The sequence below is a fragment of the Triticum aestivum genome, chromosome 1D, assembly GCF_018294505.1.
Source record: "Triticum aestivum cultivar Chinese Spring chromosome 1D, IWGSC CS RefSeq v2.1, whole genome shotgun sequence".
In the NCBI taxonomy this organism is placed as follows: Eukaryota; Viridiplantae; Streptophyta; class Magnoliopsida; order Poales; family Poaceae; genus Triticum; species Triticum aestivum.
This window is the reverse complement of record NC_057796.1, coordinates 224,311,324-224,383,412: the sequence shown is the minus strand read 5'-3', so window position 1 is coordinate 224,383,412 and position 72,089 is coordinate 224,311,324.

Genomic DNA, 72,089 nt, shown 5'->3' with positions numbered 1-72,089 from the left:
CCGAAAACCAATCTAGACCTTTTCCGGCACCCTGCCTGAGGGGGGAATCATCTTCGGTGGCCATCTTCATCATCTCGGCGGCCACCATGATGAGGAGGGAGTAGTCCATCCTCGGGGCTGAGTGTTTGTACTAGTAGCTATGTTTTCAATCTCTCTCTCGTGATCTATATCATGGGCTTTGTTAACATAGATGGATCATACGATGTTTCTCCCCTATATACTCTTGTTGTGATGAATTGAGTCTTTACCCTTTGAAGTTTTGTCTTGTCGGAATGAATATTCAGATATGAGAACACGTGATGTATGTCTTGCGGTATGAATACTTGAGGTGACAATGGGGTATCATATTTATTCACTTGATGTATGTTATGGCACTCAACTTGCGGATTCCTGAGGTGACATTGGGGTAATCTATGCATAGGGGTTGATGCACGTTTTTACTATCTTTTCTCCGATAGAAACTTTAGGGTCTCTTTGTAGTTCTTTGTGTGGATTGAGTATTATGAATATGAATTTGCTTTGGTGTTATTTTAGTACGAACTATAGGATAGATCGAACGGAAAAAATAGCTTTGTGTTATTTTAGTATGAACTCTTGAATAGATCGAACAGAAAGAATAGCTTTGAGGTGGTTTCGTACCCTACAAACAATTACTATCTTTTGTTCTCCGCTAATAGGAACTCAGGAGTGATTCTTTATTGCACTTTGAGGGATAATCATATGATCCAACTATGTTAGCATTGTTGAGAGGTTGCACTAGTGAAAGTACGGACCCTAGGCCTCATCTTCAAGCATTGCAATACCGTTTTTGTGCCCGTTTACTATTTGCTACCTTGCTGTTTTTATTTATTCAGATTATAAAAATATATTTCTGCCATCCATATTACCCTTTTATCACCATCTCTTCGCCGAACTAGTTGTAAGGGCATATTTATCCCTTTGTAGTTTTGGTGATTGATGACAATGCTTTTGCGGACTAATCGTGTGTATTGAGCTCAGATATATCATGTCTAGGCACAAGATGATTTGGTGCCCCTCGAACCCTATTGAAGATGGTGTTTCTCTATGTTTCTTTTCGGTGGATTTGAGTCGTAGGAAAGCCGTACTATTAAGAGGGGGTCCGCGTTGGAAAGGTTTGGGTGGAATCATCACGTACACGTCTGTTCCTTTTTGCACCACCTTTCCTTTGGCTCTTTGGAGCATCCTCCATTTCTCTGCAAAATGAAGGACTCCTAGTGTTGTTGTACTGGGGCATGCGGTAGTACTGCCCCTCGGAGCGGTAGTACCGCAGGCCCTTGCGGTAATACCGAGCACGGGCGCGGTAGTACCACAGACGCTCACGGTAGTACCGCTCCACGGGCGCGGTAGTACCGTGGCCTCTGGCCAGGCACAGCAGCACGAGTGGAAGTAGGGGCGGATGTAATTTTTTACATCCGCGCCCTACGCGGTAGTACCACTCCAGGCGTGCGGTAGTACTGTGCCGGATTTTTGCACAGATTGATACTCAGCGGAAGTTGCCACGGATGTATTTTTGTATGTCCATGCCTTCCCAGCCTAGACTAACCCTGCTTTGCTGTAGTACCACAAGGGGGAGCAGTAGTACCGCACCAACGGTTCTACCGCTCTCTACTTCAATGCAACAGGGCTGGTTTAGCTCCTGCCGTGCCAGTGGTAGTACCGCAGAGCCATGCGGTAGTATCGCGGGCCCTTGCGGTAGTACCGCTTGTCTGGTGCGGTAGTACCGCTCGTCGCAGGCTGAGTTAGTGGATAACGGTTGGATTTGTTCTATCACTATAAAAGGGGAGTCTTCTTCTCCGAGTTGACTACCTCTTCCATCCCTGAGTTCCATTGTTGCTCTAAGCTCCATTTTCGCCCGATCTCTCTCCCTAGCCAATCAAACTTGTTTATTTTCTAGGGATTGGTTGAGGAGGCCCCGATCTACACTTCCACAAAGAGAAATTTGATTCCCCCCACTAATCCCTTGCGGATCTTGTTACTCCTGGGTGTTTCTGCACCTTAGATGGTTGAGGTCACCGCGGAGCCATATGCTATTGTGGTGAAGCTTTGTGGTGTCGTTGGGAGCCTCCAATTAAGTTGTGGAGATTGCCCCAACCTTGTTTGTAAAGGTTCGGTCGCCGCCTCCAAGGGCACCAATGGTGGAATCACGTCATCTCGCATTGTGTGAGGGCGTGCAGAGAATATGGTGGCCCTAGTGGCTTCTTGGGGAGCATTGTGCCTCCACACCGCTCCAACGGAGACGTACTTCCCCTCAAAAGGAAGGAACTTCGGTAACACATCCTCGTCTTCACCGGCTCCACTCTTGGTTATCTCGTACCTTTACTTGTGCAAGTTTATATTGTGTTGCATCTCTTGCTTGCTTGTGTGTTTGTTGTTGTTGAATCATATAGGTTGCTCACCTAGTTGCATATCTAGACAACCTACTTTGATGCAAAGTTTAAATTGGTAAAGAATACCTAAAAGTTGTTAGTTGCCTATTCACCCCCCTCTGGTCAACTATATCAATCCTTTCAATTGGTATCAGAGCCTCGTCTCTTTATGAAGGACTTTGACGTCCGAAGAGTATGGTTGACACCATAGACAGTGAGGAGGAGCACCCCGGTGTGATTCCGTCCTAATCTACGGCCGATGGGGGAACCTCGGTCTCACGTGAGGAGTTCAATACGGCTTTGGACACATTGAAAACCTCCATGACGGCCGAGGTCAAAGGCATGCTCAAGAACTTTCTTGATGGTCTCAAATTGTCCACTGCACCGTTGGAAGTGGTCGATCCCACAAACAAGGTGACGGATGCTAACTCCGACAAGGGAGAAGCTACTAGTGAGAAAGTTCCTTTGTCTAGTGGTAGGACTGGTAGTGGCATCTTTGACCATGTGGAACCTCCTCTTACTTATGGAGGACCCATTCCCTCCACTCATTTAAATCATGCCGGCTCTCCTCCTAAGATTGTGAAAAATGAGGATTTTGACGCTTGGGTCTATCGCTTTAAACGTCATTTAAATCATGTTAATACTAATCTTTGGAGAATCATTGAGCAAGGTTTCTATCCGCATGACCCAAGCAACTTCACCCTTAGAGAAGCCGCGGATCATCAATTCAATGAGAATGCTCTCTTCATCATCCAAGATGCAATTCCATCCGAAGACATTGCACATCTTTGACCCTTCACCATGGCCAAGGAAGCATGGCACCATGTTGTTTCCCTTTACAAGGGAAGCGCAAGCATTCAACGCTCCAACTATGAAGTGGTGCAAGACGAAGCCGATGAGTTTGCAATGAATGAAGATGAAGAACCTCGTGAGCTTTACCGGAGATTGACCACTCTCGCGGCCTCACTACGAGATCATGGGAGCAAGGATACGAATGACAATTGGATCAAACGGAAGTTTCTCAAAGCCATGATGTCTTACCATAAGGCCATGTCATCCGTCATCCGTCAGAGGCCGGACTTCCACACCTTGTCATCAAGTGAAGTGTTGGATGAGTTTGTGGCAATGAGTATCTTGGACAAGACCACCGACAATGCCGTGTTGCATTCTCAAAGAGCAGAGAAGCCCAACCTTGCTCTAAAGGCCAAGGCGAGTGTGGAAGAAGAGGACGAAGAGGAAGAAGAGGAGAGCAACCCTAAAGATACAAAGTATGCTTATCATGAGCACATGACTCTCGCTTCAAGGTAATTTTGGAGCAAGAAGAACACAAGGCCCAACTTCAACAAGAACAACTCAAGTGGCATGAAGGGCAAGCAACATGTAAGGACTTGCTATAATTGTGGCAATGTGAGCCACTTCGCTGTGGAATGCCCATATGAGAAGAGGGAAGACAATGGTGGCAAGCTCATCCAAAAAGACAAGGCCAAGTCCTTCCCCAACAAGAGCAACTTCACCAAGAAGACTCCTCCCAAGTGGTTGGTGGCACCAGAAGAGTACAATGAGGATGATGATGATGAAGAAGACGGTGAGACGGTTGCCATGGCCTCCGTCGCCATTGAAACAACTCCACGGGTGTCCCTCTTCGACTCACCCAACGAGAACATCACCGCCAAGTGCCTCATGGCCAAAGCCACCAACAAGGTAACCCCCCCAACATCAAAACTACCATCACTACTAATCCCTCTTTGACGGATGACATTGATGAAAGTGAGGGGTCTAATGAAGAAGAAAATGAATTGAGTCTTTTATGAGTAAGCTCAAGGGTAAATCCAAGAAGCACTTTGTTTCTCTCTTGGAACAACTTGGTGAAGCCAATGACATGATCGAGGCTCATGAAGACACCATCTCTATGATGGAGGGACATAGTCGTGACTATGCCGATGAGATATCGGATCTCTCTAATTCTCTTGACGAAGAGCGTGGTCATCGTTTAGCTCTTGAGGAGTCACACAACGATGGGCATGCTAAATTAAAGAAAGATCTTGATCATGGTCATGTTGTATCTCATGTGCACAATTCCGAGAAGGCCAAACTAGGGGTTGATCTTGCTAGACTCAAGGAGGAGTTTGATATACTTGACAAGGCTCACAAAGCCTTGAAGGGTGCGCATGCTAGCCTCAAAGAGTCTCATGATCAACTCCAAGTGAAGCTAACTAAAGAAAAGGCCACTTTTCCTCATATGGTTTTAATTGATAATGCAAATGCTACTAACCCATGTTGTGAGCATGTGCATCTTGTGGAGGAGAATGCTAAGTTGAAGAAGCAACTTGAGAAACGCCTTGTGTCATGCATAGAAGGTGAGAAAAACCTCAATGACCTTTTGAGCAATCAAAAGGAAGTTGTGGCCAAGGAGGGAATTGGGTTCGCACCCAAGTCCAAGAACAAGAAGAAGAATGCCAAGGCCAAACGACCTCCTCCTCTCAAGCAAAATTTTGTGAAGGAGGGAGAGGGTGCTTCCAAGGAGAAGAAGAACAATGTGAAGGGTGGTGGTGTCAAGAAGGGCAATGCCACTCCTTCCAACAAAGCCAGCGACTTTAACCCTTCTTATGTGTTGTGCCGTGCTAGTGATGGGCTTGTCTATGCCAAATTTGTTGGATCTCCTTATGCGTACATTGAATGGTCCATTTGGGTTCCTAAGACCCTTGTTACTAACATCAAAGGACCCATTACAAAATGGGTACCTAAAACCAAGCATTGATCTCTTGTAGGTGTTTGCTTCCGGTGGGGGATCATGGTTGCTTGATAGTGGAGCCACTAATCATATGACCGGAAGCAAGGACTTGGTGGTGGACGTGCACAAGATTCCATCTATGCCCACCAATGTCGAGTGGGGTGATGCCTCATATTCTAAGGTATTGGATCTTGGCAAGGTAGTCATTTCTCATGATCTCACGATCGAGAAAGTCATGCTTGTTGAGTCCCTTGCATACAATTTACTTTCCGTTCGTCAACTTGCACTCATGGGCTTTGCCACTTTCTTTGATATTGATACCGTGGCCCTCTTGTGGAGCAAGACTCTTAAAGTAGCTTTTGTTGGGCATGTCGAGAATGGTCTCTATGTGATTAACTTTTTGGAGCTACCCACTAAGACCGCGACATGCCTAATGGCTAAAGTTGACGTGGGATGGCTTTGGCATCGCCGTTTAGCCCATGTCAATATGATATCTTTGCAAAGTCTTCTCAAGGGGGACCATGTCCGTGGACTAAAAAATGTTAGTTTTGCCAAAGATCGTGCTTGCAGTGCTTGTATCAAAGGAAAGCTACATGAGAAGGCTCACCCTCCCACAACTATCATTTACTCCAAGAGGCCTTTGGAGCTTCTTCACTTGGATCTCTTTGGGCCTCCATCCTTTGATAGTATTAGGGTAGAAAGTATTGCTTGGTGATTGTGGATGATTATTCAAGATACACTTGGGTGTACTTCTTCAAGAGGAAGAGTGAGACCCAACAAACCGTCATTGACTTTTCAAATGAAGCTCAATGCCAACACAATGCAAAGATCTTGACAAAAAGAAGTGACAACAGCACCGAGTTCAAGACCTTGGATGAGTTTCTTAGTGATGAGGGGATCAAGCATCAATATTCCGCACCTTACACCCCTCAACAAAATGGTGTAGCGGAGAGGAAGAACCGGACGTTGATGGATGCGACAAGGACCATGATGGCGGAGTTCAAGTCTCCATACAACTTTTAGGCCGAAGCGATCAACACCGCGTGTCATGCATCAAATCGGCTCTATCTCCGCAAAGGCTTGAACAAGACTCCATATGAGATACTCATCGGTAACAAGCCCAACCTCAAGTACTTTCGGGTGTTCGGGTGTAAGTGTTTTATTCTCAAGAAATGTGTTCGTTTGTCTAAATTTGAGGCTAGAGCTCAAGAGGGCATATTTGCTGGTTATGCTACAAACTCTCATGCTTACCGTGTCCTCAATAAGTCCACGGGACTTATTGAGGAGACGTGTAACGTGGAGTTTGATGAGAATAATGGCTCCCAAGTGGAGCAAAGTGGCACTTGTGATGTAGGTGATGAAATTCCTCCCCGAGCCATAAGAAGAATGGGTGTCGGTTTTATCCTACCCATTGAGGAACCCCTTGTGGCCGAAGGAGAAGGACAATGTTTCACTCAAGTGGAACCATCACCAACCCAAGGCCCACACGCTTCCGAAGAACAAAGTGAAGGCCCTCAACCTCATGAACAAGACCAAGGGCAAGATCAACCTCAAGATGTTGGTGAACCACCAAGTGATGCCCAAGATCAAGTTCTATCCTCCGAGTGAGTTCAAGATCAAGAGCACGCTCAAGATCAAGAACAAGCTCAAGACGACGCTCAAGATGATCAAGTGACCGCTCCTCAACTCTCTCCTGAGGAGGAACTGGAGCGTCGTGCCACCAGGATTGCATCCAAGCTCTCTACTCAAGGGTCATCTTATGACGAATGTGCTTGGAAGCATTCGAAAGGGGGTAAGCACTTGTAGACAATTGGCAAACTATTATGAACATCACACGTTTGTCTCTTTTGTTGAACCCCAAAAGGTCTATGAGGCGCTCGAAGATCCAGGGCTTAATGCCATGCATGAAGAACTCAACAACTTCGAGCACAACAAGGTGTGGAGATTGGTGCCAAGGCCAACGGGGAACCATAATGTCATTGGAACCAAGTGGATATTCAAGAACAAGCAAGATGCTCATGGAATTATTTTCCGCAACAAGGCTCGCTTGGTAGCACAAGGCTACTCCCAAGTCGAGGGTATCGACTACGGTGAAACCTTTGCTCCTGTTGCTCGCCTGGAATCCATTTGTTTGTTTATTGCTTATGCTTCTCATCATAACTTCAAGTTGCAACAAATGGATGTGAAGAGTGCTTTTCTTAATGGTCCTATTAATGAGTTGGTGTATGTCAAACAACCCCCCGGGTTCGAGGATCCCTATTTCCCCGATCATGTGTACCAACTCGATAAGGCACTCTATGGCCTTAAATAAGCCCCACGTGCATGGTATGACCACCTTAACGAGTTGTTGCAAGATCGTGGGTTTGAAATTGGGAAAATCGACCCCACACTTTTTACTAAGAAGGTCAAAGGGGAGTTGTTTGTGTGCCAACTATATGTTGATGATATTATCTTTGGTTCTCCTAACAAAGCTTTCAATGAGGAATTTGCCACTCTCATGACCTCAAAGTTCAAGATGCCCATGATGGGAGAGTTGAAGTTCTTTCTCGGGTTCGAAGTCAAGCAACGAAGAGAAGGAACATTCATCAACCAAGCCAAATGCACTCAAGACATGCTCAAGAGATTCAAGCTAAGTGATGTCAAGCTGGCTCCCACTCCAATGCCCGTCAAATGCCAACTTGACATAGATCCCAATGGTAAAGCGGTGGATCAAAAGGTATATCGCTCCATGATTGGCTCCTTGCTTTACCTTTGTGCATCTAGACTAGATATCATGTTGAGTGTGGGAATTTGTGCACGGTTTCAAGCCGCACCTAGGGAAAGCCACTTTGTGGCGGTCAAGCGAATCTTTCGATATTTGGCTCATACCCCAAACTTTGGCTTATGGTACCCAAGAGTAGCAAACTTTAGCCTTGTAGGCTATTCGGACTCCGATTGGGCGGGAGACAAAGTGGATAGGAAGTCAACTTCCGAAGGGTGCCAATTCCTTGGTTGCTCTTTGGTGAGTTGGTCTTCTAAGAAGCAAATTTAGGTGTCTCTCTCATCCACCGAAGCGGAGTATGTGGCCGCCGGTAGTTGTTGTGCACAACTTCTATGGATGAGGCAAACTTTAAAGGATTACGGTGTCATTTGTGACAAAGTGCATCTTTGGTGTGACAATGAAAGTGCCATCAAGATTTCTCTCAACCCGGTGCAACACTTCAAGACGAAGCATATTGAGATTCGGTATCACTTCATCCAGGATGATATTAGACGAGGGGAGATCGAGCTCAACTATGTCAACACTCATGATAACCTTGTAGATATCTTCACGAAGCCTTTGGATGAAGCAAGATTTCGCGAGTTAAGGCATGAGCTAAATATCATTGATTAGAGCAATGTGGCTTGAACTCTTGCACACCCCACCATACTCAACTTGATATCTTGTTTAGGTGTAGGCATGGACATAGGGGGAGTGTTGTTCTCTCAATGAACTCTCCCTCCCCCATTATGCATAAATTGATCAACTCTTTCACATTAGCCATTTTTTATGGTACTTGTGCTTCAAAGACGAGTTTTGGTCATGAGCCCAAGGATAATTCTTCGCGGTGCCATACCAATTAACTCAAACATAGGTGGCTCCGGCCACCGCCCTCTCTTTGGAGAGATTGTGTCTCTTGTTTGGTCCTTGTTGTCTTTTGCCTATCTTTCTTCGAGCCAAGCTTGTGTTTGAGTTGCCTCGTGTGTTAGCTCTTTAGTGTGTCTGTTCGCTCGAAGGTTGCATTGCAAAGGCTGTTTTCCTCTCTTGTTTGCGAAACTTGCATTTTCTTGGGTCTACGGTACTACCGTGGTGTGCCACGGTACTACCACAGGAGCTATGCACTGTACTGCCGCAACCATCATGGCAGTAATTTTTTACTGCCGCTGGAGGAGCGGTACTACCACCTCGCTTGCGGTACTTCCGCCCGGGCAGTACTACCGCGATGACCCGCGGTACTACAGCGCAGTCGCGAGCGCGTGGGGGTTAAGAGCGGGCAGGGGAGTTCCAACTCCCCCATACCCATTCAACTCCTTTTCCCCATGTCATCTCTCTCTCCTGCCTAAGAACAGCGCCGGAGGACCTCGCCGGATTTCCGTCTCCGACCGCTCTCCTCGTATTCCGTCCGGTGGGATCGTTCCCCACCCCGCCCTCTTGCCATGGAACAAGGTTTCTCCCCAAATCCCTCTCTTTTTGCCCCTCTATTTGCCTTGTTGTTTTGTCTTTAGGTTTTGGGGAGATGCATGTTGTTCTTGAGATTTTAGGCCAAATCTTTGCAAGAGTAGGTTATATGAGAGTAGTAATGTAGTAGAGATGCTATTTCGTATGTTGCTACTCGGTATTTTTGAACAACCGTAGTACCACTCCATTGTCGCGGATGTTCCCAGATCTGATTCATCTCAGATCTGACCCCGAGCGGTACTACCGCACCTCCCGTACGGTACTATCGCTCTAGCCGCATTCGCCTCGTACGGTACTACTGCTCCTCCGAAGTGGTACTACCGCGCGGCGCGGAAGTAAAATTTTACTTCCGCTCTAGGCGCGGTACTACAGTGCCATCCCGGCGCGGTACTACCGCGGCTAGAGCAGCAGTAAAATTTTAGTTCCACATCATGGTGCATGTCGGAGTAAATGGCCACGGGTAGCCTAACCGACTCCCCCTGGCTCTTTGAAAACTTATCAGGCCATTCGAGCCTTCAAGCATCCATAGCTTAGGGCCGGCTTCCCCCGGCCGGCTATCCCCCGGGCCGACTACCAGAAGGCGACCCGGCCTCAAGAACCTTCACAAAGAAAGCTACGAGATAGCCGACTCTAGGAAGCCGGCCCCAAGAGGACCGGCTCCTAGAAGCCGGCCATGAAGAAAGCCGACTCCCAGAAGCCGGCCAAGACTGCACCCACCAAGATTGCATCCACATAACAGTGATTAGACGGGGTGTGGCTGCAGTGCAGCCCACTACCCCCGGATCCCGGAACAGGCATGGCCACAGGGCGCCGTACGGGCCAGCCATCTCCCGTCCGGCGCGGCACTGTAGCCATGTCAACCTCGATGTCACCCATGATAGGCGCCAGTACGGTCCGCGGGCGGCGGGCCCTTTAGCCAGAGAGACGCTCGAAGGCGGCCTGGCCTCCCCTAGTCGGCCAGGGGTGTAGCCGGCTACCTCCCTCCCTCGAAACATGTGCCTCATTAAGGAGACAAGACGAGGTAAGGCTACAGTGATAGCCCGCAAGGCGGCGGCACTGTAGCCACGCTTACCTTGACAAAGCCCTCGTCATCAGAGGCGAGGCAACAGTAACCAGCCGCCGACAAAGCCCCCAAGCAATGGGGCCGGCCTGTCGGCCAAGAGGCCGGCAGCCGGCGGGACCCACCAGTCGGTGGGCCCCAATGACCGGCGGAGAAGCCGGCGAGCACAGACACTGGCGGCTGGGACCCGCGCCCAGCCGGATTACCATTGTACCCCTGGGGGTAGGCCTATATAGGCCCCCCGGGACACCCATGCGAAGGGTTGATCTCATAGAGTTTCACACACCACATAGAGAGAAAAGGAGAGCTAGCCTTGCCCTTCTTCTTCCTCTAGCCAAACAGCTCAAGGAGCACGTGTAGCTACTTGTATTGATCTAGTGATCATGCGGAGACCCCGCAGAGCAGGACTAGGGGTGTTATCTCCACGGAGAGCCCCGAACCTGGGTAAGATCCGCCGGCGTGCATGTCTTCGCCTTATCCCGTTTCCAGGCACCGGCGATGTCTTACTGGCTCCCACAATGATAAGCCACCCGTTGGCATATGTCGCACCTACCACCCGACATTTGGTGCCCACTGTGGGGCCAGGTGCACCGTCGTCCGGAGACCTGTTCTGGACGGGAACCCTTTTCCTCCCCCGCAAGCGTAGCCAGCCTGCTACGCTCGATGGCGCTTGCCCCGACGCGCTGGAAGGCGTCGACGACGCCTACACCGCGAGCTGCCTCGCCGACCTTCTTGCTGAGACTCGCATCTCCGACGAGCCCGCGTCCGACGCGGGCACAGACTACCCCGAGAGCCGCCTCGTCAGCTTCCTCGACCAGCTTCACATCTCCAGTGAGCTTGCTGTGGACTTGGAGTCGGTCGGCTCCACCGACCCGATGCTTGTCGACTCCGACACGGCATCGCTCGACGCCTACCCCTCCGATGTGGTAGTCTTCGACGACCCTCTCCCTCGAGCTGACAGTGGCAGCAGCGCTGTCACTGAGGTGCTGGTCATCAGCCACGTCGCCGACTCGGGCGAGAACGCCCACGATGCCCTACAAGCGGTGATGCATGACTTGTCCGTCCCCATCCCGGTCGACGCCGACGCCGAGACCCTGGAGGCACGCCGCCTGGCCCTCATCGCGGAGGGCCAGAAGATAGCCTCCATGAGACGCCTCACCGAGGCTCACCAGCGCGAAGTCAACCGCGCCGCCTTTGGTACGCTGCCTCATGGCGGGCCGAGCCGAGCCGGCCTCGTCAAGAAGCGCGGCGCGGCCATCGCCAGCATGCTGGGGGCAGATCGCCCCGTCTACGCCACACCGCTCGAGAATCTGCGAGCCGCTCAGGCGGCCGCAGAAGAGCTGAATGGGCTGGGGGCTGATGAGCTCCCCTACATGACGAGGCGCATCCAGCAGCTGGTCGACGCGGCCGCAGAACGGCATGAAGCCGGTGCCCGCGCTGAGAGTCCTCCCCCGCGCCGAGAACACGCCGCGACATCCCGGTCGCCGACTGCGAGCGGCGCCCGCGCAAGGAAAGACAAGGAGCCGGCTGCTAGCCGCAGCCGGACTCGAATCACCATCGAGCGCGACGCAGAAGGCCGCCCCCGAGCGGTGGAGCGCCAAGGCAATCCGCCTCCTCCCTCGCCTCGTGGGGAGAGATATCCCACCCCGCCGCCTGTCACGCATCCGACTCTTGGTGGCCGACTAGGCCACCGCGAAGGAGTCGGCGAGAACGACGCCCGCCACCGAATCGACCGCCTAGCACGATCCCTGGCGCTAGAAGAAGAAGACGATGTCGGCCCGCCATGCTTTGGCCCCCGCATCCGCGACGAGCCCTTCCCCAAAGGGTTCTCGCTCCCCAGAGACACGCCCAAGTACAACGGCTCCGTGAAGCCGGAAGATTGGCTAATCGACTACTCTACCGCTGTCAGCATAGCCAACGGCAACAGGCGCGTAGCCGTGAAGTACGTCCCTCTCATGCTTCAAGGCACGACACGCACCTGGCTAAACAGCCTCAAGCCCTACAGCGTCAACAGCTGGCTGGACTTCACGGAAGTCTTCTTCCGCAACTTCACCAGCACGTACAAGCGGCCTCCCAAGCCCCACCAACTCTCCTTGTGCGTCCAAGGGCCCAGCGAATCGACCCCGACTACCTCACGCGGTGGGCCGAGCTCCGCAACTCCTGCGAGGGGGTGCACGAGGTTCAAGCCATAGAATACTTCACCGCTGGGTGCCGAGAGGGCACCCTCCTCAAGCACCGACTCCTTTGCGACGAGCCAGCTACCCTCGACAAGCTGCTGGTCATAGCAGACAAGTACGCCATGGCCGACTCCTCGATGAAGACCGAGCTCCGAGTGGACGCCTCTGGGAAGGTGCTTGCTCCGGCTCCCAAGACGCCGGCTGGAGACTCCAACCGACGCCCCTACCAGAACGACCACAAGCGCAAGGCCCCTATGCCGCCTTCCACCAGTCGGTAGGTGGCCACTGTCGAAGACGAGCAGCCCGAAGAACGGCCCGCTCCCAAGAAGAAGGGCGGTAGGCCGGCTTGGCAGCCGGCCTTCTCATACGAGCAGACTCTCGATGGCCCCTGCAAGTTCCACAGCGGCACGAAGCCGTCCAACCACACGACCCGGAAGTGCTGCTGGCTCACACGGATCTCCAAGGGCGAGGGGCTGGTGCCGCCTCCGCCTCCCGGCCCGCCGCCTCCAGCCCCCCAGCAGCCGGCTGCTCGACCAGCAGTCGGAGCCATTCGGGATGAGTTCCCAGATGAGCACGCCGCCTACGTCGTCTTCACGAGCCAGGTTGAAGACAAGCGCAGCCGGCGCCGACAGCACCAAGAGGTCAACGCAGTCGCCTCCAGCAACCCCGAGTTCATGCATTCGTCCGAAAGGCCTATCAGCTGGAGCCGGGCCGATCACCCAGAGGTGATGCCGTCCCCTGGCTCCTATGCATTGGTGTGGGATGTCACCCTCGCAACGGAGAGGTGAGCTGCCCGATTATCCCGCGTACTGATTGATGGCGCAAGCAGTATCAACATACTATACCGCGACACCATGGAGAAGTTGAACCTCAAGGCGAAGCAGCTCATGCCAAGCCAGACCGTGTTCCATGGCATTGTACCCGGCCTGTCCTGTTCCCCAATCGGCAAGATCAAGATGGAAGTTCTCTTCGGAGACAAGGATCACTTTCGCCGAGAAGCAATCTGGTTTGAGGTAGTGGACCTGGAGAGCCCTTACCACGCCTTTCTTGGCCGACCTGCCCTGGCCAAGTTCATGGCTGTGCCCCACTACGCCTACCTCAAGATGAAGATGCCGAGCTCGAAGGGGATCGTCACTGTAGCCGGCGACTACAAGAAGTCCATCGAGTGCGCTGCAGCCAGAAGCCGGCTAGCCGAGTCCCTCGTGGTTGCAGAAGAGAAGAAGATGCTGGAGCGAGTTGTGGCCATGGCCGGCAAGCAGCCGGCCCTGTCTCCCAACCCCAAAGAGTATGATGCTCACGGCTCCCTCCAGCCGGCCAAGGAGACGAAGAAGATACCTCTGGACCCGGAGAACCTGGAGAGGTTTACTGTCATTGGTGCAAACCTTGACAGTAAATAGGAAGGCGAGCTCGTCGACTTCCTCCATGAGAATCGAGACATCTTTGCATGGTCCCCAAAGGACATGCCGGGTGTTCCGAAGGATTTCGCCGAGCACAAGTTACACTTTCGAGCGGACACGAAGCCAGTCAAGCAGCCTCTCCGCCGACTGTCGAAGGAGAAGAGAAGAATCGTAGGAGAAGAGATAGCCTAGCTATTGGCCGCCGGCTTCATTATGGAAGTGTTTTTTCCAGAGTGGCTTGCCAACCCGGTCTTAGTGTTGAAGAAGAATAACAAATGGCGTATGTGCATAGACTACACTAGCCTCAACAAAGCCTGTCCCAAAGATCCGTTTGCCCTACCACGGATTGATCAAGTGATAGACTCCATAGCCGGATGCGAGCTGTTGAGTTTCTTGGATGCCTACTCAGGATACCACCAGATCAAGTTAGACCCAGCTGACCGCCTGAAGACCGCCTTCATCACACCATTCAGAGCTTTCTGTTACCTGACTATGACATTCTGCTTGAGGAATGCCGGTGCCACTTTTCAGTGTTGCATGCAGAAATGCCTCCTCAAGCAACTCGGCAGAAATGCCAACGTCTACATAGACGATATCGTGGTGAAGACGGAGAAGCGCGGCACCCTGTTGGAAGACCTCAAAGAAACATTTGCCAACTTGCGCCGATTCCAGATCAAGCTCAACCCCGAGAAATGCGTGTTCGGAGTACCAGCCGGCCAGCTTCTAGGCTTTCTGGTCTCCGAACGCGGCATTGAGTGCAACCCTATGAAGATCAAGGCCATTGATAGAATGGAGATTCCCACCAAGTTGCGAGACGTGCAGAAGTTCACCGGGTGCCTGGCCTCCCTAAACCGCTTTATCAGCCGGCTAGGGGAGAAGGCTCTCCTCCTGTATCGGCTCATGAAGAAATCCACTCACTTCGAGTGGAACGACCAAGCAGACCAAGCCTTCCATGAGTTGAAGAAGATGCTGACCACTCCACCTGTCCTGGCGGCGCCGACTGAGAAGGAGCCCATGCTCCTCTACATTGCTGCGACTAGCCGAGTGGTCAGTACAGTCATCGTGGTCCAGCGCCCAGAAGAAGGCCGAGCTCAATTAGTCCAGAGGCCGGTATATTATTTAAGCGAAGTACTGTCCACCTCAAAGCAAAACTACCCGCACTACCACAAGATGTGCTATGGAGTGTACTTCGCCGCCAAGAAGCTGAAGCCCTACTTTCAAGAGCATCCCATCACGGTCGTATGCACTGCCCCGCTTGCCGAGATCATAGGCAGCTGGGATGCATCCGGCCGGGTGGCTAAGTGGGCCATTGCGCTGGATCCTTACACAATCTTCTACCAGCCCCGCACCGCCATCAAGTCCCAAGCATTGGCCGACTTCCTTGTCGACTGGGCCGAGACCCAATACCTACCACCGGCTCCCGACTCCACTCATTGGCGGATGCACTTCGACGGGTCCAAGATGCGCACCGGCTTGGGAGCCGGCATCGTCCTCACCTCTCCCAAAGGCGACAAGCTCAGATACACGTTGCAAATCCACTTTGCCGCCTCCAACAACGTGGCTGAGTACGAGGCGCTCATACACGGGCTCCGGCTAGCCAAAGAGCTTGGCATACGCCGGATCCTGTGTTATGGCAACTCAGACTTGGTGGTCCAGCAGTCATCTGGCGACTGGGACGCCAAGGATGCAAACATGGCGAGATATCGATTCCTCGTCCAGCAGATCAGTGGATACTTTGAAGGGTGCGAGTTCCTTCACGTGCCACGGGCCGACAACGACCAAGCAGATGCCCTGGCACGGTTCGGCTCCACCCGACAGGATATACCAACCGGTGTCTCTCTCCAGCGCCTCCTCAAACCGTCTATCAAGCCGTCTCCAGAATCGGACTCTATCTTCGTACCGCCCGCCCCTGATGCAGCCAGATCTGACTGGAGGAACCCAGCAGGCGGCTCGGGGACTTCGACAAGCGGCCCGGGGACTGCCGTAGTTGCACCCGGCTCGGGGACTTCAGAACCCGGCCCGAGGACTGCAGCAGTCGGCCCGGGGACTGCAGCGGCACAAGAAGCGGTGGCCAACTCCAACTCTCCACAACCCAACCCCCCCGGGTCACAGTGGTCGTACTGACAGTAGAAGAAGTCACAGCTCCATCATGGGCCCAGCCCATCCTCAACTTCCTAGTCAACAGAGAGCTGCCGACTGATGAGATCTCGGCAAGACTAGTGCAACACCGAGCCGGAGCATACGTAATAATAAACAGAGAACTTGTCAAGTGTAGCGTCACTGGAGTCTTCCAGCGCTGCGTCGAGCCAGAGAAGGGCGTAGCAATCCTCAAGGATATCCACCAAGGCGAATGCGGCCACCACGCAGCCTCAAGATCACTTGTCGCCAAAGCTTTCCGCCATGGTTTCTTCTGGCCGACTGCTTTGGAAGATGCCAAGGAATTAGTCAAATGCTGCAAAGGATGCCAAGTCTTCAGTTCCAAGCAACACCTGCCGGCTTCTGCACTCAAGACCATCCCCCTCACCTGGCCCTTTGCCGTTTGGGGGCTGGACATGGTGGGCCCATTCAAGATAGCCCGCGGCGGCATGACACATCTGCTTGTCGCCGTGGACAAATTTACCAAGTGGATTGAAGCGAAGCCAATCAAGAAGCTGAACGGGCCAACTGCTGTGACATTCATCGTAGACATCACTACTCGGTATGGTGTGCCACACAGCATCATCACCGACAACGGCACAAATTTTGCCAAGGGAGCACTGGCACGTTTCTGCGCGACACAGGGCATCCGACTGGACTTAGCTTCTGTTGCCCACCCACAGTCAAACGGCCAGGTCGAGCGAGCAAACGGCCTCGTCCTCTCCGGCATCAAGCCCCGACTGGTCGTACCACTGGAGCGTTCGGCCGGCTGCTAGCTCGATGAGCTGCCGGCTGTCCTCTGGAGTCTGCGTACTACCCCAAACAAGTCAACCGGCTTCACTCCGTTCTTCCTTGTATATGGTGCCGAGGCTGTCATCCCAACTGACATCGAGTTCGACTCGCCTCGGGTCACCATGTACACGGAGGCGGAGGCCAAGGAAGCAGAAGAAGACGGCGTCGACCTGCTGGAAGAAGGCTGGCTGTTAGCACTCAGCCGATCCGCCATCTACCAACAGGGTTTGCGCCGTTACCACAACCGGAAGGTCAAGCCAAGATCCTTCCAAGAGGGCGATCTTGTGCTCCGGCTGATCCAGCGAACAGCCGGCCAACACAAGCTCTCGGCCCCTTGGGAAGGCCCTTTCGTCGTCAGCAAGGCCCTAGGCAACGACTCCTACTACCTGATCGACGCACAGAAGCCAAGAGCATGCAAGAGGGATGATTCCGGCAAGGAGTCGGAACGACCATGGAACGCCAACCTCCCGAGAAGATTTTACAGTTAAAAGCAGTATGTATCATGCTACCTTTTTGTATTAAGTACGAAACAACGGGCCCCCCGAGGCGCACTCGGGGACTGCCCTCCTTTATCTATGAATGACAAGTGTCATACCCATGAATGTATTATTACATTTGATTTTCTGTCTGGCACCGGGTTCGACTAGTCGGCCCGGGGACTAGCCGCCTTAAGTTATATTAAAAGTTCTACCTGAAGTCAGACAAGTAGTATGCCAGCACCCGAGCCCTCTCTTGTTGAAAGTCGCAGCTCGAAGAACCGACTGTCCGACTGGCAAGAGCCAAAGGCAGAAAGGATGCCCACACGAAAAACGGCTAAGGACTAACGAACTTATATAACACAAGCCGGCCTCCAACCACGCCTACCGGCTGCCAAAACAGCCGGCTGGCCGGCCTCCCAGTCACTTCGCTACAATCCAATAAAGCTAGAGTACTTGCCCTCCCAATTGGCCAAGCACTTCTCCAGCCACAGACTGTAGAGCAGCTGTCCGGCTGGGAAGGTGACAACCAAGGGAGGGCGGCAAAGGAAACAGCCGAAGGATGAAAAGAAAAGAACAAGGGAAAGCCAAACGCATGCATAATAATATTTACACATAAGGCCTTCAACAAGCCGGCAATCAATATAGTTTGAATACACCCCCAGTGGGTGGAATTGTGCAAACTTAACAAAATACTGTTCCAAGAGTAGTAAAACAGGAAAGTAGAGGTAGCAGATTAGACTAAGGGCGCAGCAGGGGAGCCGGGCTGGTCGGTTGAGACGGCGGCGCCGGCTGGAGGAGTGGCCGGCTGGCGGGTCTCGGCTTGATCATCACTGGCTGCAGGCGGTGCACCCGCGCGTGCCTTGTTGCTGGAGGCACGGTCAAGCTGAGGCTGACCGGCCGCTCCACCATCTGGCGCGACGTCTTCACCCTCCTCTTCCTCCTCCTCCTCGCCCTCGTCGCTGGAGTCGATCTCCTCCGCCGAGTCCTCGCCATCTGCCGGGTTCAGCCCGAACCACTCCTCCGGCTGGGCAACGCCATTGTCGTCCACGTCAGGAGCGAAGGCGCTGGTGTCGGTGTAGTCGGCGATCGCCGAGGCTTGCTGGATGATAGCCGGCCGCACCGGCTCCAGCTCCGTGTCGGCCTCCTGCCGCCAGGTGGCCAGCTGGTCCAAACTCGGCTCGGGATACCAGGCCTTGACGAACTCTAGCACCCGCCTGGTGCCGGACCGAGCCACAGAAGCCTTCCAGGCCTCGAAGCGGCCGGCCGCCACCTCCAGCCAGTCGGCAGTCCGACTGGGGGTGCGGGGAATCACCTCACCAGGCCAGAGAGCGGCCAGTACCTGCGCCCCAACATGCTGAAGCCGGTGGAGCATGCGGTGAGCCGGCTGGAGACGGGCTTGAATCGCCAAGAGCTGTTCCTCCAGCGACCGGCGAGCGTTCGGTGCGATCTCGGCGCCAGCCTGCCTTTGTGCCTCGCGGTGGGCCTCGATGACCTAGTTGGCGGCAGTAGAATAGCCAGGGAAGTACTCTGCGCATGAAAGAAAGAGAAAGAAGAGAAAAAACACCATGTCAGAAAATGAACCAAACGGCAAGCGGCAAGCAAGGGACGAAGAAGAGGGCGGCCTACCATCAACCAAGTCTTCAATCTGGCCGTAGTCGTTGATCAACGACTGCCTCGCCTCGGCCCAGCTTGCCACCTCTGTCTCATATTCAGCTTGAAGGGCGGCCTCGCTGTCCTGCACCGCCTTCAGGGCCGCCTTGTGGCTCTCCTCCTGGTCGGCCAGCCTCTTGGCCATGCGGTCACGCTCCTGGGCCAAGGCGTCAAACTCGGCCTCCTTAGCGCGAAGGGCGGCCTGAGTCCCACCCAGCTGCTCCCTCAGTTTGGCGTTGGCCGCTGCAGGCATGGCAGAGAAGAAAGAAGCAATAAGGAAGAAGTCGTCAAGAAAGATCCGACCCGACTGCTCAGTAGTCGGCCCGAATCTCGGGGACTACACCCAGTGGGTGCGGTGACGCGCCCCCACATGAGATAAAAGATGAAGCACTCACCCCGGCTCTCAGATAGATCAACATTCTTCTGGGTCAGCTCCCGAGCCTGGGAGTTGAAGGCAGCAGCGCGGAGGTTGTGGTAGTCCTGCAAGTCAGGCAGAGAAGCGAATGAGAACAAGATAGAAAAACAAAGCCCGCTAAGAAGTTCCAAGCCGCCTGCTCAGCAGCCGACTCGGAACTCGAGGACTACACCCAGTGGGTGCGCTGACGCGTGTAATGCCCACGATGCGGCTATATCTCCCACGTGTCGAGGCACGACTTAGAGGCATAACCACGTTGTGGTTATGTCGCAAGAAGGGTCATCTTCACACAATCCCATGTAATGAACAAGAATGGGATAAAGAGTTGGCTTACAATCGCCACTTCACACAATACATAAATAAATCATACATCAATCAGAGTACACACATAGGTCCGACTACGGAACCAAAAGAAAAGAAGACAACCCCAAATGTTAGATCCCCGATCGTCCCAACTGGGCTCCACTACTGATCAACAGGAAACGAAACAACACAACGAACAAGATCTTCATCGAGCTCCCACTTGAGCTCAGTTGCGTCACCTGCACTGGTATCGTCGGCACCTGCAACTGTTTTGGAAGTATCTGTGAGTCACGAGGACTCAGCAATCTCACACCCGCGAGATCAAGACTATTTAAGCTTATGGGTAGGAGAAGGTAGTGAGGTTGAGCTGCAGCAAGCACTAAGCATATATGGTGGCTAACATATGCAAATAAGAGCGAGAAGAAAAGCAACGGAACGGTCATGAAGCTAGAAATGATCAAGAAGTGATCCTGAACTCCTACTTACGTCAAACATAACTCAAAAGCCGTGTTCACTTCCTGGACTCCGCCAAAAGAGACCATCACGGCTACACACACGGTTGATGCATTTTAATTAAGTCGAGTGTCAAGTTCTCTACAACCGGATATTAACAAATTCCCATCTGCCACATAACCGCGGGCACGGCTCTCGAAAGTTTATACCCAGCAGGGGTGTCCCAACTTAGCCCATTATAAGCTCTCAAGGTCAACGAAGGATAAACCTTCTCCCGGGAAGACCCGATCAGTCTTGGAATCCCGGTTTACAAGACATTTCGACAATGGTAAAACAAGACCAGCAAAGCCGCCCGAATGTGCCGACAAATCCTGATAGGAGCTGCACATATCTCGTTCTCAGGGCACACCGGATTGTCCAAGCTTCCGATAGGCGAGCCCAGAGTTGCCCCTGGTGGCCACCGGCGACTGACGGGTTGGACCAACACTCAGAGGAGCACTGGCCTGGGGGTTTAAAATAAAGATGACCCTTGAGTCTGCAGAACCCAAGAGAAAAAGGCTTAGGTGGCAAATGCTAAAACCAAGGTTCGGCCTTGCTGGAGGAGTTTTATTCAAAGCGAACTGTCGAGGGGGTCCCATAAATCACCCAACCGCATAACGAACGCAAAATCAAGGAACATAACACCGGTATGACGGAAACTAGGGCGGCAAGAGTGGAACAAAACACCAGGCATAAGGCCGAGCCTTCCACCCTTTACCAAGTATATAGATGCATTAATTAAATAAGAGATATTGTGATATCCCAACATAATCATGTTCCAACATGGAGCAATCTTCAACTTCACCTGCAACTAACAACGCTATAAGAGGGGCTGAGCAAAAGCGGTAACATAGCCAAACAACGGTTTGCTAGGAAGAGTGGATTAGAGGCTTCACATGGCAATATGGGAGGCATGATATAGCAAGTGGTAGGTAGCGCAGCATAGCAATAGATCGAACAGATAGCAAGCAAAGATAGAAGTGATTTCGAGGGTATGGTCATCTTGCCTGAGATCCCGCAAGGAAGAAGAACGAGTCCATGAAGAAGACAAACGGACATAGTCGAACGAACCGTCACAACTCCGGAACGAAACCGAAGCTAACGGGAGAAGCAACCCGGAAAGAAACAAACAACATAGTAAACAACCATCACATAAACATGACATGATGCACAATCAAGTATGATGCATGTCCGGTTTAATGAGGCATGGCATGGCAAAGTGCACAAACAATACTACAAATTAAGTGAAGCTCAATATGCAACGAGTTGCATATTGACGAAACACCACATTCAAGTTATTTAGTTCGCTCTTGTTTATGTACCCAACAATATTAAATGTTATTAAACATGGCAAGGGGTGAAGCATAAGTAAACTAACTATTTAAGAAAGTTAAATGAGGACGGAAATAACAAACAACAATTCCGGAAAATCCTCATGTCCATATTTTAGATTTGGTACTGTTCTGCCCTAAAACCATATTTTATTGTTGTTACACAGGAAAATAAATGCACCATGTTATTCTATGCATCTTTCTACCCCATTTACGTATAAAGTTTATTTAAATCCGAGTTACGGTTAATTAGTTATGAAATAAATCATTTTAACATGGCATTTAAGCAAATTAAATAAACAGAAAGTTTAAACATTTTAAACCTGGATGAGAGCAGCATATCATGAAACTAGATGAAATTCTAGACAATTTTCATATAAGAAGTATTTTAATCTGATGCACAGTTTATGAGATATTAAATGCATGAACATGGAGGGTTTTTCTGTAAAACATTAAATCATGGGATAATTGATTAAATCCGTCCAGAGCTAAAAACACTATACGGGCCGAAACTGGCTAGCCCAACAGTGCACGGGGGGGCGGCTGCTCACAGTGGGCTGGCAGAGCTGGGTTCGCGCGGATGGGCCGAGGGGAGGCTGGGCCTTGGCGCTGTGGTAAGTGTTGGGGAACGTAGCAGAAATTTAAAATTTTCTACGTATCACCAAGATCAATCTATGGAGTCATCTAGCAACGAGAGAGAGGGGAGTGCATCTACATACCCTTGTAGATCGCGCGCGGAAGCGTTCAAGAGAACGGGGTTGATCGAGTCGTACTCGTCGTGATCCAAATCACCGATGATCCTAGCGCCGAACGGACGGCACCTCCGCGTTCAACACATGTACGGAGCGGGGACGTCTCCTCCTTCTTGATCCAGCAAGGGGGGAGGAGAAGTTGATGGAGATCCAGCAGCACGACGGCGTGGTGGTGGAAGTAGCGGGATCCCGGCAGGGCTTCGCCAAGCGCAAGCGGGGAGGAAGAGGTGTCACGGGAGGGAGGGAGGCGCCAGGGCTTGGGGTGCTGCTCCCAAGCGCCTCCCCACTATATATAGGGGTGGAGGGGGCTGGTTTCTTGCCCTCCAAGTCCATTGGGGCGTTGGCAAAGGTGGGGAAAGAAATCCCATCATTTCCCTTCCCCACCGATTGTTACCCCCCTTTTTTAGGGATCTTGATCTTATCCCTTCGGGATATGATCTTATTCCTTCTAAGGTGGGATCTTGGTGCGCCTTGACCAGGGGTGTGGGGCCTTGCCCCCACTACCCACGTTCATGTGGGTCCCCCCATGCAGGTGGGCCCCACTTTGGAACCTTCTAGAACCTTCCCGGTACAATACCGAAAAATCCCGAACATTTTCCGGTGGCCAAAATAGGACTTCCCATATATAAATCTTTACCTCCGGACCATTCCGGAACTCCTCGTGACGTCCGGGATCTCATCAGGGACTCCGAACGACTTTCGGATTTCCGCATACTAATATCTCTACAACCCTAGCATCACCGAACCTTAAGCGTGTAGACCCTACGGGTTCGGGAGACATGCAGACATGACCGAGACGACTCTCCGGTCAATAACCAACAGCGGGATCTGGATACCCATGTTGGCTCCCACATGTTCCACGATGATCTCATCGGATGAACCACGATGTCGAGGATTTAATCAATCCCGTATACAATTCCCTTTGTCAATCGGTACGTTACTTGCCCGAGATTCGATCGTCGGTATCCCAATACCTTGTTCAATCTCGTTACCGGCAAGTCACTTTACTCGTACCGTAATGCATGATCCCGTGACCAAACACTTGGTCACATTGAGCTCATTATGATGATGCATTACCGAGTGGGCCCAGAGATACCTCTCCGTCATACGGAGTGACAAATCCCAGTCTCGATTCGTGCCAACCCAACAGACACTTTCGGAGATACCCGTAGTGCACCTTTATAGCCACCCAGTTACGTTGTGACGTTTGGTACACCCAAAGCATTCCTACGGTATCCGGGAGTTGCACAATCTCATGGTCTAAGGAAATGATACTTGACATTAGAAAAGCTCTAGCAAACGAACTACACGATCTTGTGCTACGCTTAGGATTGGGTCTTGTCCATCGCATCATTCTCCTAATGATGTGATCCCATTATCAATGACATCCAATGTCCATGGTCAGGAAACCATAACCATCTATTGATCAAGGAGCTAGTCAACTAGAGGCTTACTAGGGACATGTTGTGGTTTATGTATTCACACATGTATTACGGTTTCCAGTTAATACAATTATAGCATGAACAACAGACAATTATCATGAACAAGGAAATACAATAATAACCATTTCATTATTGCCTCTAGGGCATATTTCCAACAGTCTCCCACTTGCACTAGAGTCAATAATCTAGTTCACATCACCAAGTGATTAACACTCAAAGTTCACATCACCATGTGACTAATACCCAAGAGTTTACTAGAGTCAATAATCTAGTTCACATCACCATGTGATTAACACTCAATGAGTTCTAGGGTTTGATCATGTTATGCTTACGAGAGAGGTTTTAGTCAACTGGTCTGCAACATTCAGATCCGTGTGTGCTTTACAAATCTCTATGTCATCTTGTAGATGCAGCTACCACGCGCTACTTGGAGCTATTCCAAATAACTGCTCTACTATACGAATCCGGTTCAATACTCAGAGTCATCCGGATTAGTGTCGAAGTTTGCATCGACGTAACCCTTTACGACGAACCCCTTTCCACCTCCATAATCGAGAAAATTCCTTAGTCCACTAGATACTAAGGATAAGTTCGACAGCTGTCATGCGATCCCTTCCTGGATCACTATTGTACCCCTTGACTAACTCATGGCAAGGCACACTTCAGGTGCGGTACACAGCATAGCATATTGTAGAGCCTACGTCTAAAGCATAGGGGACGACCTTCGTCCTTTCTCTTTCTTCTGCCGTGGTCAGGTCTTGAGTCTTACTCAATACTCACACCTTGTAACACAGCCAAGAACTCCTTCTTTGCTGATCTATTTTGAACTCCTTCAGAATCTTGTCACGGTATGTATTCATTTGAAAGTATCTATTAAGCGTTTTTGATCTATCCTTATAGATCTTGATGCTCAATGTTCAAGTAGCTTAATCCAGGTTTTCCATTAAAAACACTTTTCAAATAACCCTGGATGCTTTCCAGAAATTCTACATCATTTCTGATCAACAATATGTTAACAACATATACTCATCAAAAATTCTATAGTGCTCCCACTCACTTCTTTGGAAATACAAGTTTCTCATGAACTTTGTATAAACCCAAAATCTTTGATCATCTCATCAAAGCGTTCATTCCAACTCCGAGATGCTTACTCCAATCCTTAGAAGGATTGCTGGAGCTTTGCATACTTGTTAGCATCTTTCAGGATTGACAAAACCTTCTGGTTGTATCACATACAACCTTTCCTCAAGAAAATCATCGAGGAAACAATGTTTTGACATCCAATCTGCAAGATTTCATAAATAATGCAGTAACTGCTAATATAATTCTAACAGACTCTTAGCATCGCTACGAGTGAGGAAGTCTCATTGCAGTCAACTCCTTGAACTTGCCGGAAAACATCTTAACGACAAGTCGAGCTTTCTTAATGGTGACACTTACCATCATTGTCTGTCTTCCCTTTAAAATCCATCTGTACCCAACAGCCTTACGACCATCAAGTAGTTCTTTCAAAGTCTATACTTTGTTTTCATACATGGATCCTCTCGGATTTTATGGCCTCAAGCCATTCGTCAGAATCCGGGCCCACCATCACTTCTCCATAGCTCGTAGGTTCATTGTTGTCTAGCAACATGACTTCCAAGACATGATTACGTACCACTCTGAAGTAGTACGCATCCTTGTCGTCCTATGAGGTTTGGTAGTGACTTGATCTGAAGTTTCATGATCACTATCATAAGCTTCCACTTCAATTGGTGTAGGTGCCACAGGAACAACTTCCTGTGCCCTGCTACACATTAGTTGAAGTGACGGTTCAATGACCTCATCAAGTCTCCACCATCCTCCCACTCAATTCTTTCGAGAGAAACTTTTCCTCGAGAAAGGACCCGTTTCTAGAAACAATCACTTTTGCTTCCAGATCTGAAATAGGAGGTATACCCAACTGTTTTGGGTATTCTATGAAGATGCATTTATCCGCTTTGGGTTCGAGCTTATCAGCCTGAAACTTTTTCACATAAGCGTCGCAGCCCCAAACTTTTAAGAAACGACAGCTTAGGTTTCTCTAAACCATAGTTCATATGGTGTCGTCTCAACGGAATTGCGTGGTGCCCTATTTAAAGTGAATGCGGTTGTATCTAATGCCTAACCCATAAACGATAGTTGTAATTCGATAAGAGACATCATGGTATGCACCATAGGTGCAGTTATGATGTTCGGACACACCATCACAATATGGTGTTCCAGGCGGTATTAGTCGTGAAACAATTTCCACAATTTCTTAATTGTGTGCCGAACTCGTAACTCAGATATTCATCTCTATGGTCATATCACAGACATTTTATCCTCTTGTCACGACGATCTTCAACTTCACTCTGAAATTACTTGAACCTTTCAATAATTCAGACTTGTGTTTCGTCAAGTAAATATTCTCAGCATCTACTCAAATCATCTTTGAAGTAAGAACATAACGATATCCACTGCGTGCGTCAGCACTCATTGGACTGCACACATCAAATGTATTACTTCCAACAAGTTGCTCTCTTGTTCCATCTTACTGAAAACGAGGCCTTTCAGTCATCTTGCCCATGTGGTATGATTTGCATGTCTCAAGTGATTCAAAATCATGTGAGTCCAAATGATCCATCTGTATGGACTTTCTTCATGCATATATACTAATAGACATGGTTCGCATGTCTCAATCTTTTCAAAAACAAGTGAGTCCAAAGATCCATCAACATGGAGCTTCTTCATGCGTTTTATACCAATATGACTCAAGTGGCAGTGCCACAAGTATGTGGTACTATCATTACTATCTTATATCTTTTGGCATGAACATGTGTATCACTATGATCGAGATTCAATAGACCATTCATTTTAGGTGCAAGACCATTGAAGGTATTATTCAAATAGATAGAGTAACCATTATTATCCTTTAATGAATAATCGTATTGCGATAAACATAATCCAATCATGTCTATGCTCAACGCAAACACCAAATAATAATTATTCAGGTTTAACCCCAATCTCGATGGTAGAGGGAGCATGCGATGTTTGATCACATCAACCTTGGAAACACTTCCAACACATATCGTCATCTCACCTTTAGCTAGTCTCCGTTTATTCCGCAGCTTTTATTTCGAGTTACTAACACTTAGCAACCGAACCGGTATCTAATATCCTGGTGCTACTAGGAGTACTAGTAAAGTACACATTAATATAATGTATATCCAATATACTTCTGTCGACCTTGCCAGCCTTCTCATCTACGAAGTATCTAGGGTAGTTCTGCTTCAGTGACCGTTCCCCTCATTTCAGAAGCACTTAGTCTCGGGTTTGGGTTCAACCTTGGGTTTCTTCACTAGAGCAGCAACTGATTTGCCATTTCATGAAGTATCCCTTCTTGCCCTTGCCCTTCTAGAAACTAGTGGTTTTACTAACCATCAACAATTGATGCTCCTTCTTGATTTCTACTTTCGCGGTGTCAAACATCGCGAGTTGCTCTAGGATCATCATTTCTATCCCTGATATGTTATAGTTCATCACGAAGCTCTAATAGCTTGGTGGCAGTGACTATGGAGAACCATCACTATCTCATCTGGAAGATTAACTCCCACTCGATTCAACTGATTGTAGTACTCAGACAATCTGAGCACATGCTCAACGATTGAGATTTTCTCCCTTAGTTTGCAGGCTTAAGAAACTTGTCAGAGGTCTCCTACCTCTTGACGTGGGCATTAGTCTGAAATCCCAATTTCAGTTTTTGGAACATCTCATATGTTCTGCGACGTTTCAAAACCGTCTTTGGTGCCACAATTTTAAACCGTTAGCATCACACACTGAACTATCACGTAGTCATCAAAACGTGTATGTCAGATGTTCCGTAACATCTACAGACGACGCTCGAGGTTCAGCACACCGATCGGTGCATTAAGGACATAAGCCTTCTGTGCAGCAATGAGGACAATCCTCAGTTTACGGACCCAGTCCGCATAATTGCTACTATCAACTTTCAACTAAATTTTCTCTAGGAACATATCTTAGTAGAACTAAAGCGTAAGCTACGACATTATTTGCAAAGACCTTTTGACTATGTTCATGATAATTAAGTTCATCTGATTATTTAATGAACTCCCACTTAGACATCCCTCTAGTCATCTAAGTGATACATGATCCGAATCGACTAGGCCGTGTCCGATCATCACGTGAGACGGACTAGTCATCATCGGTGAACATCTCCATGTTGATCGTATCTACTATACGACTCATGTTCGACCTTTCCGTCTCTTGTGTTCCGAGGCCATGTCTGTACATGCTAGGCTCGTCAAGTCAACCTAAGTGTTTTGCTTGTGTTCCGAGGCCATGTCTGTACATGCTAGGCTCGCCAACACCCGTTGTATGCGAACGTTAGAATCTATCACACCCGATCATCACGTGGTGCTTCGAAACAACGAACCTTCGCAACGGTGCACAGTTAGGGGGAACACATCTCTTGAAATTTTAGTGAGGGATCATCTTATTTATGCTACCGTCGTTCTAAGCAAATAAGATGTAAACATGACAAACATCACATGCAAATCATAAAGTGACATGATATGGCCAATATCATCTTGCGCCTTTTGATCTCCATCTTCGAGGCGCGGCATGATCACCTTCGTCACCGGCATGACACCATGATCTCCATCATCATGATCTCCATCATCGTGTCTTCATGAAGTTGTCTCGCCAACTATTACTTCTACTACTATGGCTAACGGTTAGCAAGAAATTAAAGTAATTACATGGCGTTTTTCATTGACACGCAGGTCATACAATAAATTAAGACAACTCCTATGGCTCCTGCCGGTTGTCATACTCATCGACATGCAAGTCGTGATTCCTATTACAAGAACATGATCAATCTCATACATCACATATATCATTCATCACATCCTTTTGGCCATATCACATCACATAGCATACCCTCCAAAAACAAGTTAGACGTCCTCTAATTGTTGTTGCATGTTTTACGTGGCTGCTATGGGTTTCTAGCAAGAACGTTTCTTACCTACGCAAAAGCCACAACGGTGATATGCCAATTGCTATTTACCCTTCATAAGGACCCTTTTCATCGAATCCGATCCGACTAAAGTGGGAGAGACAGACACCCGCTAGCCACCTTATGCATCAAGTGCATGTCAGTCGGTGGAACCTGTCTCACGTAAGAGTACGTGTAAGGTCGGTCCGGGCCACTTCATCCCACAATGCCGCCGAATCAAGATAAGACTAGTAACGGTAAGCAAATTGAACAAATCGTCGCCCACAACTACTTTGTGTTCTACTTGTGCATAGAATCTACGCATAAACCTGGCTCATGATGCCACTGTTGGGGAACGTAGCAGAAATTTAAAATTTTCTACGTATCACCAAGATCAATCTATGGAGTCATCTAGCAATGAGAGAGAGAGGAGTGCATCTACATACCCTTGTAGATCGCGCGCGGAAGCGTTCAAGAGAACGGGGTTGATGGAGTCGTACTCGTCGTGATCCAAATCACCGATGATCCTAGCGCCGAACGGACGGCACCTCCGCGTTCAACACACGTACGGAGCGGGGACGTCTCCTCCTTCTTGATCCAGCAAGGGGGGAGGAGAAGTTGATGGAGATCCAGCAGCACGACGGCGTGGTGGTGGAAGTAGCGGGATCCCGGCAGGGCTTCGCCAAGCGCAAGCGGGGAGGAAGAGGTGTCACGGGAGGGAGGGAGGCGCCAGGGCTTGGGGTGCTGCTCCCATGCGCCTCCCCACTATATATAGGGGTGGAGGGGGCTGGTTTCTTGCCCTCCAAGTCCATTGGGGCGTTGGCAAAGGTGGGGGAAAGAAATCCCATCATTTCCCTTCCCCACCGATTGTTATCCCCCTTTTTTAGGATCTTGATCTTATCCCTTCGGGATATGATCTTATTCCTTCTAAGGTGGGATCTTGGTGCGCCTTGACCAGGGGTGTGGGGCCTTGCCCCCACTACCCTCGTTCATGTGGGTCCCCCATGTAGGTGGGCCCCACTTCGGAACCTTCTAGAACCTTCCCGGTACAATACCGAAAAATTCCAAACATTTTCCGGTGGCCAAAATAGGACTTCCCATATATAAATCTTTACCTCCGGACCATTCCGGAACTCCTCGTGACGTCCGGGATCTCATCCGGGACTCCGAATGACTTTCGGATTTCCGCATACTAATATCTCTACAACCCTAGCATCACCGAACCTTAAGCGTGTAGACCCTACGGGTTCGGGAGACATGCAGACATGACCGAGACGACTCTCCGGTCAATAACCAACAGCGGGATCTGGATACCCATGTTGGCTCCCACATGTTCCACGATGATCTCATCGGATGAACCACGATGTCGAGGATTTAATCAATCCCGTATACAATTCCCTTTGTCAATCGGTACGTTACTTGCCCGAGATTCGATCGTCGGTATCCCAATACCTTGTTCAATCTCGTTACCGGCAAGTCACTTTACTCATACCTTAATTGTTGAGGATGTAACCCTCAGAGTCACCCGCCAGGAGGGGCCGGGTTACTCACAACGGTCATCACGCGAAGCCCAGTACCAAGCTTGAAGACGGCGGGTCAATGATGGGCTTATGACCCGGAGGTGGCTTAAGGACCGTAGGGATAAACCGCCGTATGGCAAGACTTGTAGTGTAAGGCAAGAATAGTTGAGAGTCCGAGCCGAACACTCTTATGAGCCGGCCGGGACTCTGAGAGCCACTGGGCGTCGACCTCTCCATATAAAGGGACGACCCGGCGGCGGTTTAGAAACAAGGAAGATCTCGTCGAGAGCCAGGCATAGCAATTAAGCTCCCTGGTCCTCGAAACCCTAATCAATACCACCTCAACTGGACGTAGGCTTTCACCTTCACCGTAAGGGGCCGAACCAGTATAACCCTCGTGTTCCTTGTCCCGTTTAACCCCTTTAAGCTTCCTAGCTGCGATGGCTCCACGACTAAGTCCTTGCACGAGGACATCTTCTGTGACAATTCCACGACAGTTGGCGCCCACCGTGGGGCCAGCGCACGGTGGATTTGAGTTCTTGAAGGGCAGCTTCGAAGGGCTCAAGGGATACGCTGTGGGCCGGATGACCAAGAGTCGTCGCGGCAAGCTCTACATTGACGATGCAAACTGGGGCCCCGACGCCGGCTCAATTGAGTACGGGTACCGGGTCCCCTTTGGCGGAATTCATGTCTTCATTGGCAAGATTGGTGAGCCGGGCCCTGAGCCGGATCTCTGCGCCGATCTCATCGAGATGGCTCAGCGTGCACGACCCGCCCGGGCTCTACCTGCCTTGAAGCACGCTTTTGTGGGATGTGTTCATGGAGGACTCTCTGAAGGGTCTGGATCTGGTGATGAGACGGCCGCTGGCTCCGACGGCGAGTCGTCTACAGATGAGTCAAACTCGTTGTATCAACTTCAAGATGGCAGGCTCAGGGGTTGTTCCGATGGTGACAGTATTCCGGACCCTTTTGAGCCGCCGAGCCGGGTTGGAATCTTCATGGCCGGTGCACAGCCTGTTCAAAACCCTGCCGCCGGGTCAGGAAACCCGGTGCCCTCGCCGGCTCAGGTGCTGATGGATCTCACGGACAAGATGACGGCCCTGTTGACCGCTACAGTTGACCCGGCGGATCAAGCTGAGCATGACGCGGAGGTGGCACAGTTAAAGTTAGATCTAGCAAAAGCCAAGGAGGATCTGGCGGCGGAAGGGATCAGGATGGCTGCAGAAAGGGCGGCTCTCGACGCCCAGACTCAGCTAATTCAGGCACAGTCCTTCCGGCTCATGATGGATCAAAACACATCCAATGAGGTCATGAGAAGGAGGCATCAAAAGGCTCAATCACGACTCCCTCCGGTTTACGATCCTTGAAATCTCTTCAACACGCCGGGTGCAGGGTCTAGTAACCCGCCGGAGATCATAGTGCCCGAGGCTGGGACACCAATTCAGCCCCAAGTGATGGGACCTCCCCGGGTGAACCCTGCCCCGCCTCAGTACGTGCCAATACCACCGGGTCATTATGCCAACCCGCTGGAAAACATGGTTGCTGCGGCGGCGCGGCTGGCGGCTCTTCCAATTGATGGCGATTCTCCAACGGCTGTTGAAACCCGCCGGGTCAGAGAACTCCTTCAGACGGCTCTAGCGCAGCAAGAGGCGTATTCTTATAGCCAGGACAGGATCCATTCAACCCCTCGTCCAGGCCGGAGCCCGGGTTATAGCAGACACATGGCCTCAGCGACCGGCTCAAGTAATGTCCGACGCCGTGACTTGCCACCTGGCCACGGCCCGGCTCATGATGGGGCCTTTCACACAGCTGACCAAGACAAAGCACGGCAAGAGGCAGAGCAGGGGCCTCAGTTGACGGCTTACCAGACACCCCCAGCTTATCCGACGACTTCCGTCAACGTGGGTATCCCTACGAGGACTGGAGGTGTCCCTTGTTTAGTACCGGCTCTCCGCAATGAACGTCTACCCAAGGACTTCAAAGGACCTAGGAAGGTGCCTAATTACACGGCTGATTTACAACCCGGAGCCTCGATCGAGAGTTACGAGATGGCCATGGAATTACTGGAGGTCAGCGAAGCGGCGATGGCTAAGTACTTCACCATGATGTTAGATGGGACTGCCCGCACTTGGTTGAAAGGGCTGCCACCGAATTCCATCGGGTCTTGGGCTGAGCTGAAAGCCCGGTTCATCCAAAACATCAAAGATACCTGTAGGCAGTCTATGTCAATTGTGGATTTGACTAACTGTAAACAGCAGGAGGGTGAGTCTACGATGCATTGGGTTCGCCGGGTCAAAGAGATAATACATTCATCTGATAAGATGGATGCCGGCTCTGCAGTCTTAATGTTGGAGCAGAATTGTCGCTTCCTGCCCCTGAAGATGAAACTCGGGCGGCTCAAACACGACTGCAATGATATGGGTACGCTGATGGCGGCTCTCGTCAAATACGCCGACTCTGATAGTACCAAGGACCCCGCTTCAGATGATGAAAGGACAGGGAAGGGAAGGAAGAACGGCAATGGCAAGGGTCCTCAGCATAACCCGGCAAACCAAGGAGGTAACAAGCGTAAGGCTGATGGCAGCATGGAGTTTGTGGCCAATACCAATTCGCAGGGTAACAACCAGCGACGTAAAGGGAGGCCACCTCCCCGAGCTGGCGGGTCAGGCCCAACGCTTGAGCAGTTGTTAAACGAGCCTTGTCCGAGGCATGGCTCTAGGGAGAAGCCAGCTACTCATCTGTGGAAGGATTGCGCAATCATGAAGGCCTTTAAGAATTCCAATGCCTTTAATGGCAACAATGGCCCGGGCGGCGGCTCAGGCGCTGGCGGTTTTCATGGCCCGGGCGGCGGCTCAAATCCTAATCCTCAGAACGGTCAAGGGGGCTTTAATCAGCAGTCTGGCCAGGGTCATCAACAGCAGCAGGGGGGTTATCAGACCAATCCAAAGCATCTTAACGGTGGACAGTATCACGTATTTACCACCAGTCTGTGTAAGCGAGATCAGAAGCTTCATAAGAGGGCTGTGAATGCTGTTGAGCCGGCGGTTCCACGCTATTTAAGATGGTCTGAGCAGCCTATTGTGTGGAGTAGGGAGGATCACCCTCCCCGGGTTGACAATCCGGGTCACTTGGCCCTGGTGGTGGCTCCTCAGGTGGGAGGATATAAGTTCACTAAGGTGCTCATGGACGGAGGCAGCAGCATCAACATCCTCTATTATGAGACCTTCCGTCGTATGGGGTTGATTGATAAGAACCTCAGCCAGTCCAATACTGTTTTCCATGGTGTGGTGCCTGGTAAGTCGGCTTATCCAGTTGGTAAGATCGAATTGGAAGTGGCCTTTGGAGATGAGTACAACTACAGGGTGGAAAAATTGACCTTTGAGGTGGTCAAGATAAGAAGTCCATATCATGCCATATTTGGACGGCCGGCTTACGCCAAGTTCATGGCACGGCCGTGTTACGTATACCTACAGCTCAAGATGCCGGGTCACAATGGGACCATTACGGTTCATGGTAGCCAAAAGGTAGCCTTGGAGTGTGAGGAAGGTGACGTGGCTTATGCAGAATCTGTTTGTGCAACGGAGGAGCTGAAGTTTTACAAGGATAATGTTGACCCAACAGATATGACATCTCTGAAAAATCCGACCACGGAGCATGAGCCGGCAATGAAATTTAAGTCAGCTGATGAGACTAAAGTTGTTGATTTCGTTCCAGGTGACTCGTCTCAGCAGTTCAGTATCAGTGCCAATTTGGATCCGAAATAGGAAAGCGCGCTCATCGAGTTCATCCGTGAGAACAGGGACATCTTTGCATGGAAACCTTCTAACATGCCAGGTGTACCTAGAGAACTCGCTGAGCACACTCTCAATGTTGATCCGAAATTTAAGCCGGTCAGGCAATTCCTTCGACGGTTTAATGAAGAGAGGCAGAAAGCCATTGGTGAGGAGGTGGCCCGGCTCTTGGCGGCCGGGTTTATTGTTGAAGTCTTTCACCCAGAGTGGTTAGCTAACCCGGTGCTCGTGCTCAAGAAGAATGGCACCTGGCGGATGTGTGTGGACTATACGGACTTAAACAAGGCATGCCCGGCTGATCCTTTCGCTCTCCCTCGAATTGATCAAATCATTGATGCCACGGCGGGTTGTGAGCGTTTAAGTTTCTTGGATGCATATTCTGGATACCATCAGATCAAAATGGCAGTTAAGGACCAGGAGAAGACGGCATTCATCACTCCCTTTGGAGCCTTCTGTTATGTGTCTATGCCTTTTGGACTCAAGAGTGCACAGGCGACTTATCAGCGTTGCGTGCAGAACTCTCTTCATAACTAGATTGGGCGCAATGTTCATGCCTATGTGGATGATATTGTGGTTAAGTCCAGGGAGAAGGAAACCTTGATAGATGATCTGAGGGAAACCTTTGATAATCTCCGGGTCTACAAGATGATGCTTAACCCGGCCAAGTGTGTTTTTGGTGTTCCTGCAGGCAAGCTCTTGGGTTTCTTGGTTTCTAACAGAGGCATTGAAGCTAACCCGGAGAAGATCAAGGCAATCACCTCTCTGGCTAAGCCGGCGTGTATAAACGACGTCCAGCGCCTGGCGGGTCGTATCGCTGCTTTAAGCCGGTTTATAAGCCGTTTGGGTGAGAAGGCCATGCCATTGTACCAGTTGATGAAGAAAACTGATGACTTTGTCTGGAATGATGCTGCTAATACTGCTTTTGAGGATTTGAAGAGACAGCTGGCGGAGCCCCCAGTCCTTGCTGCTCCGGTTGACAAGGAGCCTTTATTGCTGTATGTAGCTGCTAACACACGGGCCGTCAGTGTGGCTGTGGTGGTGGAGCGCAAGGAAGAGGGTAAGGAGCATCCGGTTCAGCGGCTGGTTTATTACGTCAGCGAAGTGCTCATCGAGTCCAAACAGTGGTATCCACATTGGCAGAAGCTTGTTTATGGTGTGTTCATGGCAAGCCGGAAGCTTAAGCATTATTTCCAGGGTCACCCTATCACTGTGGTTAGTTCTGCTCCCCTTGGAGATATCATCCGAAACAGAGAAGCCACAGGAAGAGTGGCTAAGTGGGCTATAGAGCTCGGGCCTCATGGTCTGAAATACGTACCACGCACTGCTGTTAAATCTCAAGCTTTGGTGGATTTCATCAATGATTGGACAGAGCTACAAGTGCCCGAAGAAAAGCCGGATAATACATATTGGACTATTCACTTCGATGGGTCCAGGCAATTGGAGGGCTCGGGGGCTGGAGTTGTATTGGCTTCCCCTAAAGGTGACAAGTTTCATTATGTGCTACGGTTGATGTTTCCTTGCACTAACAATGCGGCTGAGTACGAGGCCTTGCTCCATGGTCTTCGGATGGCTAAGGAGATGAGCTTGAGCCGGGTAAGGTGCTTCGGCAACTCAGACTTAGTGGCTCAACAAGTATCAGGCAAGTGGGATTCCAAGGACCCTCTCATGGCGGCTTATCGCCGTGAAGTTGATGCCATTGCTGGACACTTTCAGGGTTACCAAGTAGAGCACATCGATCGCAGGAAGAACGAGGCGGCTGATGCATTAAGCCGGCTGGGCTCTCAGCAAAAACTGGTGCCGCCTAATACTTTCTTGGACATCCTGCATAACCCTTCTGTTAAAGTACCTACAGAGGAAGACTTGGCTGTCCCTGACCTGGAGGCACAGTTGGTGGCGGCTCTCCACATCACCCCGGACTGGACGGTGCCATACTTGGCTTACATGACCCAGGGAGATTTGCCTGAGGATGAAACTTTGGCCAGACAAATAACCCGGCGGTCTAAGTCAATGGTTGTTATCAATGGTGAGCTGCATCGCCGCAGTGTTACGGGAGCGTTCCAGCGTTGTGTCTCCCCTGAGGAAGGTCAAGAAATCTTGCGTGAGATTCACGAAGGGGATTGTGGCCATCATGCCGGCTCAAAATCCCTTGTGGCCAAGGCTTTTTGTCATGGTTTTTATTGGCTGACGGCTCATGCTGATGCGGAGGACTTGGTCAGTAAATGTGGTGGTTGCCAGAGGTTCTCGCGACGGGCTCATGTGCCGGCTCAGGAGCTGAGGATGATTCCAATTACTTGGCCGTTTGCGCTCTGGGGGCTTGACATGGTTGGGCCTTTTAAAAGGTCCAAGGATAAAAAGACCCACCTCTTGGTGGCAGTTGACAAATTCACAAAGTGGGTTGAAGCAGAGCCAGTTAGTAAGTGTGACGCAGCCACGGCGGTTCAGTTCATGAAAAGGGTGATATTTCGCTTTGGCTTTCCACACAGCATTATAACTGATGACGGTTCCAATCTGTCTAAAGGCGCTATGGAGGAGTTTTGTCAACGTGAGCATATCCGGCTTGACGTTTCCTTAGTGGCTCACCCTCAATCCAATGGTCAAGCTGAGAGGGCTAATCAGGAGATTTTGAAGGGTATCAAGCCCCGGCTTTTGGTCCCTTTGCAACGGACGCCGGGTTGTTGGGTGGAGGAGTTACCCTCCGTGTTATGGAGCATCAATACTACTCCTAACAGGTCTAGGGTTACACGCCTTTCTTCATGGTTTATGGAGTGGAAGCAGTCCTCCCCAGTGACATCCGTCATGACTCGCCTCGAGTGGCGGCTTATGTTGAGGCGGATAATGAGCAGGCGCGCCAAGATGCTCTTGACTTGTTGGACGAACAACGTGATGTGGCGGCAGCTCGCTCAGCGATTTACCAACAAGACCTGCGCCGTTATCACAGTCGCTGGGTTAAGTCCCGGGTCTTCCAGGAAGGTGATCTGGTGCTCCGGCTCATCCAAGATGAAACAGATGCACACAAGCTATCCCCGCCTTGGGAAGGGCCCTTTGTGGTCAGCAAGAACTTGCACAACGGGTCCTACTACCTTATTGACATTCGGGAGCATAAAGATTCACGTAAGTCAGAGGAAGAGACCCATCGGCCGTGGAACATAGCTCAGCTTCGGCCTTATTACAATTGAGCCACCGGCTCTCATAATGTACATATTTCTATAGCCATGTATATATTATGATAAATAATAAAGCAGGACCTCTATCCTTTTCTCCTCCAAAGGTACATGTGTTATTTCCATTACTACATTACATGATCACTTGGAGGTGAGTCCGGCTTACGATCGTACCTGAATCTGGCCATTACCAATATGATCACCTGGGGGCTTCCTGTTCAAACATAGGTCGTATTCGAACCAAAGAGAACATAGCTGTCGATACCCACTTGATTGGCACACTGCCGAGCTCATTGGGGAGTTTTCTTTGATCATATTTGAATCATAGCTCAACCCCCCTTTGGGAACCGACGTGGATCGTATTCGAATCAGCATCGTTAAACAACTTTTAAGGTCATTTGGGGGCTTCCTGTTCAAACATGGCCCATGTGGAAGCATTGTTTAACAAGCATAATCATGGGCCGCCTAAAGAGTCAAGATGCTTGCCGGGTCGAAGCTTCCGGCTCATCCCTCTCCGCTCCTCCAGCTGTTCCTATGACCTGGAAGGTTGATGATTTCCAGTCAATGCCGCTCAAAGCTTCAAATTGAGCCTCCTCGTCAATTAACCCGGCCGGGTCAATTTCTGGGGCAAAGGTGTGCTTACAAGTCGGCGGGACCAAGCTGATGGCTTCATAACACGGAGTGGGGATCCTCTGATTCTCTGCCTCGTAGCCCGGCTGGTACTTGGTCAGATCGGTGTCATTCCCAATCAGGGTGGCCACCGGGCGCACGATCTTCACACAGGCAGCAAAGTCTTTTTGGTCGAAGGGGGTGCCGTCTTCCTTCAGGCTGGGGTATCCAAGTGCAATGTCAGCCGGGTCTAGCTCTGGAAGGAAAGCCTTGGCCCGGCTCAGAGCTGCTATGACTCCGGCTCTTGCAGAGGCTCGTCGCAGCTCTTGGAAACGCTGAGGAAGAACGGCAAGCCGGCGAAGTACGTCCGCCAGGTGAGTCGGAACCTCATTAGACAGGGCCACAACGGCCAAGGCGCGCTGTGACCCGGTGTAAAGTTGTTCCACCAAAGTGTACACGGCCTTCAGCTTGGTCAATACATTTTGGTTGAGGTTGGCGCTTTTGGGACCTGTTTTGCAACGTCAGGTAAGCCGCTAGCAATGATGGGAATTATGAGACATAGAGAATATAAACTTGTTGAAAGTCGGCAGAATGACTTACCGAAGATTGCGGCGACCATCTGTGACACATGGCGCTTTACGCCGGAGAGTTCGGCAGTTTTCTCCGTCAGAGCCTTCTCCGCCTGTTCGGCCCGGCTTACCAGAGCAGCCTTCTCTTCAGCCCAAGTCTTCCTCTCAGCTTCAAACTTCTTCTTCAGCTTCTCTTGAGCAGCAATACTGGATTCAAATTTGGCGTTGGCCTTCCGGGTCTCAGTTTCCTGAGTCTTCAGGCCGTTCTTCAGCTCAGAGATATCAGCCTCAAATTTCTTGCAAGCAGCCTGTGCAATTGCCGGGTTATAGTATGAATAATTATTATGCAACTTTAAAGTCCCAAGCACTTTCCAAGCAAAGACACTTGGCACTTGGGGGCTAATGCATGTTGAAAGTTTCTATCTACAAATTACCGGTTCATGGAAGTAAGCCGGAAGTTAAGTCTACAACATATTCTATCATAAGTAGTAGACTTGGGGGCTAGTATGGTAAAGATGACTATGCAGTAAGCACTAGAGTGGTACCTCAGACTTCTGCTGTATCTGCTTCACCATGTCAATCTCCAGGTCCCGGCTGTTGTGCACCTGATGGACATAGCCGGAGATGATCTCTCCAATGCTCAAGTTAGCATAGGTGGTGATGTCTAGCTTGCCCGTGCGGCGCTCTAGAAACTCTTCCTTGGCAGAGCACTTAGCCAGCGCAGTGGGTCTCCCCGGCTCGACAAACTCCGTCCGGGTAATTACCACGTCCGGGTCATCGGCCGGCTGAGCCGGGTTGGAGATCTCCGGGTTAGCAGAAGTCTCTGTGATTGGCTCGTCGGTTGGAGCGGTGGCTTCAGGAGCAGAGGCAGCGGGCGGCTCTTGAGCTGAAGCCTCCGGTTCAGTCAGGACCGGCTCTTCGACCGGCCTATTCTTCTTCGCTCTCTTACTGAGCTTTGCTTGAGCACTGAAAGGACAAAAGGTTAGTACAAAAGCATGAGTAAGGTAAGTACAACATAAGATGATCATCATTACCCGGGCGCGGTCTTGAAAGCTGGCAAGGTAGATTGCATAGAATCACCAGAGGAAGGTGAAGTTTCCTGATAATTGGAATCAGACGAATTGAGCGGTTGACGAGTGACACCCGCTAAAGGATGACAAGGGTATAAGTTGGAGATAACCTCAGTCCGGCGTTTTCTTGATGCCTCGGGTAAGCCGGAGGAGAGGTCTGCATCCTTGCTGGCCCGGGTTTGCCTCCGGCTCTCATGAATATGTTGCTTCAAAAGAAATTGAGGATCTTGATAAGCTAAAGGATGCGAAAAGCTTACTTTCCGGGTTACTCTTCGGACTTTCAGCCTTGGCAAGGGGTCCGAGTCGGAGGAAAGTATAGTTACCTCTTCAGTTACCGGGTTACTCGCTCCGGTGTCATCCTGTGGATAATCAAGTTAACAAGGTGGTCAAAAGACAGCAGAAAAGCGGAAACAAAAACAAGAGCCTACAGATTCAGGGGTTACCTCTGACTCGGAGCTATCGCTTAGCTGAAGCAGCTCTGAGGCAGTAGGCCTCCTTCCCTTCTTGCGAGGGGCGGCTCTCCTGGCGGCTTTCTTAGCCTTCCTGGCTTTTTTGGCCGCCTCATGGTCATATTTGACCTTCCAGAACTTGTCATTAGCCTGAAATATACAACAAAGATTTCTTAAAGTTCAGATGGAAATTATTCAAAGGAAAACCAAGGTGTTCAGGTCAGTGACTTACCGCCGGAGCCGGGTTAGCTTGGCAGAAGGGGTTCAAGCCGGTCCTCCCACAGTCGGCTAAGCTCTCATTCAGGAGAGACTTGGTCATGTCATCCACAACATCCTCAGGAAGATCATTGGGACTGTGCCGCAGAGGGTCATCCTTCCGGCCCGTATAAGCACACATTAAGCCGGGGCGGCTGCTCAAAGGGATCACCCGCCAGGAGATCCAAACCCGGACCAGATTGATGCCGTTGAGGCCGTTTCCCAGGAGAGCCTTGATCTTGTTGATGGTGGGGATCAGAGGTTGACGCTCCACCTGAGATAGTTTGTCTGGCAGAGGGTGGTTTGGTTAAAGACGCGTGGCACGAAAGCCGGGCAGAGGGCTCTCGTCAGCCGGAGAAGTGTCCTGGCAGTAGAACCACGTCTGGTTCCAGTCCTTTGGGTGGCTTGGCGGCTCAGCGTAAGGAAAAAGGCAATATCTCCGTCGTTGAATGGAGATTCCACCAAGTTCCAAGCTCGGCCCATTGGCGCACTCGTTCTGGCGGTTTAGATAGAACAGCTCCCTAAAAAGCAGTAGGCTGGGCTCTTCTCCACGATAGACTTCGCAGAATACTTGGAAGTTGCATATATTTGACACGGAATTGGGTCCTATGTCTTGTGGCCGCAGATCAAAGAAGTTCAGAACATCCCTAAAGAATTTTGAGCCGGGCGGTGCGAAGCCCCGACTCATGTGATCAGCAAATATAACCACCTCACCATCTCTGGGTTGAGGTCTCTCCTCCGACGGGTCAGGGGCACGATAAGACATGATCTCTTTCTTGGGCAAGTAACCCGTCTTTACGAAATCAGCTAAGGTGTCGTCGGTGACGTTGGACCTCATCCAGTTGCACGTGATGGGTGCTTTGGGAGCTTTGGGAGGCATTGTAAAAGATGAAGCCTATGACAAAAGGAAAATGTTCAGTTCAATTATAAGCCGGCAGATGTCTACAGTTTAAAAACTCAAATGGCGGCTTATGAGAGGGGCCTAATGACATATGGTTAAGTGCATCGGGTTATTTAAGCCGCTGAAGGTATCGTGAGTAATTCAAATTGTCTACAACTTTATCATAAATGAGCCGGAAAATTGACGGCGCATGGCTTCTTTGAGCCGGAAATGTAAGCCGCCATAGCTCAGCAGATGCAATTTTTCACTAAGTGTGGTGAAAACAAGTTTCACAGATCGCAGTAATTATTTTGGATCAAAACGGTCGGCTAAAGAGAAAATTTTCTAGACCTAGAACTGACGCAGAAGAAGTTCATGGATTCAGAGTGGGATTTTATTTCAAACAAAGGGGATCTACTAGTGGAAAAATGGATGTGCAACAACTACCGCAGGAGCTCTGTGCTACTCTTGGATCAAAACATGACCATAGTGGCCGAACTACAAGGAACTTGCGAAGAACAGCGAAGAACAGTGGAACCCTAATGCGGATCTACGGTGGAGAGGAGCAGGGACTTACAGGTGCGGAGTTATGGCGGAGGTTCGTCGCGTTTCTCTGGTCACGTCAGGTTGATGCAGCGGCCTGAGTTGGTGAAGATGAGGAAACCCGCGGCGGCGGCGGCGGCGGAGCTCGGGCGGCAGCACAGTGGCGAGAGGAGGAAGAAGATGGAGGCGACGAGTGACTGGAGGCTCATGGGCCGGGCTATTTATAAGGTGAGGCTCATAAGTGGGCGTGAGAAACGAGGAGGCCACGGCGTGGTTATCTCGCTATAAAAATGCCTCGATTTTCTGGACGGCAATTAAAGATAAGATCCGTTGCGGATATGGTGGAGTAAAAAATGGACTTAATGGAAGATGACGTCATGGCGGGTTATCAGGAATCCAGAAGATGACGTCACGGCGGGTTAAAACCCTCGCACAGATGTAAGCTGGAAGATTTTCTTTCAAGGGGATTGAAGATTGACATGAACCGGTTCAAATCAATCTGGGGCCTAATGTTGAGGATGTAACCCTCAGAGTCACCCGCCAGGAGGGGCCGGGTTACTCACAATGGTCATCACGCGAAGCCCAGTACCAAGCTTGAAGACGGCGGGTCAATGATGGGCTTAAGACCCGGAGGTGGCTTAAGGCCCGTAGTGATAAACCGCCGTATGGCAAGACTTGTAGTGTAAGGCAAGAATAGTTGAGAGTCCGAGCCGGACACTCTTATGAGCCGGCCGGGACTCTGAGAGCCGCTGGGCGTCGACCTCTCCATATAAAGGGACGACCCGGCGGCGGTTTAGAAACAAGGAAGATCTCGTCGAGAGCCAGGCATAGCAATTAAGCTCCCTGGTCATCGAAACCCTAATCAATACCACCTCAACTGGACGTAGGCTTTTACCTTCACCGTAAGGGGCCGAACCAGTATAACCCTCGTGTTCCTTGTCCCGTTTAACCCCTTTAAGCTTCCTAGCTGCGATGGCTCCACGACTAAGTCCTTGCACGAGGACATCTGCTGTGACAATTCCACGACAGTAATGCATGACCCCGTGACCAAACACTTGGTCACATTGAGCTCATTATGATGATGCATTACCGAGTGGGCCCAGAGATACCTCTTTGTCATACGGAGTGACAAATCCCAGTCTCGATTCGTGCCAACCCAACAGACACTTTCGGAGATACCCGTAGTGCACCTTTATAGCCACCCAGTTACGTTGTGACGTTTGGTACACCCAAAGCATTCCTACGGTATCCGGGAGTTGCACAATCTCATGGTCTAAGGAAATGATACTTGACATTAGAAAAGCTCTAGCAAACGAACTACACGATCTTGTGCAACGCTTAGGATTGGGTCTTGTCCATCACATCATTCTCCTAATGATGTGATCCCATTATCAATGACATCCAATGTCCATGGTCAGGAAACCATAACCATCTATTGATCAACGAGCTAGTCAACTAGAGGCTTACTAGGGACATGTTGTGGTTTATGTATTCACACATGTATTACGGTTTCCAGTTAATACAATTATAGCATGAACAACAGACAATTATCATGAACAAGGAAATACAATAATAACCATTTCATTATTGCCTCTAGGGCATATTTCCAACAGTCTCCCACTTGCACTAGAGTCAATAATCTAGTTCACATCACCATGTGATTAACACTCAAAGTTCGCATCGCCATGTGACTAATACCCAAGAGTTTACTAGAGTTAAAAATCTAGTTCACATCACCATGTGATTAACACTCAATGAGTTCTAGGGTTTTATCATGTTATGCTTACGAGAGAGGTTTTAGTCAACGGGTCTGCAACATTCAGATCCGTGTGTGCTTTACAAATCTCTATGTCATCTTGTAGATGCAGCTACCACGCGCTACTTGGAGCTATTCCAAATAACTGCTCTACTATACGAATCCGGTTCAATACTCAGAGTCATCCGGATTAGTGTCAAAGTTTGCATCGACGTAACCCTTTACGACGAACCCCTTTCCACCTCCATAATCGAGAAAATTCCTTAGTCCACTAGATACTAAGGATAAGTTCGACCGCTGTCATGCAATCCCTTCCTGGATCAGTATTGTACCCCTTGACTAACTCATGGCAAGGCACACTTCAGGTGCGGTACACAGCATAGCATATTGTAGAGCCTACGTCTAAAGCATAGGGGATGACCTTCGTCCTTTCTCTTTCTTCTGCCATGGTCAGGTCTTGAGTCTTACTCAATACTCACACCTTGTAACACAGCCAAGAATTCCTTCTTTGCTGATCTATTTTGAACTCCTTCAGAATCTTGTCACGGTATGTATTCATTTGAAAGTATCTATTAAGCGTTTTTATCTATCCTTATAGATCTTGATGCTCAATGTTCAAGTAGCTTAATCCAGGTTTTCCATTAGAAACACTTTTCAAATAACCCTGGATGCTTTCCAGAAATTCTACATCATTTCTGATCAACAATTTGTTAACAACATATACTCATCAAAAATTCTATAGTGCTCCCACTCACTTCTTTGGAAATACAAGTTTCTCATGAACTTTGTATAAACCCAAAATCTTTGATCATCTCATCAAAGCGTTCATTCCAACTCCGAGATGCTTACTCCAATCCTTAGAAGGATTGCTGGAGCTTTGCATACTTGTTAGCATCTTTCAGGATTGACAAAACCTTCTGGTTGTATCACATACAACCTTTCCTCAAGAAAATCGTCGAGGAAACAATGTTTTGACATCCTATCTGCAAGATTTCATAAATAATGCAGTAACTGCTAATATAATTCTAACAGACTCTTAGCATCGCTACGAGTGAGAAAGTCTCATCGCAATTATAGCATGAACAACAGACAATTATCATGAACAAGGAAATACAATAATAACCATTTTATTATTGCCTCTAGGGCATATTTCCAACAGTAAGGCAGCCCACGCAGTAGGGCGACTCGTCAACAGCGCGGGCGAGCGCTCTGCTTGACCAAAACGAAGCAGGCGGCAGTGGGTGAAGCAGGGGACTTGGCGGGCGGTGCAGGCGCAGGGCTTGATGCAGGACGGCGACGCTGGAACTTGGGGCTCCGGCAGCGCCGGGAAGACGAAGACGGGTGGATCCGGTCAGCTGGCGCCGGATCCAGGCAAACGGCAGCACGGACGGAGGAGCTTGGGCCTGGCGGACGAGGAGCCTCTCAGGCGACGACTCTGTTACAGAGGAGACAGAGGGAGTCCGGTGAGAGGGAGAGATAGGAAGGAGGGGACGGAGAAGAGGTGCGGCGACCTGCTGGTGGTGGGGAACCCCGGCGACGACGAACTGCAGAAGGCGGGCCTCATAGCGCTGGAGCTCAAGGCGAGGGGCATCTCCTCGAGGAGGAGGAAGAAGCAGGGCACGGCGGTGGTCCTGGAGATCGCTGTCGAGGCGGTTGACCGCGCGAGAAGACGAGGACGGCGGGGTTCGGACCTGCACTCGCAGGTGTGCTCGGGAGGACGGCGCCTCGGGTGCTCGAGGACGAAGGCAGCTGCAGGGCCGAAGGCCGACGGGGATGCAGGCACTGGTGCTGCTCGCGGCGGCGCGCGGGAAGCACGAGAGGATGCAGGGGTTGCAGCTCCTGCTTGCTGCGCGGGCAAGCACCAACGAGGAGGAGATGCTCGGGGAAGAACGAGCAGAGGAGGGCGGCTGTGGATGGATCTGAGATGGAGAGGCTAAAGATTGGAGCGATGGGGAAAGCGAGGAGAAGGCAGGTGGGTGGCTTGGCTGCGCTGGGATCCCGAGGAAGATCTTGGAGTGGCGGCGGCCGAATGGGGATGGGACAAAGCTCCTAATTTCTAGGGTTGGACCTCGTGTATATATAGCAGGGGATTAGGTTAGGCGCTACCTAGTCCCTCCGATCGAAATCAACGGTCGAGAAAAATAGGCTATGGGCGTCCAACTAAGAGACCGAAGATAATTTTGGGATGTTAGGGGATGATCCGGACCCACCAGTAACAACAATCCAGGTCGGGTTCGGGGAAGTTGTGGACACGCACACGAGGGGGTCTGAGAGGGGTCGCTGTCGAGAAAGGGGCATGTCAAAAGGTCGACGGAGACAAGCGAGGAGCGGCAACGACGAATGATTGCAGTTTTTAAAAACAATGACGGCAACGAGTGCTGATGCAATGCGGATGATGCCATGATGAAATGCAACAAACAAATAAAACACACGACGACAACGAAAAACATGGAAGGCGTCTGAAGCGTCGGTCTTGGGGCGTTACAACACTCCACCACTACAAGAGGATCTCGTCCCGAGATCTAGGATGGCACCAGATATAAACGGAAGAGGAAGAGGTAAAACAAATTGCTTCTTTGACAAACGAGTGAAACCAAAGAACCTTGAGAGGTCGCAAAGCTTGAAGAAATGACACGACAGAGGTGAACAAAATTTAAAACACTCCGTTATCAAAGAGGAACAAGGAACATTGCGAGAACCTTTGTAGGTTGAAAGACATGAAATAAGAGCTTCAAGAACCAAAAGAATATGACCACACTGGTAGAAAAGAGAAACAAGGAACACCATGTGAACCTTGGAGTTTGCAAAGCTATGAATGACGAGAACAATGGACGAGAAGTACATGCAAGCACTCCGATTAAAACAAGATAGAGAAGGAATAAGAGTGATATAATTTGGACAGCACTCCGACTGTAAATGGAAGGAATTGAACATGATCTTGAAAAGATGAGAGGATACTCGATGAAATTAACAACACATTGCCTCCGAAACTAATGAAAGAATGGCACAAGGGGTAAGAAAGATTTCAGACAGCACTCCGGTTGAGGAAGGAGACAAAACTTGATAAGATGAGAGAACTCGAATGAAAACACGACACTCCGACTAAACGGATAAGAAAGGAAAATTTACATGATCTTGACAAAACAAGATGATTGGTCGAAGAGAGCAACATCACAAAGCCTCCGGAAACAATGCATGATAGTTAGATAGTTGGAGTGAATAGAACAAAGAATGAAACCAACATCTCCTACCATAAATGAATTTTAAAGAGCATCCTTACGAAGTAGGATTGAACGGAGTTGTTGGAAAAATCAACAACGAAAAGAACAAGCTTGTTGTGGGCTTATGGAAAACATCTCAAAAACTTGAGGTGAAATTCTGCCACTAATGGAAAAACAATAGATTGGATTGATATGAACAAGGAGACAAGAAACTTATTTCGCCGGGAGGATAAATGAAGAACTTGGGTCATTTATGAGCACCATAAATAGCAAAAATCCTTAGGGAAAGCTTTAGGTGAAACATGACACAAGATAAATCCAACGAAGAGATTGGTGGATTTAAAATATCTCATTCTTGAAAACATGTGAATCATGAAACGCGAACTCAAACTGTCAAGAATGACATAACACCACCTCAAATGATAAGGTAGAACAAATTGCACTTTAGAATGCAAGATGAAGAATGCTTGGACTCCACAAAACAAAACATGTGTTGAACACCATGTTTATTTTAAAGTATAGCTTGGCGGATCTTAACTTCAAGAAAAATCTTGAAGAACAATTGAAGAATGAAAAGAATCCTTGACGAAGCACCATGTAGAGCCTCCATGAAGAACTCCAGTAATAAAAGGATGATAAAAAGAAAGATAAGTTGACAACATAAGGTGAAGCCTTGCAATGATTCGGGTGGAGCTTTGAAATGATATAACCGAGAAAAACTTGGAACTCCGGAAAGAAAGATGAACAAATGAAAACAAGAATTTTGATGAATCTCCGGAATAAGGAATTGGATTTACTCGATGAAACAAGAATAAGAATTACATTATCCGCATCCTTCACCAATTAAATTGATGACAAGCAACGGATTTGGCATACTACTTATTCTCGTAGAAAGGATTAAGATAGATATGGCGCAAACTTGGGAAGGTCTTCATCGAACCACCGGTAGGATTGAAACAACGAATACATTAATATGAGGACATAGGAAAAGGAATCTTGAACGAACCACCGTAAGAATTGAAAATGAATGAAGAAAAGAGAACGAATCACCGTAAGAATTAAAGAGCACGCGAAAATACTCGAGGGAATTTGATACACGAGAACGAAGAGATCACGAGCTGATTAGAGAATACTTGAACGATGCACCGGAAGAATATGGACATGAACGAAGAGACATCAATTTAGAATAATTGGAGAACGAGGCTGAAAACTTAGAACGAAGAAATCTTTTGAAAAGATGGCCTTTGGATGATCAAGAAATGAAAACAACTCTGAAATGCTCCGGATGGGTAAGAAAAGAATTGCGCGATTGGAAACAATTTGAGAGGATGGCAACAAGTTAGAACCATGAATCTTTGGAAGAACGGGTAAGGATTTAAGAGGAACTCTTCTTCGGTCTTCAAAATCCGAGAATGGCGACGAGAAATACCACCAAAATTATTGAGACACTCCGGAACAATGGATAATAGAAATGATGAACCAACGATGAAAGAATTTGAAAGATCTTGGAGATAGACATATGACTGATGAAAATTCATTCTTACGTAAAACTTTGAAATGAATTTGAGAATAACTCCGAAAAGAATTAGAAGAGTCAGGTAAGATCCTGGGAAAAGACCTGTGGGTTAGGGCCCACTCAAAAGATATACCGTTAAAAAAGGTTGCTTGGAAGAGAGATTGCGCCAGTTGAATTACATGGCTTGAATGTGATAACAATCTCGAAATAGCTTGAATGGATTGATAATGGAGACACAAATCTTCTGAGATATCTACGGCACTCCAGAACAAATGAATGGCGAGAAGTGGATGATTAAGAGGTACACCGGCATGAGAAAGCATTTGAAACAAGGATAGGAATGTGACCAACATTGAAGGCTTGAATTTAGTCCACCGGAGAAGAAAAAAAATGAAGAATGATAAACTTGAAGAACATCTTCATGAGGACCACCGGGTAAGAACATTGATTGAAAAGAATGAAGGGACTTCACATGAATAAAATGGATACTTGATTAAGAAATCTGAGTCCTTGAGGAAAAGGGTGGGAGGGCGGGAAAACAAAGACAACTTGGGACGGATGAAGCAAACACCGTTGCAAAGAACTGAGAATTGATCTCGCGAATGTCGAAAATGATCGGATCCACTTGAAGAGAAACACACCGGTTGGAAATAGAATTGGGATGACACTCTTGATGACCAAGAAGGATTAACACTCCCATAGAAACATGAGAACACCACTTGGAAAAGGTATGGAATCAACACTTGACATTGAAGCAACTAGAATACCACAACTTAAAACAAAACAAAGGATTTGGCTTGCGGAATAAGCCGGAACAAACATATGATAGATATTTCGTCCGAACTTTTCGTGGTGGGGCCCACACGGGCTCGATCGTACAACACCATCATGTACAAGGCAGTGCACATGACATACGAAGCGTCCCCGAGTTGGCATAGCCAAGGACTCTTTAAGACACTACGAGACCACTGTAAAACCAACCGTGGAAAGGCGGACCACTAGACGTCGAACCCCAATCTCATATCATGCATCTGTCAGAAAGATATCCTAGGAGCTACTTGAATTCCCACTTATAAACTCCCGAAACTTTCTGGTTATGCAATCTAGTGTTGGGGATACAGGGGACACAAAATATATCACCCAAACTAACAATACCTAGATCCAGCTGTATCAATCCATCAACACATAACCAAGAAATCTTCGAAAATCATGTACCTCAACCTTCGAAAAGCATCCGTTATAAGAGTTATGGCAATACTCCCGAACTCCCGCCCCAGTACTGGGTGGCGTCGAGGTGATCTCACCAACAACTACATAAAAGAGATTTTCGATGTCGGCGAAACTCAGGTATTCCAGAACTGCAACGATAAAATTGTGCCGACAACACCTCGGAGCTCAACTCCCCGGGACACTGCCACAACCCCTAAATGTCAGGAGGCACCAAGAACAATGTTCTTGTCACAAACCATCGGAACGATTCCAAGATACCCGCATGATCCTAAATTTTTTTTTGTGAAATTTGAGGAGAGAAGAGTCAAAACTTCTACGTCAGGAGACCTCACCAGAGAGACGAAGGGACTGAGGAGTAAAAAGAATCCTACTCTCCGATATATATAATCCTAAGACTCAAAACATTTTTGTTCTAGACTCAACAACGTCAGCGATTCGATCAAGCAGGGGGCTCCTAAGTCGGGGATGGCTCTAATTACCAACTTGTAACACCCACGATGCGACTATATCTCCCACGTGTGGAGGCATGACTTAGAGGCATAACCGCATTGTGGTTTTGTCGCAAGAAGGGTCATCTTCACACAATCCCATGTAATGAACAAGAATGGGATAAAGAGTTGGCTTACAATCGCCACTTCACACAATAAATAAATAAATCATACATCAATCAGAGTACACACATAGGTCCGACTACAGAACCAAAAGAAAAGAAGACAACCCCAAATGTTAGATCCCCGAGTCCCAACTGGGCTCCACTACTGATCAACAGGAAATGAAACAACACAATGAACAAGATCTTCATCGAGCTCCCACTTGAGCTCAGTTGCGTCACCTGCACTGGTATCGTCGGCACCTGCAACTGTTTTGGAAGTATCTGTGAGTCACGAGGACTCAACAATCTCACACCCGCGAGATCAAGACTATTTTAGCTTATGGGTAGGAGAAGGTAGTGAGGTTGAGCTGCAGCAAGCACTAAGCATATATGGTGGCTAACATACGCAAATAAGAGCGAGAAGAGAAGCAACGGAATGGTCGTGAAGCTAGCAATGATCAAGAAGTGATCCTGAACTCCTACTTACGTCAAACATAACTCAAAAGCCGTGTTCACTTCTCGGACTCCGCCGAAAAGAGACCATCACGGCTACACACACGGTTGATGCATTTTAATTAAGTCGAGTGTCAAGTTCTCTACAACCGGATATTAACAAATTCCCATCTGCCACATAACCGTGGGCACGGCTCTCAAAAGTTTATACCCTGCAGGGGTGTCCCAACTTAGCCCATTATAAGCTCTCACGGTCAATGAAGGATAAACCTTCTCCCGGGAAGACCCGATCAGTCTCGGAATCTCGGTTTACAAGACATTTCGACAATGGTAAAACAAGACCAGCAAAGCCGCCCGAATGTGCCGACAAATCCTGATAGGAGCTGCACATATCTCGTTCTCAGGGCACACCAGATTGTCCAAGCTTCCGATAGGCGAGCCCAGAGTTGCCCTTGGTGACCACCGGCGACTGACGGGTTGGACCAACACTCAGAGGAGCACTGGCCCGGGGGTTTAAAATAAAGATGACCCTTGAGTCTGCAGAACCCAAGGGAAAAAGGCTTAGGTGGCAAATGGTAAAACCACGGTTGGGCCTTGCTGGAGGAGTTTTATTCAAAGCGAACTGTCAAAGGGGTCCCATAAATCACCCAACCGCGTAAGGAACACAAAATCAAGGAACATAACACCGGTATGACAGAAACTAGGGCGGCAAGAGTGGAACAAAACACCAGGCATAAGGCCGAGCCTTCCACCCTTTACCAAGTATATAGATGCATTAATTAAATAAGAGATATTGTGATATCCCAACATAATCATGTTCCAAGATGGAGCAATCTTCAACTTCACCTGCAACTAACAACGCTATAAGAGGGGCTGAGCAAAAGCGGTAACATAGCCAAACAACGGTTTGCTAGGAAGAGTGGATTAGAGGCTTGACATGGCAATATGGGAGGCATGATATAGCAAGTGGTAGGTAGTGCAGCATAGCAATAGATCGAACAACTAGCAAGCAAAGATAGAAGTAATTTCGAGGGTATGGTCATCTTGCCTGAGATCCTGCAAGGAAGAAGAACGAGTCCATGAAGAAGACAAACGGACATAGTCGAACGAATCCTCACAACTCCGGAACGAAACCGAAGCTAACGGGAGAAGCAAACCGGAAAGAAACAAACAACATAGTAAACAACCATCACATAAACATGACATGATGCACAATCAAGTATGATGCATGTCCGATTTAATGAGGCATGGCATGGCAAAGTGCACAAACAATACTACAAATTAAGTGAAGCTCAATATGCAACGAGTTGCATATTGACGAAACACCACATTCAAGTTATTTAGTTCGCTCTTGTTTATGTACCCAACAATATTAAATGTTATTAAACATGGCAAGGGGTGAAGCATAAGTAAACTAACTATTTAAGCAAGTTAAATGAGGCCGGAAATAACAAACAACAATTCCGGAAAATCCTCATGTCCATATTTTAGATTTGGTACTCTTCTGCCCTAAAACCATATTTTATTGTTGTTAAACAGGAAAATAAATGCACCATGTTATTCTATGCATCTTTCTACCCCATTTACATATAAAGTTTATTTAAATCCGAGTTACAGTTAATTAGTTATGAAATAAATCATTTTAACATGGCATTTAAGCAAATTTAAACATTTTAAACCTGGATGAGAGCAGCATATTATGAAACTAGATGAAATTCTAGACATTTTTCATATAAGAAGTATTTTAATCTGATGCACGGTTTATGAGATATTAAATCCATGAACATGGAGGGTTTTTCTGTAAAATATTAAATCCTGGGATAATTGATTAAATCCGTCCAGAGGTAAAAACACTATACGGGACGAAACTGGCTAGCTCAATAGTGCACAGGGGGGCGGCTGCTCACAGTGGGCTGGCAGAGCTGGGTTCGCGCGAATGGGCCGAGGGGAGGCTGGGCCTTGGCGCTGTGGTAAGGCAGCCCACGTAGCAGGGCGACTCGTCAACGGCGCGGGCGAGCGCTCTGCTTGACCAAAACGAAGCAGGTGGTAGCGGGTGAAGCAGGGGACTTGGCGGGCGGCGCAGGCGCAGGGCTTGATGCAGGACGGCGACGCTGGAACTTGGGGCTCCGGCAGCGCCGGGAACACGAAGACGGGTGGATCCGGTCAGCTGGCGCCGGATCCGGGCAAACGGCAGCTCGGACGGAGGAGCTTGGGCGCGGTGGACGAGGAGCCTCTCAGGCGACGGCTCTGTTACAGAGGAGACAGAGGGAGTCCGATGAGAGGGAGATATAGGAAGGAGGGGACGGAGAAGAGGTGCGGCGATCTGCTGGTGGTGGGGAACCCCGGCGATGACGAACTGCAGAAGGCGGGCCTCGTAGCGCTGGAGCTCAAGGCGAGGGGCATCTCCTCGAGGAGGAGGAACAAGCAGGGCGCGGCGGTGGTCCTGGAGGTCGCTGTCGAGGCGGTTGACCGCGCGAGAAGACGAGGACGGCGGGGTTCGGACCTGCACTCGCAGGTGTGCTCGGGAGGACGGGGCCTCGGGTGCTCGCGGACGAAGGCAGCTGCAGGGCCGAAGGCCGACGGGGATGCAGGCGCTGGTGCTGCTCGCGGCGGCGCACGGGAAGCACGAGAGGATGCAGGGGTTGCAGCTCCTGCTTGCTGTGCGGGGAAGCACCAACGAGGAGGAGATGCTCGGGGAAGAACGAGCAGAGGAGGGCGGCCGTGGATGGATCTGAGGAGGAGAGGCTGAAGATTGGAGCGATGGGGAAAGCGAGGACAAGGCAGGTGGATGGCTTGGCTGCGCTGGGATCCCGAGGAAGATCTTGGAGTGGTGGCGGCCGAATGGGGATGGGACAAAGATCCTAATTTCTAGGGTTGGACCTCGTGTATATATAGCAGGGATTAGGTTAGGGGTTACCTAGTCCCTCCGATCGAAATCAACGGTCGAGAAAAATAGGCTATGGGCGTCCAACTAAGAGACCGAAGATAATTTTGGGATGTTAGGGGATGATCCGGACCCACCGGTAACAACAATCTGGGTTGGGTTCGGGGAAGTTGTGGACACGCACACGAGGGGGTCTGAGAGGGGTCGCTGTCGAGAAAGGGGCATGTCAAAAGGTCGATGGAGACAAGCGAGGAGTGGTAACTACGAACGATTGCAGTTTTTGAAAACAATGACGGCAACGAGTGCCGATGCAATGCGGATGATGCCATGATGAAATGCAACAAACAAATAAAACACACGACGACAACGAAAAACATGGAAGGCGTCTGAAGTGTCAGTCTTGGGGCGTTACAACGCGCCCCCACGGAAGAAACCAAGGTTAAAAAGCAAAAAACGGGAGGGCTTACCCGAATGGCCGCTCGCGTCGCAAGGAACTCATCATTGTATTTCCTCGGCGTCGCGGCCTGGGACTGAAGCCGGGTCCGGACTTCCTGCGCCGCCACATTCACCACGGCCGTCCCTCCACCCGGCGTCCACCCCGAGCTGGCGCTGGCCGCCTCCACGTCCCGGGCCGACGAGCTGAAGCCCGCAGCCTTCTGCGGGTCCGAAGTGGCCTTCCCCGCGCGCTGGCGCGACGGCGACTGGACCACCAGGTCTGTCCTCGCAGCCGGCTCGCCCCCAACCGATTGCGCAGGCGGCACGTTAGGCCGGCTGCCTTGAGCCGCCCCAGTCGGAAAGGCCGGTGCCGCCTCCCTCTCCGGGACGACGACGTCGTCCTCCCTCTCCAACCCCGGCAGGTCACTGCCGGCTTCCTCAGGCGGGGGCTCCGGGACCTCGGGCGCAGCGACACGCAGAGGGGTGACAAGCAAGGCCCCCTCCGCCGTTGCCGCGGCCGCAGCCTCCGCCTGGGCCTTGGCCGCCGCGTCGACACGCGCCTTCGCCGACTCCTCCTCCTCCTGTGCCGCCTTGGCGGCAGCCGCCCTCAGCTCCTCCGCCTCCCGCTCCTCCCGCGCCTCCTGCACATTTCGCTCCGTCGCCGCCTGAAGCTCGGCGCGGGGGTCCACACGGCGGGTGCTCCCGGATCCTCCCGGCGATCCAACCACGGAGGCGGCAGCAACCCGCTTAAGAGAAAGCGGAGCCCTGATTTTGAGAAAGGACAAGGATTCAGAAATCAACAAGAAAAGAAGAAAGAATATGCAAAAGAATATACACTTACGCCGACACCATCTGCGGCTGCTTCACCACCTTGCGGAAGCGGGCCGCCTTCGTGGCCGCCTCATCCCGCCTGGTCGCTGCCGCCCCGCCCTTGGGCTTCTTCGGCCGACTGCCAAACAAGCCCGACGCGGCCCGGCGCTTCTGCCCGCCGCCCTGAGTAGGCGGCACGGCGGAGGAACCCGTGCCATGGCCGGACGCCGGCTGGCGGCGTGGGACGATTTCCGCCTCGTCGTCATCCAGCCAGTCGTCGAAGCTGACTCCAAGCCCGGAGCCGCCTGCTTCACCGCCGGCCTCGCCGCCTCCCACCGCGGTGTTATCGTCCTTGGCGGCCGCCCCCAAGTCTTGGTCCTCCAAGTCATGCTCCGTCCGGTCGGGAAGAAATCGGCAATCCGCCCACGACTCGGCCGCAGGTCGAAGGAGAGGGCTCTGCTAAGACGTGCCGACTGGTCAGAGTCGGCCAAGAGAAACTCGGCGACAAAACTAAGAGAAGAAAGGATAAAGAGAGCATACCATAGGCGGAGGTGTGCACGGGAGTATGGCTCCTTGCCAAACCGCCACTCTACGGAGAGCTTGCAGTTCGAAAGATAATTCACCATATGAGCCACCTTGTCGTGCGGCATATCCTTGGTGCACATCCGACTCGGATCGAGCTGGCCGCTCATCTGACATATCAGGTGAGGGCGGCTTTGAAGCAGAAGCACCCGGCGCGCGACGAAGGCGGCCAGCAAGTCGGACCCAGTCAGGCCCTCCGACTGGATCATCACCCGGAGTCGGGCGACGGTCGCGGCTCCAGCCCGCGACAGCGTCACGACCCAATAGGACCACTGGGGCCGCCTCCCAGCCGGCGGGCCGGCTACGTAAGCCGGCAAGTTGACGTAGTCGCCTTGCGGGGCAACGTTCTGCACGTAGAAATATGACTTCTGCCAGCACTTCACCGACTGGATCAGCATGATGACAGGGAAGGGGTTGTCGGCCGCCGGCCTCCGCATCGCGACGAAGGCGCCGCTCTGAGCCAGCACGCCCTGCATGCGGGTGCCGAGCTTGGTTTGGAAGAACTCCCCCTAGAGCTAGAGGGTGGGGAGAGCGCCAAGAAAGCCTTCGCACAGGGTGACGAAGGCGGACAGCAGCACCACCGTGTTCGGGGTGAGGTGGTGCGGCTGGAGTTGATAGAAGTCGAGGAAGGAGCAGAAGAAAGCGCTCGCCGGCAGGCCGAGGCCGCGCAGAAAGTGCGAGCGGAAGATTACCCGCTCGACTTCCTCCAGCGCCGGCGTGATCTCCTTCCCCAGCGCGAGACGGACCCACACCTGGTCTTTGCCGGGCAACCGCCGCGTCTTGCGGAGGAACTCGATATGGTCCATATGGACGTTGGATCCGTCCCAGTCCCCGCCGTACTGGATGGTGGCGAGAAGCTAACGAGGAAGAGTGCGGCGGCGGAGAAAGCACAGCCCTGCGGCGGCAAAGCTGTGGGGCGGAGTGAAGATTGGTGGAACGGCGCGGCGGCGAGGCGCTGCTGCGAGGGAAAGCAGGAGGAAGAAGATGGCGAAGAGGAGAGGAGCGTGCGAGCGTCTGCCGCTTCCCCTCCTCCCCCTACTTATAGCCTCGTGCGGCGAAGCCGAGGAGGCGAGACGTGGGGAGGAACGTGGGATTAACTGCGCCCACTCCCCCACGTCCCGCGATTATTACGCCCTAACGATGTGCGGAAACCGCCGCCGGAAGACGTGGGGACAGCTCTGGGCCACAGAGGATCCGTGCCTGGGCCTAGGCGTAGGAATGGTGGGCCCCCGGCCTGCGGCGACGTCCTGTCGCGTGCGTGGGTTGGCAGGCTTTTTTCAGCCAGAAGATGCCACGTGGTTCGCAGGCGGTGAGCGGCCGGCCCGCGGCCCGGCGCACGCGCCAACAAACTGCCGCCTTCCGACTTTAGAAATTTCGCCAAGACGGTGGGCCCAACCGAAGCCGGCTCCCAGCTGCTGGCTCGTCAGGATAAGAAGCTGACCGAGCTTCTCGACGTCCTCTCAGCCTTGAAGCCCAACCAGCTTCGGGGACTACTGTCGGAGTAAATGGCCACGGGTAGCCTAACCGACTCCCCCTGGCTCTTCGAAAAATTATCAGGCCATTCGAGCCTTCAAGCATCCAGAGCTTAGGGCCGCCTTCCCCCAGCCGGCTATCCCCCGGTCCGACTACCAGAAGGCGACCCGGCCTCAAGAACCTTCACAAAGAAAGCTACGAGATAGCCGACTCCAGGAAGCCGGCCCCAAGAGGACCGACTCCCAGAAGCCGGCCATGAAGAAAGCCGTCTCCCAGAAGCCGGCCAAGACTGCACCCACCAAGATTGCATCCACATAACAGTGATAAGACGGGGTGTGGCTCCAGTGCAGCCCACTACCCCCGGATCCCGGAACAGGCATGGCCATAGGGCGCCGTATGGGCCAGCCATCTCCCGTCGGGCGTGGCACTGTAGCCATGTCAACCTCGATGTCACCCACGACAGGCGCCAGTACGGCCCGCGGGCGGCGGGCCCCTTTAGCCAGAGAGACGCTCGAAGGCGGCCTGGCCTCCCCTAGTCGGCCAGGGGCGTAGCCGGCTCCCAATAGCCGGCTACCTCCCTCCCTCGAAACATGTGCCTCATTAAGGAGACAAGACGAGGTAAGGCTACAGTGATAGCCCGCAAGGCGGCGGCACTGTAGCCACGCTTACCTCGACAAAGCCCTCGTCATCAGAGGCGAGGCAACAGTAACCAGCCGCCAACAAAGCCCCCAAGCAGTGGGGCCGGCCTGTCGGCCAAGAGGCCGGCAGCCGGCGGGACCCACCAGTCGGCAGGCCCCAATGGCCGGCGGAGAAGCCGGCGAGCACAGACACTGGCGGCTGGGACCCGCGCCCAGCCAGATTACCATTGTACCCCTGGGGGTAGGCCTATATAAGCCCGCCGGTACACCCATGCAAAGGGTTGATCTCATAGAGTTTCACACACCACATAGAGAGAAAAGGAGAGCTAGCCTTGCCCTTCTTCTTCCTCTAGCCAAACAGCTCAAGGAGTACTTGTAGCTACTTGTATTGATCTAGTGATCATGCGGAGACCCCGCAGAGCAGGACTAGGGGTGTTATCTCCACGGAGAGCCCCGAACCTGGGTAAGATCCGCCGGCGTGCATGTCTTCGCCTTATCCCGTTTCCAGGCACCGGCGAGGTCTTACTGGCTCCCACAATGATAAGCCACCCGTTGGCATATGTCGCACCTAGCACCCGACAGTGCAGTACTACCGTTGACTTCAAACCTTCCTCGTGGCCACTACCCAATGTTTTTTCTACTGGTTTCGTTTGTTTTTGTTGTGGTCTTTGGATTGATCCTTCTCGCTTCTCTTGCGTGTTCTTGTGTTGTGTGTCATAGGTGGTGGCTCCGGTTCCAATGTCCGTTGTTTGAATCCCAGCCCTGACACAGGCTCGAAGCGCCTGCGTAATCAAGAGGAGGCTCCAGAGGGCTCCAATGCTCCCCAACGCAGAACCAAGTCCACCGCCACCAAGACCAGGGAGCCATCAATGGGCACAGATGAGATACCACTAGCTGAGTTTGTCACTCACAGGAAGATCAACCCCTATGTGAATCCCCGCGCCAATTTTAGAGGGAATGAGTTGTTCTGGACCAAGCAGCAGAATCTTATCTATCTGGATGTGTGATCAAGGCCAAGCAGAACCTCTACGTGGACGTGCACTGGATTGACATGAATCATATGACGTAGGATAAACATCGGGACTATTTTGGTGAGGCTCTGGACCTGGTGGAGCAGTTTGGCATTGAGCACTTGATCACTTTCCACCTGGACTTTGACCCTGAGATTGTGGCTCAGTTCTTTGCTTCGGTCCACTTCCATACTAATGTGGCACGGACCATGACATGGATGACCAATGGATAACAAATGACTGCTAAGTGAAAGGAGTTGTGATGAGGGGTTCAACAAGCCCGTTGGTGTTCGCCCTCATGCCAACCCCGAGTCAGCCAACAAGAACAACCTTCCGCCCTACTATATTGAGAAGAAGCTTCCCAGTGGCAAGAAGGCGTGGGTGCTGAACTCTTTCCTTGACATCATGCATCGGATCTTCCACAACTCCCTCTTTCCGCGCATTGGTGACAAGGATAAGGTGCATGCCTATCTCGTGGATATGATGCTCATCTGTGAGGAGGCGCGTCATGCTCAGACACAACCACTTGATGTCTCGCATATCATGTGGTGTGAGCTACAGTTTGCGGTGTTCAACCGTAAGGTACCCATATATGGACCTTACCTGTTTCACTTGATGTCGAGGACTTGGGAGAAGCTCTATCCTTCTGATGAGTTTGTTGCTCCTGACTGGATTTTTCACGAGCCCATCAAGCTCCGCATCAAGAGTCAGTGGGCTAACACCACTACCCGTGCTGAGGCAGAGGCTGCTCAGATGGACGTAGATGAGGATGAGATTGAGGAGGAGGAAGGGGATGAGGACAACTCTGCTAGGTTTGCGCCTCCCTCTACTGAGCCCTCATGGGCTAAGAAGCTAAAGGCCAAGATGAAGGCCTTGTTCTGTATGCAAGCCAAGGGGCAGTACAGGACCCATGTTGCTTCCAAGGAGAGTCGCCGCCACGACAAGTGGATCTTGAGGACGTTTGGCGAGGAGATATCCAGCGGGTCCGAGAAGCACATCACCCCAGAGGCAGAATGGATGGCGAAGCAGGGCTACCAGTAGACTGAATCTGAGGAGGAGACCATCCCCGCTGCCGAGACCGACGAGGAGCGTGACGAGTGATTGCACCAGCTTGAGCTACCACCTGTGTCGTAGGGGTCCTCTCTGCCTTTTTGGTGTCTCGATGCCAAAGGGGGAGAGAGTGTAGGATTTGCGAGTCTTGTGTCGTGTGTTGTCTCGCTTTGTCGCTTTGCTTTCGCTCTGTTGAACCTCGTTTGCTTTGGTTTGGCTTGTGCTCGTGAGTCGTATTTCCCTATCATATGGTGTAAGACATATGCACTCTAGTGTATCTTATTGTATTTCATACTTAGTAGCCCATGAGCTTATGCTATCTTGTGCCAGTTACTTTATGCTCTTGTTTATTATCTTGCCTCCTTGCTTAGTATTAGTTATTTTATTAGAAGATATGTCTCGTCTATAAAATATAGGGGGAGTGTTGATCCTAGTATGTGTGCCATGCAGTCCAAAGCACTTCTCTAGAGTGCACACATCTAGGGGGAGCCCGCCTATATTTTATAGATGTTGGGTTTGCCTATGTTTCATTTTATATCCCTGAGCAAATCCTGCATTGTCATCAATCCACCAAAAAGGGGAGATTGTAAGGGCGTATTTATCCCTTAGTAGTTTTGGTGACTGATGACAATGCTTTTGCGGACTAATCGTGTGTATTGAGCATTTTGGATATATCATGTCTAGGCACAAGACGATTTGGTGCCCCTCGAAGCCTATTGAAGATGGCGTTTCTCTACGTTTCTTTTCGGTGGATTTGAGTCGTAGGAAAGCCATACTATTAAGAGGGAGTCCGCGTTGGAAAGGTTTGGGTGGAATCATCACGTACACGTCTGTTCCTTTTTGCACCACCTTTCCTTTGGCTCTTTGGAGCATCCTTCGTTTCTCTGCAAAATGAAGGACTCCTAGTGTTGCTGTACTCGGGCATGCGGTAGTAGTACTGCCCCTCGGAGCCGTAGTACCGCGGCCCTTGCGGTAGTACCGAGCACGGGCACAGTAGTACCGCTCCACAGGCGCGGTAGTACCGTGGCCTCTGGCCAGGCACAACAACACGAGAGGAAGTAGGGGCGGATGTAATTTATCCGCGCCCTACGCGGTAGTACCGCTCCAGGCGTGCGGTAGTACTGTGACGGATTTTTGCACAGATCGATACTCAGGGGAAGTTGCCATGGATGTATTTTTATATGTCCGTGCCTTCCCAGCCTAGACTAACCCTGCCTTGCGGTAGTACCGCAAGGGGGAGTGGTAGTACCGTGCCAACGGTTCTACCGCTCTCTACTTCAACGCAACAGGGCTGGTTTAGCTCCTGTCGTGCCAGCGGTAGTACCGCAGAGCCATGCGGTAGTACCGGGGGCCCTTGCGGTAGTACCGCTTGTCTGGTGCGGTAGTACCGCTCGTCGCAGGCCGAGTTAGTGGATAACGGTTGGATTTGTTCTATCACTATAAAAGGGGAGTCTTCTTCTCCTAGTTGACTACCTCTTCCATCCCTAAGCTCCATTGTTGCTCTATGCTCCATTTTTGCCCGATCTCTCTCCCTAGCCAATCAAACTTGTTGATTTTCTAGGGATTGGTTGAGGAGGGCCCGATCTACCCTTCCACCAAGAGAAATTTCATTCCCCCCACTAATCCCTTGCGGATCTTGTTACTCTTGGGTGTTTGAGCACCCTAGACGGTTGAGGTCACCACGGAGCCAAATACCATTGTGGTGAAGCTTCGTGGTGTCGTTGGGAGCCTCCAATTAAGTTGTGGAGATTGCCCCAACCTTGTTTGTAAAGGTTCGGTCGCCGCCTCCAAGGGCACCAATAGTGGAATCACGGCATCTCGCATTGTGTGAGGGCGTGAGGAGAATATGGTGGCCCTAGTGGCTTCTTGGGGAGCATTGTGCCTCCACACTGCTCCAACGGAGACGTACTTCCCCTCAAAAGGAAGGAACTTCGGTAACACATCCTCGTCTTCACCGGCTCCACTCTTGGTTATCTCGTACCTTTACTTGTGCAAGTTTATATTGTGTTGCATCTCTTGCTTGCTTGTGTGTTTGTTGTTTTTGAATCATATAGGTTGCTCACCTAGTTGCATATCTAGACAACCTACTTTGATGCAAGGTTTAAATTGGTAAAGAATAGCTAGAAAATGTTGGTTGCCTATTCACCCCCCCCTCTAGTCAACTATGTCGATCCTTTCACTAGTGTACCTATACAATTTGCCATTGTATTGGGTGTGTTGGGGACACAAGAGATTTCTTGTATTTGGTTGCAGGGTCGTTTGAGAGAGACCATCTTCATCCTACACCTCTCACAGATTGATAAACCTTAGGTCATCCACTTGAGGGAAAATTGCTACTGTCCTAGAAAACTCTGCGCTTGGAGGCCCAACACGTGTCTACAAGAATAAAGTTATGTAGTAGACATCAAGCTCTTTTCTAGCGTCGTCGCTGGGGTGGTGAGTGCTTGAAGGTATTTCTTTAGATCTTGCAATCGAATCTTTTAGTTTCTTGTTTTATCACTAGTTTGGTTTATAAAAAGAAAACTATAAAAAAATGGAATTGAGGTTGCATCATATTATTGACCATCTTTATAATATCTTTCGTCAAAATGATGTAAAGGAAAATTGTGCTCAATTGTTAGAGGAAGAAGTCAGTAAAATGTTTGGCACAAAATATTTGAATGATGAGCATGATTGCAATGTTGTTAGTATGAATTCTTTGAATATCCATGATGCTAATGATATGCAAAGCCATAAGCTTGGGGATGCTATGTTTGATGAAGATGATATTTTTAGTCCCCCAATATTTGATGTGCAAATTTGTTATAATGATTGCATGCCTCCTATTTATGATGATTATAATGATGAAAGTGGATTTGGAGAGGTCATGACTTTATTTAGTGATGAATCTACCATTTTGGATGAGGCTTCAATTGACTATGATAACAAAGTTTCTATCTATGATGATAATGGTGATGACATGTATGCTATATTGAATAATGATACCCATGAAACTCGTCATCATGATTTTAATTTTCACTCTCATGGTAGTTATTTTGTTGAGTTTGCTCCCACTACTATTGATGAGAAGAAATTTGCTTATGTGGAGAGTAATAAAATTTCTATGCTTGTGGGTCATGAAAAGAATGCTTTATGTGATGGTTATATTGTTGAATTCCTTCATGATGCTACTGAAAATTATTATGAGGGAGGAACTTATGCTTGTAGGAATTGCAATAATATCAAGTTTCCTCTCTATGTGTTGAAAATCTTGAAGTTATGTTTGTTTTGCCTTGCTATGCTAGTTGATTCTTGTTCCCATAAATTGTTTGATCACAAAATCCCTATGCATACGAAGTGGGTTAGACTTAAATGTGCTTGCCATGTGCTTCATGATGCTCTCTTTGTGTTTCAATTCTTATCTTTTATGCGAGCATCATTGAAATCATCATGCCTAGCTAAAAAGGCATTAAAGAAAAGCGCTTGTTGGGAGACAACCCAACACTTTTACCTACTGTTTTTGTGTGTTAACATGATTAAGCTACTGTAGTAATCATGTTTTATTGCTTTTGTTTCAATAAAGTGCCAAGTAAAGCCTTTGAGATCATGTTGGGTGATAGTTGATTTGATCTTGCTGAAAAACAGAAACTTTTGCGCTCACGAAAATAATTCTTATTTTTAACAGAGGAGTGATTTTGAGTTGATTCTTTTTTCAGAAGTTTAATATACAAAGTTCTCACGTGATTATATTTTTTCATAATTTTTGGAGTAGCAGAAGTATGGTTTGATTACAGATTACTACAGACTGTTATGTTTTTGACAGATTCTGTTTTCAATGCATAGTTTGCTTGTTTCCTAGTTTCTATGGCTTATATTTCTCAATATAAATTGTGGAAATGATACGCTACAGTAGGAATTGTGTGGAAAAAATTATTAATCTTGTCTTTTACAGTACCAAAGTGAAATGGTTTGCTCTTTATCATACTAACCTATCTCACGAAGTTCCGTTAAGTTTTGTGTGATTGAAGTTTTCAAGTTTTGGGTGAGATGTCGATATGAGGAGAATAAGGAGTGACAAGACCCTAAGCTTGGGGATTCCCAAGGCACCCAAGGTAATATTCAAGGAAGATACAAGAAAATAAGCTTGGGGATGCCCCGGAAGGCATCCCCTCTTTCGTCTCCAACATTATCGGTAACCTCACTTGGAGCTATATTTTTATTCGTCACATGATATGAGTTTTGCTTGGAGCGTCATTTTATTTTATTTTTATTTGCTTGCTGCTATTTATAATAATGTTTTGCATCTTTTATTTCAATAAAAATGTCAAGGATAGCCTTTACCATGCTTATTTTGCAAGTCTACATGTTGCTGTTTGAAAACAGAAAGTTTACCGATGTTGCAAAAATTCCCTAGAAAAGTCAGAATGTGATAAAATGTTGAATTTTTTTGCAAAATAAGATCTGATAAGGTTTCTACAGTATGGTAGATTTTCATACCTTTTCGAGATATAGAAGTATTGATACTCTTGCATTCTTTACAGACTATACTGCTTTGGCAGATTGCTGTTATGTTTGCATTGTTTGCATATGTTTGCTTGTTTAATGTTTCTATTTGAGGATAGGCATATTAAATATGCAAAGGCATTTAGTATGCAATGTTGAATAATAATTTTAGTGATTTGCTATAGTAGATAATGATAAGGTTTTTGCATTGGTTTATACTAACTTATCTCACGAGTCCTTGTTGAGTTTTGTGTGGATGAAGCTTTTGAGATTTAGGAAACCGTGATATGAGAAGAATTAAGGAGATATAAAAGCTCAAGCTTGGGGATGACCAAGTCATCCCAAGATAATATTTCAATAATTCTCAAGCATCTAAGCTTGGGGATGCCCCGGTAGGCACCCCCACCTTTCTTCTTCAACAATTATCGGTTAGTATCGGTTGAGCCTAATTTTTTGCTTCTTCACATGAGTTGTGCTATCCTTGGAATGTCATTTTCTTTTGTTTTTCTTGCTGTTTCATAAAGTACTTAGATCAGAAAGTTCTTAAATAAAATAGAGTCCTCAAATAGTTGCCAGGGAGGCTAGGTAAGCGGCACGGACATCCCGTCAACGAAGCTCTTTTCTATGGAATTGCTCTAGTGCTTCATATATCTTTTTGAGCATGGCGTGCTTTAGTATTTTTGAAGAAATTATCTCTTGCTTCACTTAAATTAATTTGAGAGAAAGAAATATTATGCTCATGATCTTCACTTATATTTGTTTGAGCTTTTCAAAAGCAACATATGAAAATTAGTTCCTAAGTGATAGATACCCAAGAAGGATATAATAAAAACTTTCATGAAGATCATTGGACAAAATAAACTTGATTCCTTGTAATAGTTTTGAGATATGATGATGTGATATGTGAGTCATGTTGATGAGTAATTGTGCTTTAGTAAGAATATGGGTGTTAAGGTTTGTGATTCCCTATGCAAGCACGAAAGTCAATAGTTGTGCAATGAAATTACATCCTACTTGTGGTGCATTATTCGGTGTTAATTATGCTCAATTCTCGCTTATGAGATTATTCGTTTCTTGGTTGGTTGCTTCTCAATCTTTTGCTAGCCTTCATTTTGCAGTAAGTATGATCACTACTTGTGCATCCAAAACCCTTTAAACCAGTTTTGCCACATGAGTCCACTAGACCTACCTATATGCGGTATTCTTTTACCGTTCTAAGCAAATTTGTATGTGCCATCTCTAATTTTCAAAATAAATTTCTCTTTTCTGTGCTCGTACCGCTCGCGAGGCGGTGACGGGTGGCCAATATTTTCCATGCTAGATGTGTTATTCTCACGATGAGTGTTTATTCACTTGTCATTGCACGAGAGTAAGGCAAAGGTATTAGGGATGCCCAGTCCCGAAATGAAAAATAAATTTACTTTATGTTGTCAAATAATAAGTTCCTTGGAAAGTGTTGGTATGGAGGGCACCTGTGGATATGGTTAGCCATGGAAAGTGAAAGTATGGTGGAAAAAGGAATAAACTTTATTTTCTGTTTGGGAACCGCCTATGATATATCTAGCATGGAAAGTGTTGGGAGCTCTAAGTCGTTTTCGTTGGTGGGAAAAGTATGCCTCTCAAAATGTTTTTATCTCTCAATTTTCTCTTTGAACTCTGGCACCTCTTCAAATCCCTACTTCCCTCCGCGAAGGGCCTTTCTTTTACTTATGCAATTTTTATTTTTAATTTGAGTCTCCATCTTCTCTTATAAAGCACCAACTAGGGGGCACTATGATCGTACTTGAGCATTGGGTGTAGCCAATATGCGAGTGTGTTTCATGAATGAATCAATGATTGAGCATGATGGGCTAGGGATAACTTATTTTAGCGTTGATATTTTGAAAGACATGGTAGCTTGTTGATATGCTTGAGTATTTAAGTCTCATGTCAAAACTAGACTATAGCTTTGAAACATATAAAATTTCAAATGTCCATGCTACAAAGAAAAGAATATGAGATGACATGATAGGTAGCTTTCCATAACAAAAATTCCATTTTCAATTGCTACTTTCTCATGATAAGTTTTCTGAGAAAGAGTTGCTGTTATGATGCTAGGAAAAGTGATTGAAATTATCATTGATCAAACTTATGCACTTTGCTAGCATTCACACTTCATAAATTATTTCTTTTATCATTTACCTACTCGAGGACGAGTAGAAATTAAGCTTGGGGATGCTGATACGTCTCCAACGTATCTATAATTTATGAAGTATTCATGCTGTTATTTTATCATTCTTGGATGTTTTACAATCATTTTATAGCAACTTTATATCATTTTTTGGGACTAACCTATTGAACCAGTGCCCAGTGCAAGTTGCTGTTTTTTACTTGTTTTTTACATCGCAGGAAATCAATACCAAACGGAGTCCGAATGCAACGAAACTTCACGGAGATTTTTTTGATGGACCAGAAGACCAACAGTGGGCCAAAGAAACACCTGGGGTTGCCCCAAGGGGGCCACAACCCACCAGGGCGCCAGGGCCCCCTAGCGCGCCCAGGTGGGTTGTGCACACCTCGGAGGCCTCCCGCACCCCCTCTTTGCACTATAAATTCCCAAATATTCCGAAACCCTTCGAGGTTAACCTAGATCAGAAGTTCCGCTGCCGCAAGGCTCTGTAACCACTGAAAACCCATCTAGACCCTTTCCGGCACCCTGCCGGAGGGGGGAATCATCTCCGGTGGCCATCTTTATCATCTTGGCGGCCACCATGATGAGGAGGGAGTAGTCCACCCTTGGGGCTGAGGGTGTGTACTAGTAGCTATGTGTTAAATCTCTCTCTCTCTCTCGTGATCTATATCTTGGGCTTTGTTAACATAGCTGGATCATATGATGTTTCTCCCCTCTATACTCTTGTTGTGATGAATTGAGTCTTTACCCTTTGAAGTTTTGTCTTGTCGGATTGAATATTCATATATGAGAACACATGATGTATGTCTTGTGGTATGAATACTTGAGGTGACAATGGGGTATCTTATTTATTCACTTGATGTATGTTATGGCACTCAACTTGCGGATTCCCGAGGTGACATTGGGGTAATCTATGCATAGGGGTTGATGCACATTTTTATTATCTTTTCTCTGATAGAAACTTTGGGGTCTCTTTGTAGTTCTTTGTGTGGATTGAGTATTATGAATATGAATTTGCTTTGGTGTTATTTTAGTACGAACTCTAGGATAGATCGAACGGAAAAATAGCTTTGTGTTATTTTAGTACGAACTCTTGAATAGATCGAACGGAAAGAATAGCTTTGAGGTGGTGTCGGCGTTCTGGGAACGGGGGTCCCCAGACTTGCCTGCCTGCGGCCCACAGCGTGGCCAAGCCAGCAGGCCGTACGGCCCATCTTCATCAACAAGGCATCCAAGACCCTCGCGAGGGTCCAAGCCTCGCGAGGCGTACGACGCAAGACCTCCTCTGGAGTAGCCTAACCAGACAGGCTCGCGAGGAGCGGAGATATCAAGGCGGGGCAAAACCTCACGAGGCTCTCGTGACATGAGCCGTGACGAACGGCGCCAGGCGGGCGCCAAGCGGGCGCCAGCGCGCGCAGCATCCTTATTTCCTCTTTGGTGCTAAGGAGGCCAGCGTAGGCGAAGAGTACCGAGGCATCAGGCAAAGGTTGCTATATTGGTGCAACGAAACCAAGACCAGGAGGACGGCAAGACGGAGGTCATCGTGGAGCCCAAGACGGCATCACCACCAGAGCTTTTCGCAGGCGAAGACCGCTTTTGTCAGGATAGCTTGTACTAGCTGTCCCCCTTCAAATTTGCCTGCCGTTGTTGGCTCCCTTCCCGCTCGATATTTGGGAGGAGGACCAGGGCCTATATAAGTAGAGCTAGCCACCATAGTAGGGGCATCTCATCTTAGCTTGATCCAACCCGATCGAGAGCCTAGCCACGAACACCTCAACCTCAGGAGGCTATTCTTCCCTTGTACTGTTCATCATCAGCCCAAGAGGCAATCCACCACCACCACACTGGAGTAGGGTATTACACCACAACGGTGGCCCAAACCAGTATAAACCTCGTGTTTCTCTGTGTTGCGAGTTCGTCGAGTTCGTCCGCGAGATCTTTGCGAGCTAGGGCGTAGATCGGTAGGAGGGAAAGGCTTCGCGCGCACCCCAGTGTTCGAACCTTAAGGGTTTGCCGGAACCCCACATCCAACATTTGCCGCGCCAGGTAGGGGTGCGCCGGAGCTCCTCTCCACCAACCTGCGCCTCGTACCGCCACACTACGCTCCCATGGGAGGTGCCCCGCCGCCCGCCTCTGCGGCCGACACCAGCAGCAAGGAGTCTGGGTACCGAGCCCTGCCCCCGCCCTGTGACGAGTGCAGTGGCCAACCAAGTTCAAGCCGGAGATGCCGCCGCGTTACGACAGCGCAGTAGACCCGGCGCCGTTCCTGCTGGCGTACGAGGAGGCCGTCCTTGAAGCCAGAGGCGATGACAAGATCATGGCCAACTGGTTCCCCATGGCCCTCGCCTGCGAGCCGCGCGCCTGGCTGCTCAACCTCCCGGGATCCACGGTGGCATCCTGGGGGGAACTCTGCAACCTCTTCACCACGCGCTACGTGGTGCCGGCGCACCACACAGTCGCAGCACTGCTGGGTGGCTCCCAAGCACCGCCGTCAGATCGCCACGTCAAACCGTTCCTCCGTCAGATCGGGGCCGTCTCCAAGCGCTCGGGGGCTCCGCCAGGTTGGGCTGCCCAGAGGCCGACCTCACCTTCGGCTCAGAAGACCACCCCGGCTCCACCACCGGCTCCGGCATGCTCCCGATGCTCTGCACGCCCACCATCTACAATGGGGCCGTCACCAAAACCCTCATTGACGGCGGTGCCGGCCTCAACTTGCTCTCCGTGGAAGCCTTCAGCCTTCTCCACGTGCCGCCCGAGCGGCTCAACCTCAGCAAGCCCTTTTCGGGAGTGGGTGGTCGAGCTGCCCACTCTCTGGGGCAGATCCGCCTCCCTGTCACCTTCGACACACGTGAAAACTACTGCACTGAGCTGGTGGACTTTGACATCGCCCGCATCGATCTCCCATACAACGCCATCCTCGGGTACCCGGCTCTCGCTCAGTTCATGGCGGCGACTCACCCGGCCTACAACCTCATGAAGATGCCAGGGAGCAAGGGCGTCCTCACCATCAAGGGGGACACTAAGGAGTCCGTGACGGCGCTCAGACTCGCCTTCAAGACCGCGGCAGTAGCACAGCCACCCGGCACCGGTACGCCCGAGGCCAAGGAGACCACGCCCACCAAGAAGAAGCAGCTGTTCACTCAAGGCAAGGCGAAGACCAAGCAGGTGCTGGTCAACGAGGACGGGTCTTCAAGAGCCACCTGCACCATAGGAACCGGCCTTGACCGGGGACAAGAAGAAGCTTTGGTGAGGTTTTTGCGCGCGAACAAGGAGATATTCGCGTGGGAGCCCTATCAGCCGGTAGGGGTCCCGAGAGAGGTGATCCAGCATCATCTACGGGTGTGCCCCAACGTACACCCCGTGAAGCAGCGAGCAAGACGGCAGTCCACTGAGAAGCAGGCCTTCATCGTCCAAGAGACACGCAAGCTGGAGGTGGCAGGTACCATCCTAGAAGTTCGATACCCCGAATGGCTGGCGAACCCCGTCGTGGTACCGAAGAAAGGCGGGAAGGAACGGATGTGCGTCGGCTTCACCAACCTTAACAAAGCTTGCCCCCAAGATCCGTTCCCTCTTCCACGCATCGATCAAATCGTTGAATCCATCGTCAAGTGCGACTTGCTATGTTTCCTGGATGCATTCTCAGGATACCACCAAATCAAGATGGCGGCGGAGGATGTGGAGAAGACAGCCTTCCTGACACCATGCGGGGTGTATTGCTACACCTGCATGCCCTTCGGACTGCGCAACGTGGGCACAACCTTTCAACGGTTGATGCACATCGCCTTGGGGCGGCAGCTCGGCAGAAACACAGAGGCCTACATTGATGACATAGTGGTCAAATCTCGCGAGGCGAGGACATTGATTCAAGACTTGGAGGAGACCTTCGAGAGCTTGCGCCAAGTGAACTTGAGGCTTAACCCGGAGAAGTGCGTGTTTGGCGTCCCCTCCGGCAAGCTACTGGGGTTCCTCATATCCCACAGAGGGATCGAGGCGAACCCGGAGAAGATCAAGGCCATCGAAGACATGAGCCCACCACAGACCCTCAAGGAGATGCAGAAGCTAGTGGTGCGGGTGACCGTGTTAGGGCGTTTCATCTCCAAGCAAGGCGAGCGCGCCTTACCCTTCTTTAAGCTCATGAAGAAGAAGGGCCCGTTCGAGTGGACCCCGGAGGCCGACCGAGCCTTCCAAGACCTCAAGAAATACCTCACCAGCCCTCCGGTGATGGTGGCACCGCGGCCTCTCGAGCCTCTGGTGCTCTACCTTGCCGCCGCACCGTACTCCGCCAGCGCGGCGCTGGTGGCGGTTCGGGAGGAGCGCCAGGACAAGGGTGTGCTGCGCCAAGCCAGAGCTGATGCAGCGCGGGGTCAGGAAGGCGCAGCAAGGCATCGGCGGCGGAAGACCAAGCTTAGCAGGGCAACATCGCAGAAGCTCCTGAGGACGGCCAGGTCTCAGGAAACCCACCACCTCAGGATATGCCACAATCTCCGTAGGACCCGAGCCTCGACAGTGTGCCAGCCCTTGTCGAGCACCCGGTGTACTTCCTCAGCACTGTACTGCGGGATGCGAGGGCGTGCTACCCCATGCCGCAAAAGCTCCTGCTCGCACTCTTGGTGGCCTCGCGCAAGCTGCGGCACTACTTCCAAGGCCACCCCATCAAGGTTGTCTCAGCCTACCCGTTCGAGAGGGTACTCAGGAGCCCTAACTCAGCCGGAAGGGTTGCTGAGTGGAACATCGAGTTGCAAGCATTCCAGCTGGAGTTCAGCACTACCAGGGTCATCAAGGGAGCCGCGCTCGCCGATTTTGTGGCAGAATGGACAGATGCCCCGGCTCTTGAGGAAGGACAAGACCGGTCCAGCTCCCCAGGTAGCGAGGCACCAGACGGCTGGGTCATGTATTTCGATGGCGCCTTCGCGCACCAGGGCGCGGAGGCTGGAGCAGTGCTCATCTCGCCCACTCAGGACAAGCTCTACTACACCGTGCAACTCTGTTTTCAGCACGGCGAGAAGGTCTCCAACAATATCATAGAATACGAAGGCCTCATAGCTGGCCTAAAGGCTACGGCGGCTCTAGGGGTGAAGCGCTTAACCATCAAAGGCGACTCGCAATGTCGGTGTAAAAACCGGCGGATCTCGGGTAGGGGGTCCCGAACTGTGCGTCTAAGGCAGATGGTAACAGGAGGCGGGGGACAGAATGTTTACCTAGGTTCGGGCCCTCTCGATGGAGGTAATACCCTACTTCCTGCTTAATTGATCTTGATGATATGAGTATTACAAGAGTTGATCTACCACGAGATCGTAGAGGCTAAACCCTAGAAGCTAGCCTATGGTATGATTGTTGTTGTCCTACGGACTAAGCCCTCTGGTTTATATAGACACCGGAGGGGCTAGGGTTACACAGAGTCGGTTACAAGGGAGGAGATCTACATATCCGTATTGCCAAGCTTGCCTTCCACGCCAAGGAGAGTCCCATCCGGACACGGGACGAAGTCTTCAATCTTGGATCTTCATAGTCCAACGGTCCGGCCAAAGGATATAGTCCGGCTGTCCGAGGACCCCCTAATCCAGGACTCCCTCAGTAGCCCCTGAACCACGCTTCAATGACGATGAGTCCGGCGCGTAGATTATCTTCGGCATTGCAAGGCGGGTTCCTCCTCCGAATACTCCATAGAAGATTTTGAACACAAGGATAGTGTCTGGCTCTGCAAAAGAAATTCCACATACCACCGTAGAGAGAATAATATTTCCACAAATATACTCTGCCGACAGCTTTTCATAATGTGACGTACTGCCGTGGTCTAGTCATGATGAACCGTTTTTTCGAGCCTGCCACTGCACGTGTTGCGAGGCGGTTTTTATTGGCACGTCCTGTCGAAGCAGAGATCGTGTCCCTTTTTTCACGGGATTCTCATCAATACGGGTATGGGTAACCCAATCGTGCCTGTTGGTATGGCTCCTCGATTTTAGGCAAGTCCCAAACGGCCACGCGGAGGACGCTTGATATTCATCCTCTTTATAAAGAGTCCTAGGCCTGTCCCCTTCTTCTCGCGCTCAATCGAATCCTTCCCCCACCTAGAGTTCCAACACCCAAGGCTCAGGCTAGGCGCTTCGGACCTACAATCATGTCCGGATCCAACCTTCAAGGTCGGTGGGTGCCCTCCTCCGTCACAGAGGACATCAAGAAGCTA